At 46.1% G+C, this 70,554-nt stretch overlaps 2 protein-coding genes across 4 annotated transcripts; both read left to right on the top strand.

Moving 5' to 3' along the window:
- The first annotated feature begins 25,991 nt into the window (after positions 1-25,991).
- Positions 25,992-42,607, top strand: TH (tyrosine hydroxylase). Of its 2 annotated transcripts, XM_027888722.1 has the most exons (13): positions 25,992-26,116; positions 30,658-30,861; positions 33,804-33,978; positions 34,645-34,733; positions 34,941-35,008; positions 36,693-36,743; positions 37,627-37,772; positions 38,127-38,262; positions 38,397-38,466; positions 38,771-38,827; positions 39,429-39,524; positions 39,696-39,829; positions 42,094-42,607. In XM_027888722.1, exons 1-13 carry the CDS (start codon positions 26,027-26,029, stop codon positions 42,251-42,253), a joined length of 1,476 nt encoding a protein of 491 aa, XP_027744523.1. In that variant the 5' UTR covers positions 25,992-26,026; the 3' UTR covers positions 42,254-42,607. The 2 variants fall into 2 exon arrangements, with proteins under 2 accessions (XP_027744523.1, XP_027744524.1); XM_027888723.1 differs by lacking the exon at positions 39,696-39,829 and having other exon boundaries at positions 42,094-42,243.
- Positions 42,608-52,780: 10,173 nt separating this feature from the next.
- On the top strand, positions 52,781-62,047 carry INS (insulin). Of its 2 annotated transcripts, none has more exons than XM_027888802.1 (3): positions 52,781-52,891; positions 58,656-58,893; positions 61,856-62,047. In XM_027888802.1, the coding sequence occupies exons 1-3, from the start codon at positions 52,871-52,873 to the stop codon at positions 61,990-61,992; spliced, it is 396 nt and encodes a 131-aa protein (XP_027744603.1). In that variant the 5' UTR covers positions 52,781-52,870; the 3' UTR covers positions 61,993-62,047. The 2 variants fall into 2 exon arrangements, with proteins under 2 accessions (XP_027744603.1, XP_027744602.1); XM_027888801.1 differs by lacking the exon at positions 52,781-52,891 and adding an exon at positions 53,576-53,689.
- Positions 62,048-70,554: the final 8,507 nt, after the last annotated feature.

Here is a 70,554-nt window from a genome sequence, read left to right as displayed (position 1 = left end):
AAAACCTTCCACGTTTATGTTCTTTAGGGCTTTATCTCACCAATGACACGTAAAACTCCAGCTCCAAACTGAAGAAGGTGGAGCAGACCCTGAGCCTGGGGTCCCTGTTCCATCAAGGGAGGGAAGGAACAGAGTCAGAAGGGAGAGGACACCACATTCATGATGGGCATAATTTTGTGCCTCCCCCTCTTATTTCCACACCAGGAAACAGTAGTTGCTATTATTTTAATTAACAATAAATAAGGAAGAAGGAAGTTCTGAACCCAGGCGTATGAAAATGCTTGGCCAAAAAGTAGAAAACAGAGAGAAATCAGTTCGAGGAACTTATTTCCTTTCACAGTGACAGTTTTATCCTCACCTGAAAAGAAAAAGGCAAGAGTGAAACACGCCTAGTGCAACCGCTAAACCACTAAAAAGGCCAACAAAAATGGGTTGCTTAACAGTTGGTCTTCAAATAAAGGTGGAACAGAGCTGTGCTTGTTTCAGGCCTGTTCCCTATCTCTTCTCCCCATGACTAAGATGTTTATCACGTACTAATCCCAGAGCAAGCTATTGCTCTGCATAAACAACGATTACCCGAAATCTGGAGGTACTCTGCAGTGATGTCTTCAGACCGGCTGTGCCAAAGCCAGTCTAATGTAGCTGCTTAGCTTATGCTCCCCAGATCAGCCCTTAAGACATTTTGGGACCCACATCCAGCCTGGGCTGCAATCCCAATGGCAAGGGACCACTTAAATCCTGCTATCCTTGTGCCTGTTTGAGTTTTGGCCATGCTCGGGCAGCCCGGCTCCGCCCCCAGCCCCTCTTGCTCTCCCTCTTTTTCGACCAGCCACTGCCTGGCTCCCCCAGACAACGGGAAGGAGAAGGAGGGCATTAGGCAAATATCCCCAGCTTCTTAAGATTCCTGCCTAATGAGCACATGTGCTCAGTTCGGCATTGCCACCCTATCAGTAATCTTATCAGGCTGAGCCTGCCTCTGCCACCTGCAAGCAGAGATATCAGAGGGGGGGAGGGCATAAACCAGTTTGTTTTAAGTTCCTAGGCGTTAAAGTTAAGAATGAGTTTCAAAGTGAACTTATCACTTTATTTTTGTCATAAAAAAAAAAAAAAAAGAAAAATAAAAGGAATAAACGATGATCGGCCTGCTTTATGATTCACTGATTGCAGATGTTTCCTGTCAGGTGGTTCGGGGGCTCGGCTTTGTGTTTGCCACTATCAAAAGGCGAAGGCGCTTGGCACTATTTCGAGCACGTGCTGAGCCACTGAGCCTTGCATGCTGCCTCCCCAGGAGGTGCCAGGTCCTACAGCTTTACGTCTCTACGTGCCTGCAAGTATGCCAAAGGACTTTCCTATCTGTTCTTGGGCTAAACCCACATTTTCAAAAGGAGTCACAGGGACTCACAGAAGAAAACAAGGTGTGGTAATGTGTAACTGCCCACTGCCACTTCAAGTGGGTTTTTAAATACTTTCTGGCCAACTGCTCAGACATCTTACTCATACTGGGTTCAGGTCAGATCCTGACCAGCAAACAGGCAGAGAATTACACTTGACCTCATCTGTGGGCTTACCTAGTCCTGCAGCCTGGGAGCCCAGACACCATCCAGGGGTTCAGTGCTGCACTAGTGCACCACTCCTGCCTGCTTTAATCTTTGAGCCTGGCACAGGCTTTGTCACATTCAGGCATAAACCAATCACAGCCACTATCTTCATCATTAAAGAACAGAATAAAACAGAATTCTCCTATTTCTACAAATCTATTACAAATATCTAGGACTCAAGTATCTGAAAGTAACCTTTTCTATGTTAATATTACTGCCATGCCTTAGACAGATTGAAATTCTGTTTTACTAAAAAAGTTCTGAATCCCCATCTTTTTTTAAAGTGACAAGTTGCATCAAGCATCTCAGAGGTCCTGAGTAATAGAAAACCCAAAGAAGACATGTGCTGGACACAACACTGCTGACATGAAAAAATGTGATTTATCTCTCTTTTGATTGTTTATCTTATGGATACCAAGGGCATCAAAGCCTACCTCCCTCAATAAGCATTCCATGCCCACATCAAGGTGTAAATACGTGGTTTATGGAAACAGTGTGTGTTTCCAGGGTATGTTTGGCTGGAGGAGCAATGCTCAGCATCCCTCCAGCAAAGGAACACTGCATGTGTATGCACCTGCTGTGTTGGCATTGATGGCAGTCTTCTCAAACACAACAGCTCATGTGCTGTGAGCTCTTCAGTAGAGTCTGTCTGAGGATGAGCAGTGCCAGGGCCATGCAAAGACAGATGATGAAGCAAGGAGGGGATTTCTGATATCCAGCCCTGCCTGCCTCTGCCCAGTCAGGTGTGCTGGTGCTGAGCAGCTGGGCTGCAGGTACTCCAGAGCACTTGCACACAGCTTTGTGTGCAGAAGTTGCTGACATGGGTCAGGGTGAGAGGTGCTGGCCTGATTCTGAAGATAGGGAAGGAGCCTTTTCATCTCAGGAACTGCTGTGAACAGCCTTAACACACTAGCTGAAGTCTGGGGACGAAATCTTCGGGATGAACAAGCTGCTGAACACTTCACTGAGCTACCCTCTCAGAGCCAGGACCTGCATCCAAATGCCATGCCAACTCATTGCTGTTTTTGAAGGGGGGAAAAAAACCCACCTTGAGACAGAAAAATGTAGAGCCTCTAAGAGTTATTTTTCCCCTCTTTCTCCCTTGTTGAGCTATGGGGATGCAGAGTAGCTGGAGGCGCAGCTTGCTCAGGATCTGTCAGCTCCCCAGCCCTACCCAGTGCTTTAAACAGGACAAACAGGTTATGACATTAAAGTTTCAGAACCTAGGGGGGGTACCTTACACAGGAGAGGTTAATGCAGGGGCACTCCAGGCCCCTGGAGAAGGGGAGGGGATGCTTTCAGGCTTGAAGTGCAGACGCAACTTTTCCAAAATTGGAGCTGGCTCAGAAGAAAACCAAACTCACTTCCCCTCCCACCTCTCTCCTCCTGTACCTTGGCAGGCGGAGGCTTGAAAACACATTGCCCCAGGCGAGGCTGTATCTCAACCTGATCAGAGCTGCCCGGGGCCAGAATTCATGCACTGGTTTGAGAAGGCTTGAGTATCCGAGGGGGAAAACTGCGCTCCCCTTCCTGACCACCAATCTGAAACAGCCCAACCATTCCCAAACATCAAGAGTCTTAAACCCAGAGCCTGTGGAGATGCTGCAGATGAGGTCTCTGTGCCATTCCCACCGCCATAGTGGAAGTGAGGCTGGAAGCAAAAGGCACAAGCAGATCATGGATTCATTACTCCAGCTGGTGTGTTAGCTTGGGAATGGTGTGGGCAACCTGTGAGGCTGTGAGATGAGGGGTTTTGACAGTATCAAGAGGAAACCATGCCCTGGGAGGCAGGAAGGAAACATCTTGTGCCAGGGTATAAGATCTCTTCCCTGCCGTGTCCTGAACTCCTTGCACAACCAGCAGCCTATGGAGGGCAAAAAGAAGAAAAACTGCTTTTTGGCTGCCCCATGGCCTGAGGAACCCCTGTGCTTGTGCCCTTGTCTCCTTACTGTGGGTGCATTGCCCTTACTGAAGCACATGGGGGCATCCCAACTTTAGGCTGCAGCACCCACCACCATAGTACAGAACTGTCCTGGCAGGGCCAGCAAGCAGCAGCTGAGTGTCAAAGCATCTCTGTGCAGAGTGCACCACTGTGCCTGCTCCAGCAACCCCAGACCATCTGCAAAAGAAGCAAGTTCTTGGTAGAAGATGAGAAAAGTCTTGGAGGACTTGGAAAAGTTGCTTGGGAGTTACTAACTAAACTGCAAATTGGGCAACATACCTTAAAGATGCTGCAGTGGTTAGCACCTCTTTGGGGTCCAAAACACCCTATAAGAAATGTCCTGGGAATAGCAGTGTCCAATCATTCAGCTGGTGTTAGCAAACTGCCAGTGTCTTGGGAACTGGCTGTGCTGCCTGCAAGGGAGAAGGAGAAAAAGCAGCTTTTTGGGACAAGAGTAATCACTGAGCACACACAAGGGGAATTTGTTATACTCCAGCAGCACCCATTCTGTACCTTGTTTTCTTAAAACTGCTAGAAGCCCTCCCATGGGATTCAATATACAATTTTAAAAGAGATCACGAGGTTTCCAGCCATTTATGGTGCAAAGATGAGTGGCATCAGGAAATTAACTGGTGTGCCTGGTCCCAGGGCTGTTTGGTGCTCAGGGAATGGGGAGTTGAGTGGGAAACATGCCAAGGACTCCGAACAGGAGCTCCAGAGATTGACGTTAACCTGGGCTCCCTCCTAGTTCCAGCACAACTCCATGAAGTCCCCTCCTATGCTCTTTCTTAGCTAAGAGGTGGTGCAGCAGGGAGGGAAGCGCTCTGCGTGCGTGTCCCTTGGCTCAGCCCGGCCATCCTTGTGTGTGTTATGCTATGCACACACTGGCTGAGCATCCCAGCTGCTCTTTAACTGTGGCAGCGGAAAGAGCAGAGAGAAAGCTGATATGCTGAGCTCTCCCCACTGCCTGTGCCCCTCACCCCTGGCTGACGGGTCCCCAGACCCCAGGAGGGTGACACCCTGACATGTCCCCTTCTCTTTCTGTCTCCAAGTGTCATTTCTCAGCACAGCCAAGGAGCTGCAAAGCTCTCTGTCCCCTGTGGTGTTTTGGAGGGCACGCACTGCACCCGGCAGGAGGGAGGAAAACAGAGGCAGAGTGAAGGGGGGGACAGCAGGATGCAGATGACAACAGTTGGGACCCCCCTCATCTGCCAGAGGGTCAAGGTTTCACTCCCAGCCATTGTGGAAACTTCCTCATGGATCTATATACTTTTCTTAAAAAGTAATTTCTTCTAGCTTCTTAAGCCCCCCAGTGCCAAGCTGTCATTTTGCTCTTTTAATCATATTTTATGCCTGTGTTGCTCTCTAGGCGAGTCTTTGAGCTGCTTCCCAGCTCTCCCAACACTTAACCACTTACAGCCTGAAAGACATACTGAGATATTTTTCTCCTTTCTGGAGAATGGATCCATCCCCCCCTTTCACCTTCTTTTCAGAGGCTGCTGGAGCTGGTGCTGGTGCTACAGTTGCAGTTTATCTGCAGTAAGATCCTTGTGAATGAGCAAGGACAGTACTTGAAGAAGAATGACAGTCCTCAAGGAAACCCCCTTGTGACTCCTGGTATAGCTAAAATCTAGATCCAAGGAAGTAAAAACTAAATATTTTTAAATCTTTGCTTTTCTCAGCATCTCTCTGAAGGGGGACAGAGGGTGATGTGGAAGAGAAAGCTAAAATGGGTACAATAACACAATTTTCTCTTTGGCAGGCAGAAGTTACCAGAAGCCCCAAGGAGAGGTACCCAACCCCTGGTATCCTTGTGCTCCTCCAGCTGGATTTGCTCTGGTGCAAGCTATACATGACCAGCAGAAATTCTTGAAGCCCAAAGGTCTGGCAGGGCACCTGGAAGCATGAGCCCTTCCCATCAAGCCTGTGGACAAGGAAGCAGAATGCTATTTTAAACTAGAAGACACTTTTTATGCACAGCATCTGCTTGAGTCATCTCCAGAAGTGGCACTCAACTTCCCTGGCACCTTTGCAAGTGCCAGAGAAATCCCACCACAGAGATACTTTAAGTGGTGGAAGAATTGCCTCTTAACAGATGGAAAGCAGGTAAGGAAGTGGCCCTGCTGCCCTCTTCTTTTGTGCAAGTAAGTGGCTGGCAGGGCATCAGGGGACCTCCCACCCCACTGCTTTGTGTATACACAGGGACTCTTATGACTGAATAGAAGCAGGAGAAGAACATGTGGAGCTGCTGGGAAGCAGAGCTTCCCACACCAGCGATGCCCATGCTAACCATTTATATGGGGCAGAAACAGGGCTCTCAGGGACTTTGAGAGAGCTGCTGCATTGTCTGGGAGAGATTTGGTGGGGTTTGTACCCCCCTCACCTTCCCCCTGCTCTCACCCTCCTCTTCTTTCAGCTGTAGCTCTGCAGAGGGGTCTCTGCAAAGGGGCACCTCCGAAACAAGAGGTCTTGCTGCACCTGCCTGTCAAAGTCCCATTCACTGGCTGTGGCAGAAGTAACGTTTGATGCTCCCCAGCCTTGCAAAGACACCTTTTGGTTTCAGCCCATCCACATGGATTTACATTATCGTAAGCAGAGAGAGATGGTGAGAATAAATATGTTGCTCAGGTATAAACAGCAGCAAGAGATGATAAGAAAGACGGTGTACTGGTGCTGAGAGAGACCTGCTACAGGTAATTGCCTGTAAAAAACTCCTGTGAGATTCAGGAGGATTTTGCAGGGTTGGTAGTTAGATTGATAATGTTCTTCCCCACAGGACAGGAATGTGTTCCGTGGCAGATCCCAGCCTCTAGCTCTGCAAGTTGCACTTGCATCTGGCTGTGTAAAATGTAGCTGGATTTCATCCATGCTTGGGTCAGAAGCAGAGCTGGGACAAATGCTTTGACCCCTAACTGCCACGCAGTCCCCCACCATGCAGCATCACCGCAGCCTCTGCTGCCTTCCCACATCTCTGTGGACTTGAAAACTTTGCCTGCCCTTCCAACTCTGAAGTGAACTGGTCCTGTTTACTCTTCATTATAGTAATTAATGCTATTACTATTATTAAGGGCTACCTAGAATCTGCCTTTGAGGGATGTATTAAAGGAGATGATGGCCAGATACATGGGATAGGACAGGCTCTACCCTTCAGATTCAATAGCCAGTTGTGTACATCTTCCTTGGCTTGGAAATGTGCTGGTTGCCCTTCTGATTGATTACAGGTGCCAGTTTGGTAAAACGCAATTGTTGAACACAGCTTAATGAACACGTTCTTCCTTTCAGATTCTGATTCCCACTTTGCTGAACAAGTCAGATTAGATGACCTTGCCAATGCTTGCCTGGGAGTTTCCAAACCTGTTTATTCTGGTATCTTTCTGGTCATCCCAGGAAAGCATTCCTGGAATGGAGATACTCTGTGTGCAAACACATTCAGCAAGAGCAGAGCAAGGGCAATGGCTCTCTATGGACCCCAGCCTCTTCTTTTCCAGTGCCTGAGCTCTTTACTGTCACACAGAGAAGATAAAAGAAAGTAGAGGGTGCTGGATCAGGAGCAGTGGGGGGTGATGGTGTGACAACCCCCCCCAGCCACTCCTCCCCAAGGAGATGTGCATTCATCAGCTGGAGCTGATGCCAAGGGAGGACTGTTTTTCCCGTCTCCTGAGGGAACCTACAAGGGACCTACAGGTTCTCCACTCAGCAGAAAAGACTGTGACACTGTCTCATTTGCAGCAAATTTGATGTAGTTCTTTCTTGCATGATTCCCATTCTTCCCTCCCAATTCCCCTCCCCGCAAGTCACTTGTCATGAAAAGGGCTGCATTCCCCCCATAGCTCCAGCAGGGGAAATACATAGGGACAGAGAAGCAGCCTGTGCTTGCCACAGCCTGATGAGACTGACTGTTTGCCAAAAATTACGGTGGGGATTCCTACAATCCTTCAATCACTTAGACTGAAACGGGAAAACGCTGCAATCAGCAAGGAACAGGGGTGCGTGGCCCAGCAAGGGCTGGGAAATGCATCAGTGAGTGAGAATGGTTATAATCCTGCAGTGGTAACAATGGTATGGGACAGACTGGTTGCATGTCTAGATCTGACTGCTGGGATTGAAATCCAAGTCCTTAAGACAGCCTTGAAAACTTTGAAGCACATACCCACCCCCTACAAAAAAACCAAACCCTAAAACTTTGAAGCACCTCTGCCAGTGTCCTGGTTGCCCTCTTGGGTGGGTGCATCTGGCCAGTGTGTTTACAAAGCACCATACTGTTCCTCTGTGCTGGCAGAGGGAGCTGCTTCAGCCACAAAGTCACAAAGAGAGGAGAAATCGTGAATATCCATGTTCTGAGCAAAGGCTGCTTTATCTTGGGATTCAGAGTGTGAAAGGGTGAGTTGAAAAGGGCTGGAAGCACGAGTAGAGGAGAGGTAGCATGGGTATGGCTCATGGCTGTGTCCTTTGGCGATATGCCCCAGGGCAGGGTTGCTCTGCTGGGGCCAGTCAAGGATAAGGTAACTGACTCCACAGGGCAGCGCTCAATCAGTGTTGAAAGAACAACAGTCTTATTTGGGGGAATTTGCTGTGACAGCAACAAGAAGGTACCAGGGGATATCTGAGACATAGACATGGGTGCTCACCTCCTAAGAGCCTGAACTGCTGACTGTCATGACTTATTCTCCCAAAGACACCCGTCCCAAGGGAGGGGAGGGAGCCAGGCTGATGTGACAGGATCTGTTCAGTGTGAAAGAGCCCACTGTCCATTTTAAGGCTAATGGAGGAACCACCAAGCATCTGGGGAAGGGACTGCTGCAAATCATTGCCCAGCCACCCTCTTGAACGGCTTGTCATCTGTGTGCCCCCATTTCTCTGCTGGTACACATTGATCAGAAACATCCTGAGCCCTGCAATGGCACCGGGTGCCTGGAAGAGGAGGGAAGGAGGGATGGGGGTGGAGCAGAAAGGAAAGAAATAGATTTCGCAGAAATTTTGGTTAAACTGAATTCAGATTAAAATTCCTCAGAGGCTGAGGGTTGTGACAAACTGAAGATCAGTTCAGTCTCAGGAGACTGCCATGGGATTACCAATACTTTATATTATATTTTAGAAGTCTGTCACTCCTTAAATAAGAAGCTCGTTCCCTTGATTTTTTTCCCTGTGAACATATTTTTGAAAGCACAAGCTGCACCCTAGGGCACTTCATAGAATCATACACGCTTTTGGGTTGGAAAGGACCTTAAAGATCAGCTAGTTCCATCCCCCCTGCCATGGTCACAGTCCACAACTTCTCTGGGAAACCTGTTTCGGTGCCTTGGCACCCTCACAGCAAAGACTTCCTTCCTAATAACTAATCTAAACCTGCCCTCTTTCAGTCTAAAGCCATTCTCCCTCGTCCTGTCACTACATGCCCTTGCAAGAAAGTCACTCTCCAGCCTTCTTGTAGGTTTCCTTTAGGAACTGGAAGGCTGCTGTAAGGTCTCCCTGAAGCCTTCTCTCCTCCAGGCTGAATACCCCAACTCTCTCAGCCTGTCTCCCTAGGAGAGGTGCTCCAGCCCTCTCATCACCTTTGTGGCCCGTTTGAAACACGTATATTCGAAGGAGAGACCCCATGTCTTTATATCTTGCAGCAAAACACGAAACGCTTTTGGTGGAGGCTGGCGTGGGCTTAGAGAGGGGCTTTGCAGCTGTGCTCTCACTGACAGCAAGAGCATCTGCAGCCTCCAAACAGCAGATGTTGCCGCCGGGGCTGTCGCTGACCCTTGCGCCGGGTGTCGCTCTTTTGGCAGAGGGGCTCCCGTTTGCGGGTGCGGGGGCAGCAGCGGCTCTGCCTGCTCGGGGAGCAGCGTGCGGACTGTGAGGGCAGGATGGCGGGGCGGCCGTGGACCCGCAGCGCCGCCCGGTGTGCGGCCGCCGAACTGCGGCCGGGATGCAGCCCCCGCCCCGCCCGCCCGGCCCGGCCCGGCCCGGCCCGGCTCCGCAGAGCACCCGAACTGCCCCGCCCGCGGCTCCTTGCAGAGCGCTGAGACCCTCTGGGAGCGCACGTCCCGTAGCTTCGGCCCGTCTTTCCCCTTTCCCAGTGTGAGGCAGCAGCAGGGCAGGAGGGACCTCCCTGCCTTGGGGACGCTGGGGCACATAGGACGAGTCTAAGGGACGGAGTTGAGGCTTCCGGCACTCCCTGCCACAAGGAGGCCACAAGATGATGCCCTAGCGTGCCCCGTCTGTCACTAACGTGCCCTTGCCTTTGTCCATTATCACCTGGGCTTAGCATGTGAGGTCCACGTGGAGCCCCGAAACAGATCACAGACTGCTTGCACAGCCTCCCCGTCCTCACAGTGGGCTGGGGATACCCACCAAGGAAAGCAGTTCACAGGAGCAAAACAGTTTTAGCGAAGGTTTCCTCCCTGCTGGAATGACACCCTATGACTCTGGTTCCTTCTCTTACACTTAGCAGCTCTTATGGTGCACCCTTCTAGGAAGTCGCTTGTTCATCACAGCCAGCACCATCCTGGTATTCTCCGACATGCACAGATCGCTGGGATCTCACACAGATTTATCTGTTTAATTTGCTTTCCATCTTAAAACACACTCTACTGAAAACTACAGATTTTTCAGCATTCACTGCACCACCAGGTCATTCCTTTCTGTGAAGTTCATCAGTGCCACCATTTTCTTTCAGACCACTGGTTAAGACATCAAACAGCCTTGGTCAGAAGGGACACTGTCCTCTTTTTATCAAGTGTGCTTTGCTTTGGTCTAGTTTTCCATGGTTTTATTCTGCACACATTTGCATCTTCTTTGCATTTTGCCTCCTCATATCCCTAAACAGAAAAGCTTTCCGCCTGTCGTTTGAGGCCTCTTAAATTAAGACTACATTGCTTGAAAAGGATTTACCATGGAACTGTCCAAGACCAGCTCAGATGCTTTGCTACCCAAAAAGTGATGATGCCACTAAGGTGATGATGCCACCAAGACCTGCCTTTCCCCTGGGGCAGCAACCCTGCCTTTCTCCCATAAAGAGATCACATCTTCCTATTTTCTTGTGCATGCCAATTCCATCTGCCTCCAGTGTCACGACAAAGCACAACCAAAAATCTATACCTCTTCAATACCCTGTGCATTACTGAGGAAAGTGCTAATAGGAGAGGCAGACCACTTGAGAGGCCAATCGATAGATCTGCCTGGGTTTGATGGTAGGTGTCTCACAGAGCGAAGCGCTGTCTAAACCCTCAATTACCCTTCCCTCGCCTCTCCCTGCCTCCTGACAACTGCAGTGGTTAAGCCCTCATCAGTATCTGCAAGTGGACCACTGCCTAATAAAGGGCTGCAAAATGCCAGCACATCCCTGAGCCACTTCAGCCACACTCACTGTTTAATGCCGAGAAGAAATGCAATGAGGAAAAACTGCCCCATGCCTCCAGTTACAAGGAAAGTAGGGACAAGTGAGAAAACAAGGAAAAAGCAGGTTTAAAAATACATGAAGAGGAACAGGGGGTTTAAGACCTTTTGGAAATAGTTTCAGATGAAGCCTGTGGCCCCATTTTTCACAGTGGACAGATAATTTTTCAAAAGTTACCTAAGTGTCCAGCTTTTCCAAAATTCAGACCCAGAGCACTCACTTCAGTAGGGGTGTCCGAACTGAAATCTTTTTTAGGTGGCCTGGATTTTAACTCTGGAGAAAGGGAGAGGGCAGATGGCAAGCCCTGTCCTGCCATGGGGCATGCTTGGCTTTGGAGCTGTTCCCTGTCTGCTGTCCTGACATATCCCTGGGCTGCAGGTGAGGCTGATGGGAAGGGAGAGGCAGATGCCCATTCGCAGGGATTATTGACAGTCACCCTGAAGTGAAGCCAGATCTGAATGACAGGGTGAAAACAACGGAGAAAGAGGGTGAGCAAACATGCTGTCATGAGCAGACAAGGGACAGGACGCCTCTGTGGGCTGGGGTTGTGCATCCAGCTGGACTCAGGATGCTTGGCTTCCTGGAAATTTGACAGGGGAATGAGATTTCAGGCTCCCTCATGCCCATCTCCACCCATTAAACAAATGAGTGTTTACTGAAAGGCAGAAAGCTGTTCCAAGTCCCTCTTGTTTCAGGAAACTACTTCTTTACCGCCTGGTAGAAGCATCTGTCAGTGGAATGGAGGAGAGGAACAGACCTGAGTGCTGCCAAAGTTTTGCAATGCTCCTTTGATGTGTCCCCCCACCAAGGCAGAGCTTGCCTGGCTTGCCTGGTGTGAAGGCCCCTGGGAGCAGCTCTGGTTTTCTGCATCCCAGTTAAACCCCTGGCTGACCACCAGAAACTTGGGACAGAGGGAAGGATTCAGAGAAAGGTTAAGGAGAAACTTGCAACATCAGGCACATTTTTGGCCAATTCATTTTGCGGATGGTGAGTCACAGTGGAGAAGGGAGCTGAGACGATGGTTTGGATTTCACTTCTTCCCGGATGCATCTCTGATTACAGCTTTTTGGGACCTAACAGAGTTTTGATAGCACTGACCAAAAGGCAGGGTGAGGATGGCTATGGGACTTTATATCTGATTTGCACACAAAATAAACACAGTAGGTTTCTGGATCAGCTTTAGCTCCTACTTTAAGGCAAGTTGGCCCTCAGAAGGAGATTTCAGATTCAGGACCATCTTGCAGACATCTCCAGGCCGCCAATTCTCAAGAGACATGAGAATGGAGTTTCTTCAGCCATGCATGTGGGGATGTGGGCAGAAACAAATGTCTCGCACAGCTATGGACTCTGGGAGAAGATGGTCTGCTTTTCAAGAGCAAGACTAGAAACCCAGAAACTGACCTATCCATGGTCAATCCTACCACCTACAGTGAGACAGAAGAATAACAGAGGAATCATGAGAGCTGGTGAGGCATCACCAGGAAACACAACCTGTTTTGCTTACCATGTGTCGGAGGCCTGATGGAATAATGATTATTGGAGACAGGGAAGGCTATTCTGTAGCTGTCATGACATGCTGTCATGATTACAGAATAGCCTTCGAAAGTACGTGAATATGACTCTTCATGCTACTATTGAACAGAAATGCAGCATTTTCCTATTTTAGGGCCTCCAAAGCACCTTAAAAGACAAACATTTAACAGTCATCTTCTAAAGAGTCTCTGGAAGGAGAGGGAGAGCCCTCTCCAGAGACAGTATCAGACACATGAGCCACAATGGCTGGAAGATGGGGGGGATGGCTCCATGGCCGTGACTCAGCGAGGGGCCCAGCCTGCAGCACTGAGTCACTCTCTGCCAGTGGAGATGACAGACTAACAGGGACGTCACAAACAGCAGCCAGTCACCTGTTCCTGTACGTGCTTGGCCCTGCCAACAGTCCATCTCCACAGCTCACGACTGCCCCGCAGGCATGGGGACCCGATGGCATGGAGCAAGGAGCCCTGTTCTTGATGCGGTTGTAACTCCCATGTGCCATGGCAATCAGAAGGTAATGAGGTGTCATATTATTGACAAGAGCACTAAGTGGTTCCTATACAAAATTTTCCCAGCAAGCTGAAAAGTGCATTGACCAGATAACAGCTGGAGGGAAGGAGACTTTTTTTTTATTTTATTTTTTTTGCCTTTTTATTTTTTGGGGGGGGAGGGGGGTGAGTGGGATGGTAAGGGTGGGGGCAGAGGGTGGTCTTTTGAAGAGGATATTTTTCAAGAGTTACTGTATTTTTTTTCTTTTCTATTCTCTGCACTGATGATCCCAGAATGGCAGAGATCGCCTGGTCCAGTTCCCGGCTCAGGCAGATCAGCTGCACAGGACTGGGTTCAGCTGGGTCTGCCAGTACCCCCAGGGCCTTATATGCAAAGCAACTTTCCTGCCAGTTGGTCCCTAGCTGGTGCATTGGATTACTCCCCTGCAGGGACAGGACTTCGCACCGTCACTTGCTGAAGCTGACCACTTTTTCAGCCTGCCAAGGTCCTCTGGAGGGGCACCATGACCCTCTGGCCACCCACTGTGTCACACGTCACCTGGGGGATGGAGGACAACCTCTGTTTCGATTCTAACTTTTAAGCCCTTCCTGGGATTGAGGAGTCCCTTTGGTCCTTTCTGGCACTGCAGAGTTGACTACATCCCAAAAAGAGACCAGTGGGAACTACAAGCAAGGTGTTTTCCGTCTTGGAGCATGGACTTCCCTGATGGAGTAGTTCTGAACACCTTCTCACTTGACTAGCCCCAAACATGCTGTAAGAGCTGCTTGCACAGAAGGCCTTTCAAACAGATCTGGACCAGGTGGAGACGTTAATTTGCGAAAAGGATAAGATAGAAAGGATGTTCTAAGGATAACCGGTCTCACCCTTGCCCAAGCCCCCGTTATCCGTCTGTGCCTAGGCTTCACTGCTTTGACTGTGCTTTGGCAGCTGCTGGATGCTCTCTAGGTGAGAGAGCAGTGACAGGAGAGGAGATTTTGTGCACAGCCAATGCACAGCCATGCCCCACTGCCAACTCCCCAGCAGCTGTGCTGGAAGAGTAGACCACACTCTTCCTCCAAAACTTTATTCTCCAGGAGTAAACTACTGAGTAGTGTTGCATTTCAGCCTTGGTCTCTGCTGCCTGGCAGCTGCAATTGCCATGAAGACACCCCACGAGTGGAAACAGGTGTCTAAGCTGGGGGGGACCATGATAAGGAGACCAGAGTTTCTGCCCATCCAAGGTGTGGCACGACCTGTATTGCCCCTGCCCTGGATGATTTCCCTGTGTTGACACAACAGAAGTCTGGTACTGGGCAGGGGGATGGCAAAGGGGGGAGGGTGACCCAAAATAGGCAGTGAAGCCACACCAGCTCTGCACCATTTACTCATTTCAGATGCCCAAATGTGTCATCCTCCCCCAGCAGGGATGCAGTTGGAACAGTGCCAGTTCTAACCAAACAGGGGCTTAATGGAGGCCTTCTCCAGGAACTGCCAGGGCTGAAAAACAGCCCTGTGTCACGAGACACAGGGAAAAACAGGCAGTTGTCCCTGTACCCTCCTCATGCTGTTTATCGACAGCGCAGCGGGAGCATCTCCATTTAGGGATGTTTGCTTTGCCCGACTGTGGCAGTGTGATAGGGAACATGGTGAGCCATCGGGGCCCCTGCCACTTCCCACTGCCACTGTCAGTGCTGCAGACACCTGTGTGCAAAGGCAGACCCACACTCCCACTCTAAACCTCTACTGGGTCCAGCCCGTGCCAGTTCCTACCTTCTCCATGCTTTCAGACATGTCTGTGCTGCTTAAATTTGTCCAGCCCACCCCTCCCTAACCTGCCCAATGACATGTGGGAAAGCCCCCTTACCATCTCCTAGCCCTTTAATCTCTTTGAAAAGCAGAGATGACTGCTCATATTTTACTCAGTCATTTGCAAAACTCCAGTTTAATGGGGAGAAGCTGGTCCTGCATGTAGTGCTGGGATTGCATCCTGGTCTAGGCCCCCTCATCTTCTCCTCTTCAGTCTCCCTCACCCATCCTCACCAGTTGCTTGGCCAATTTCGGGAATAAATGGCTGGCTAATGGCAGGGCACTAGAAGGGCTGATCTGGCTCAGTGAGTGTCATAATAACAGGTTATAAGGCACATTGATCCTGCTCCCATTTCTGAGTGCTGGAGAGGAGGCCTCAGCACTCTGCAACCCCCAGAGAAGGATCCCTATGGCAGCCTTCTGGGGCCTGTGTACCCTGGCACATCCTTTAGGACATGGAGGGTGCTCAGGATGATCCAAGACTTGGGGCAGGGAGAACGACTGGCATTTTGGACACTCTTTTTAAGCACTGAAATGGGTGGCTTGATGGGGTATTACTTACTTCTTGTGCTGTCCCTTGCCTGCCAGGTAATTTCTGAACTGATGGAAAGCTCTCATTAGTGCATGTTCTCCCCTAATGATGCTGCACTTGTGTCTTTGGGGGTCAGACAGTGCTCTGAGCTTTCTTTAAAGTTCCTTTGTGGAGATGCTACTCAGCATCCATACAAAATGAAGCTTATGTAGTGTACAGAAAATTACTGTAAGATGGAATATTTGGGGACCTGGAGGGATGTCACGTGCAGTTGTGCTGAGGCCAATGGGATGAGTCTTTTTACACCTAAAGCGGTGAATTTTCCATTATGCTAAAGTTCATGCTGAAGAAAAATTTGGAAAAGGTGACAATCCAGGAAAAGATCCTTGTTCTTTATCACAGAAGCCTTTGTTCATCCTGGTTACACCAAATGTGTGACTTGGGAAGTGGAGATCTTGTTACAGTTCTGAAGAGCATGGGATCTGTAACAGCCAAACCAACCACAGGAAAGTGTTAAAATAACCTTCTGCCATCCTGTTATCAAAAGAGAAAAGAATAAAAAAGGAGATAATCCTTGTTTAAATATCACAAGCAGCAGCTGAGTCAGTGGGAGCTTTAGACTGGAAATGTCAGGGAGGAATTTAGATTTTCAGAGCAGTTGCTGCTCTGCAATTATCATAAGGCACTTACAAGGACCCCTTGTCTCTCGTTGCCCTGAACCACGCGTCTGCAGGGAGGGGGAGCAGAGAAAAAACACATGGCCCTGCTGGGGACAGATAAGGGAAACTGAACTCCATCCCACTAAAGGCATAAGGCAAATCCCTTCAGGCTATGGTCGGGCTTCTGCTGCTGTTCAGGTCAGAATTGGGTAGGGAGGAAGGGAACGGGGAGGTGGGGGAAGGCAAACCCACAGGAGAGGCAGGGAAGCAATATGAGAAAGAGGAGAAAATCACATCCTGGCTCCCCCTAGAAAAGTATTTATTTGCTTCTGGTGGTGTTTTGGAGGTAGGAATTAGAAGAGAGACAGAACAATGAAGATCCTGGGATTTTTTAACCTCTTTTCTGTAGTGCTTTTCCTCCTGGACCATCCCACCTTGTTGCCATCTAGCACGTCCCCGATGCAAATTAAATAAGTGAAAGTACTATTAAACCTCCTGATGAAAGCAGTGCCAGCACCAACAGGGTGTAGGGGAAAGGATAAGCACTCAAACCACATAATTTCCACCACATTAAGTGATGCAGGGAGATGAATTTTCCTAGCTGGTATGCAACGAAAGGCAAAAGACTTCCTCTGAAGGGATGATGATATATTCTTACCTGCCTTTTCTCACTCACATTTCCAAGACCAGTCTTGGCTAGGTGCAAGGTAGAAACACGTGAGCCGTGCTGTGCTGGCAGGTGTTGGCAGGTGTCTACATTGCCTTCCTGGGGTTTACTGGCTGGACACAGTAGGTACCCCTGTTCCAGCTTTGTGCTTTGTGGCTATGGATCATCACAGCCCCATCACCTCCTGCACAGCACGTCTGCCATTCCCATTAGTTTTATCCTGTCCTGTCTCTGTGACTGACAGACACACTCCTTAATGAGGTACCTGTTCTGGTTGGGACACTTCAGGCAAAGGGGAATATGGCATTCCCAGTGCCCATTTGGTTTGCTTACCATCACTGGTAAAAATGTATGTCCTGCTTGCTGACTTGAACTTCTCTTCTTTGCCTAACTTTCAGCTATTGATCTTTTTGTTCTCCTCTCCACTAGGATCCGCATGAATCTAAGAATCCATAAAGATCCTTATGTGTATCAGACAGTCCTATCGTTAGGGAGGACAGGAAAGGTAATCTCATAGATGCTGCTTTTCCATTGCATCATCCCAGAAGCAGAAGTACTGAAGTCATGCATATTGTACCAGTATAGGTCCCACACTCTTTTCTTTCTTTACTTTCCATGACTGTGAATCAATAAAACATTGTTGATACACCTTGAAGATCCAGAAGAAAAGCACAGGGCTTTGATGAGTCATTCTCTTAAGCCTGCTGGGTGGAATGAACCTTGCCATGGGTTATACATTTACATTCATCCTCTAAAAGGAGAGGAAAATATTTTCTCATGCTCTTTTCCATGTATTTATTTACTTGATGACTACCTGTTAGGAATAACAGATGAGATCCCAAGCAGATGGGGATCAGTAGGAAAGCCTGACTTCACTGTGAAATGATGATGATAACTTCCAATATGGAACTGATTGTGTCTCCACAATAAATCTCATCCGTTCAACGCTGAATGCAAAATGTCTTTCCATGTATAAACAGAACAATGAAGAAACATTTGTATGAAGTCAATATGGTGACATTTTCATAGGTCTGAGACCCTTTGTGCTACTCCTAATGCTAAAATCACATCAGACCTTTTGTTTGACAGGGGGATGTTTTTTATCCTCCAGTGCCTGAGGAGAGAGGGAATGAGTAGGTAAGAAGTGGACAATTTTCTGTTAACATTGAAGTAGCACTGAGCTTCATTTTTCTGGTCCACCTTGCTGACCTGGAGCTGCTATTATAGAAGATGAGAAAAGGGACAAGAGGAGGGGAGAGAAGATGTATCTACATCAAAGAAGTTACATGTTCATAAAAAAGGAGTGTGTCGGGAAAACACTGAGAAAGCATTGATGGAAAACTCTTTGCTTTTTCTAACATCATTTTCTTCCACAAATGACAAAAAGAGCAGCAAGGGGTGGGTGGCCAGGAAGCTAAGGGGAAAACAACACCAGGTGATGGATCACAAGCAGGTGAAGGCCTGTCTCAGCCACACTGTGCAGCAGCCTTGCAGTGCAGGTCCTAACAGGCAGAGGCAACTGAGGGGCAAAGTCCATTCTGGTCCCGTGTCACCAGCTTTGGCCGTGCTAAGACCATTCCAACACACAGTGAAGTGTTTCCAGTCTTTCTGAAAAGGTGATGGGAACTTGCTTTGGGTCTCTTGCTGAGGCTTGTCTTTCTCCTTTGGGGCTGTTGCTATGACTTACATAAATTCTGTCTTACCCTGTGGTGTGGGTGAATGAGCAAGAGGGTTAAACGTGTCATACACCATGGTCACTGGCAGTGAAGAGACTAAGTTCCCCAAAGCCAGCTTTCAAGAATGACTTGATACAGCAGGACTGGAACTTAATGAACTTGGCAATGAAATGGGAACATGTCCTTAACTTTCTCTTTTCATCTACAGCGAGAGTGGGAGGATTGAGGTCACTGCAAACCTCTTAGTGCTGGGACTTTCGAGGGTCAGGAGAATAATAAGCAGTAGCATGAGTCCCTTTTCCACTTGTATTCAGCAATGCAGAGACCTGATGGACAATCAGACTACAGGTGAGAGGAATGAAAGGAGGCGAGAGACAAATATTTCTATTGATTTCTGCATCTATTGCCCACTATTAACTGGTTCTTCACAGCTGAAGGTTGCAGCAATTAGCAGCCTGATGGCAGAAGGCAGGAAACGAAGCAGTGAGTCAAACGACTTGCCCACGGCCATGAGGTGAGCTGTCAGAAAGGCAGTACGTGCTTTCTGTGTTCATTGTTGGCAATAGAATTAGTGGTGGACATTTGATTCTTGTCATCATGTTTCTGATGTGTTCAGGCTGTTGTTTACCTGTACAAACTTTTTTTTTTTTTCATTCCAAGAAAAGCAAATTCACTGTCAATCTCAATGTTCAAAAATTTTTTGCCAGATCTCCATAGGATAATTATATTTCTTGAAGGTTTCTTCACCTCTCTGGAAGCTCACAGAATCCTCTTCAATCTTTCCTTCCTTCTCAAAACAGCTGCATTGAATTACATTTTTTTAAAGGAAGCCAACTCCAGGAACTAGGAGTAAAATATTTGGTACCACACATTGGTGGTGCAGGAAAAGGCTTGTTGCAATACATGTAGGCTACCTTTCTGCACACAGGTGACATTCCCTGATGATCTCATTAAAGACATTGTCCACAAGTTGAAAAACAGTGTGACAGAGGTGTCAGCAGTTAATTATACAATACCACAAAATGGCACGTTCCAAGAGATGGTGCATTTTATTCTGCCACCTGCTCCTGGCTCTCTGCTTGCTGCCCACATTTCCAAAGAGAAAATTGCTCCTAAATGCTTCCCCATTGATCTGAGACAAGATGGTTGTTTTGGATTCTGCAGCAGCAGGTGAATCATCAATACAATATTTCTGAATTTTCACTCGCCCTGTTCTAGGTCTGTTTCGTGAAAGAGACAGGTATTGCTGCTGGTTTTGCTTCTGAAAACTCAGGGCTAAATTCTCAGTTCCTGAAGAAATGCTATTTTTCTCCTCCATCCAAGCAGCCTCTATTCTCTCTGAAAACCCCTTCCCCAAGCAATTCACTGTGTTGCTGGAAATCAAGTTATTTTCCTCTGAAAGTTTATTGCTGTAAAAACTTCCCAGAATTCCATTTTCGTTGTTGACCAATATGTGGAAATTCAATGGGTTTTGAGGCAAAATTTAAGCAGCATGAGTACAAACTGTGTATCTGAATGTGGAGATGAAAACAGAGTTGTGAGACCAGCCACCTTCTTGCTTCAAAACTGGGGGTGGAAGGACATTTTTTGTGGATTATAGGAGTATTCTCAGGTTTAGCTAAAGGCTAATCTGGCCTTCTGAAATGCAAAATCTCTGACACAGATGTTTGCTTTTTGCTGCTGAGGGTATTGGCCTTGATCCTTAAACGATTGGTTTGCATCTGTGGAGCAGATCCATCCTGTACACAATGTTGTGACAATGTAGTGGCACACACTGAGGCAAAAATCATCAGAGGAGGTTGCAAAGCCCTACTCCATCTTCTCTAGGAAAGTGTATGTTTCGCCTTTTTTTTTTTTTTTTTTTTTTTTTTTAATTGGTAGCTGTTTTGACTTTGCCTTGGAAGAGCAAGCCCTGCAGTGGGACTCATCATGTCCCAGCGGTTGCCTCTGCAGTAGAGGCAACAGCAGAGCTTTTCTCCCAGAGTGGCACAAAACATCTCCCTGCCCTGACTGAAGAGCTAACCCATCTCTGCTGCTTGCAGCCCCCCTTCCCCAGAGCTCATCAGTCGTCAGAGAGCGTGAGCACAGAAGTCTGTGTTTTATAGATAATAGGAGGCTGTGAAGTTAAGAGGGAGGTGAGGATTTTAATTACCTCTTATTTTTTCGTCCTCCTGCTGTCCCAGTCCTAGGGAGGCTGCAATGATGTGAAGGCCTGGGGTGTCATTATGGGTTATTAAACTCCTTTGTGGCACTTGGGGATGTTGAATGGAGCTGTGAAGGGAGAAGAGAAAAAACCATCTCCTGATGGAGCTGGCTAACCCCCCTATAATTGCTTCAAAATTACGGCAGACTGTAATTATTCATGCTGTGGAGGGGAAGAGGGAGAGAGGGTGGGTGGGTGGGTGGAAGAAAGAGCAGTGAGGGGGCCCTGGGTACCCCACATGGCTGTCAGGGTTGCTTTGGTTGTGATGGGTGATGGCAACTCGCCCTCACATCAGAATACACCGTCCTCTTTTTTGGGCCTTGGTGTGGCACTCTCACAGTGCCAACCCTGTCCCTGCAGATCCCTGGGCTACCAGAGAGAACCCCAACCCTTAGCAAGCTGCAAGTACCTTTGTCACTGATTCACCCTGGGACTTGGATCAAGAGCACAGTCTGTTTCATGGATATCTCTTCAACTCCCACAATGGGGAATGGTAGTTTGGCAGACAGGAGTTTCCTCTTGGTCCCCATACCTGAAACGCTCAGGAATGGTGATTATTGTGAACAGCGCTCGAGGATGCACAGACTGACCACATGGATCCAGCCAAAGACATTAATAGCTTGGGGTTTTATCTCTGCATCTCCAATGCTGCATCCAGTGGCAGATGAAATGAGCCTCCAGAGGACCAGCAATGCTTTAAACCCTAACACCATTTCTGGATTATTTTTGGATCCTCTTCACCCTTGAGGAAAGCACACTCAGAGCATCCCAATTTTTGGGTTTTTCTGTCTGGGGGCTAGTGCAGTGAAACAGTGTCAAACAGTGTTTGCTGTTTCTTCTTTATGTCAGATTAATCCCTTAAAATGCACAGCTGGATACACATGGCACCCACACACATTCAAAGATGGTCATGTGGTTGGAGTGTAAGAAACAAAGCAGTGATGAAAGCCCATCTGTCTGTTGTATTTCCTTCATAAAGCTTCCTAAGGTTCCTCTTCCTCATTAGCAAATCTGGTAATTTGTCAGACGTGACAAAAGCTGAGACAAGCCTGGCTTGGTGTAATCAAATAGACTTACACCTCCCAGAAGTCAGGTCTGATATCAGCTGAACTGAAACATGGACCCAAACAGGTGGTTTATAGAGATGTAGATGCACGAAGAGATGGAAATGTCCAAACTGTGGGTGGTGTCCAAAAAGGTGGGACTTTGCCTGGGAAGGACACAGGTGGAAAATATGCTGAACAGCTTTGCACTGGACCATTTGGGAAAAAATAATGCCTGTCCTTTTGCAGCTATGCTGGTAACTGCTCTGAAGGACATCCACCTACTGCCCACATTCCTGCCCAAAAGGAGAACCTGCTGCCACATGGTTTCTCCCACCTCACTCCTCTGTTAGCTCCTTCTGGACAGGAGAACAAACCTGATTTTCCATTCTTTTCAGAAAGAAAAATTCTTACCATCCGTCGTGGCAATCTGGAAGTCTTGCCCTTGGTTGCATGGAAAGCAGGACTTTGTGGAGCCTCCATTTCAGAGGCATTGTTTCTGTACAGTGCAGGACTCTCATCACCAGACAGGGATGGGGGTGGCAGATTAGCAGGTCTTAAAGAAGAAAAGAGTTGTACGACCAATTTGTCACCAGTATGAAGACAAGGGATTAAAAATCAAGGGCTTTGGGATGAGATAACTAAGTACAAGAACTGATGAGCTTAAACAAAGTACTGGATTTCACAAGGAGAGAAACAATACGTAGTGAGACAAAAGAAAAACAGAAAATATATTAAAAGAAATTCCATTTATTCATACAATAATCTTGAAAACTTGTCTGATGTTATCGGCACATTTTAAAGCCTCTGTTTGTCAGGAGAGCTTTCGTATGTGATCTCTGAATATGTTACAGCCTGCAGGAAGGCTGAGTGGCTTGCTCTGTTTACAATTTTCTCGGTTCTTTACATGAACTGACATTTTAAAGCTATCCTTTCAGCAAATTGATTACAATTTGGATAAGTGGAACTTGCTTTGATGGCGGATTTTAGGTTTATCATCACTGGCAAATACTGCTCTAAAGAGATCTTTAAGCTAAGTCAGTTACCAAAAATCATAGGTCTAGCAAAATGTTTCTCTTTCTGATTTCATGTAAGAAAACAGAATGAAGGAAAAGAGATTAAATTAATCAAATAATTTGAAATTTGTCTTTGTTCTAAAACTGAACTGAAAACCTCAGGCAAAAAGTGCTGGAATTCTACATCCTACATGCTGTTTTAAAGGTAGTGCAAGCCAGAAGAATTTATCCACAGTTTAAACTGTCTTTGATAAATATATCCAAATACAATTCTTATAACTCCCCTCCTACCCAAGTCCCTTTTTGCTTCCCAAATTAAATCTCAGTGAAGTTGCCTTAGTCTTAGCAAGGCCCTTCACTGACAATCCTCACATTTTAATATATCACACCAGCAAAGTCTCTGATTAGTTTTAACTAAATATTCTGGAGTAGCTGGCCTAACTACAGCTTTCCACCCTCAATGCTTTTGCATCTTCATCCTAGACTGTCAAAAACCACAGCTGCAGGGAATGGCCTCACATGGCTGTAAGGCTGCATAGGAAACTCCTTCAGCAAAGCAAACAGGCAATATCTGCAAGAGCAACTTCCTTTGCCTTTTTTTATGTGTTAACATTACTGGCATTAATGGAGTAACAGAATCCTGGCTGAGATCTCTTCGCTGATGTCCAACATGAAAGATAGGTAAGCTTTGTTTTTGTGACTGCTTTTGGAGTTGATTCTTCTTCCTGCCAGTCTTCATAGATTATCTTCAGATGACCAATATGATCTTAGTTTACTTTTAAGTCATATGTGAGAGGTCTACTTCCAACATGCTAGGAAGTACTAATGCACTTAGAAGCACTAGGAAGCAGAGTGGATTCAGTTTGCCTAGGGCAAGACAGTGGTGAAACCTAGGATAAACACCTGCTTGTTTCAAGGAACTGTGTCTGACCATCCACTAACTTACTACTTATTTTTAATTCCCCCAGTATCAGAAAGGGTACTGAAGATAAACTGAAAAACCCACAAAAAACCCCAAGAATTTTTACTCTTGAACTCTGGAGAGGACTAGCTCTCTTCTGGAGTAAAAGTCAGGATGAACTGCCATGATTCACTTCTATGGGATTGTCTGGGATGGGCATACCTCTTCACACCCTGTGTCTGTGACTGGGGTAAGACAAATGTTCCAGCATGGGAATGAGCATCATACTGCTTGAAAGTCCTGTCTAGGAGTTTCCTGAGAAAGCCTTGCTTCAAAAGAGTCAGGACAGCATGTGGAAACATGAGAGAGCATGGGTGGCATGAGATCCTAATGTTTAATGGAAAGATTAACTTCAGCGGGAGCTGGGCTAAGTTTAAAATGATTGTTGACCTACAGTTACCCACAAAACCCTTTGTTCCCTTTAACCAGGATGCAATCGAACCCTCAGCAGGTCAGGGGAGCCTGGCTGTTGAAGACAGCTGTCACTCCTTAGGTGACAGCCATCTCTCAGTGGCAGCGTGAAGCAATGATGAAGATCTTCTGTTCTGTGCACCTACTGGAAAAAAATGGTCTCTAAAGGATTGTAAACAGGTGCAGTGACAGCAAGCACAGCCAGGACACCTGGGTAAGGCAGCAGCATGGGACTGAGGTATCTCAGAGCTGTGCTCCAACCTGTCCTACCGTGGTTCACCTCAGCCAGAAGCACAAAAATAAATCAGCCATAGGACTGTGCTAGTCCACATCCCCCAGTAAGAGGGTGTCAAAGGCCACTCCAGAAGCTGGGAGGTGACTGAGCCTGAAATGCTGCTCCTTGACCAGCTTCTGGGCAGTGGGGTGTCTCAGGGACCTGCCCCTAAAATGTTCTCCAAGAAGATCCTGCAATGTCAGGCAGCATTACCCCCCATCAGTTTAGTAGGGTTTTGTCTTGTGTTTTGAGCACCCAGAGTTTATCAGAGGGTAACTAGACCATTTAGGAGACTCAGAGGGGATTAGGGATGAAATTAAAGCAAAAGCGAGGCCTGCTCTCAATGTGTAAGGTGATACCACATGGAGGATCAGAGCCTGGGGAGAGAGGAGGCCTTATGGCTGCTTAACTCTTTCTTCTGGTTTCCACTGTACTGAACAGCAGTGCTGTCAGCACCTGCAATAAGAGAAGATGTTCCACATGACTTAAAATCCATATTGGCTCACTACTGCATCAATCTTTAGCTGCTGCCAACTGCTTACTTCAGCTTCAGCTTCTACCAACCAGCTTCCCAAGCTGCCATGGTGGGGCTGGCAGTGTTGGACACACTGCCTGCTCCCTGGTGTTTGCAGGAGATGGCAAACATCAAGGGCTTTGCATCCTCTAGGAGGTCAATGGGTTGTTGATCCTCCAGGGCTTTTGGCACTGCAAAAATCATTGGCCTGCTGGCATGAACTCAGCTATCCCACCATGTGAAGGATGAGCCACCAACCCTAACCAGCTGTCAGTGCTCTGGTCAGCAAGGTTGGGGGTGAGATCTCTGGCAGTGAGCTGGTGAAACACCACCAGCTTCCCTTCCACAGGGATTTGTGCCAGTCAGTGGTCTGTCACCAGGATGGTGATGGCTCACACAAAGCATGGCCATGCATTCCCACAGCGCTTGTTTGTTTGGGACAGCTGCTGCAAATCCAGTAGGAGAAAAATGCCAGTTTTACTTTCAGCAAAGAGGACTCCCGGGATGGATCCTGAGCTGTCACCCACTGTCACAGCCCCCTGCCCTACACGGGCATTTTGTCTTTTAGGAATTACTGCAAGGGAGCAAAGCCCTTAGGAAGGCAGGACTGAGAGGGGTTTTCCAGGTTATTTCCTCTAAAGCCTTTTTCATCTCTGAAGACTCAGATTCTGCTGTCCTGCTGTCAGAGTTACATGGCCAAATCAAGATCTGAGGTGACGGGGGAGCCCTGAAATGTGCGGCGTTGTCAGGAGCTGGGCGTTGGGAGGTGCATACGTGAGAACAGTATCTAGTCCTGCAGCTGCCTTGGGGGAATCAGTGTTATTTTCCTATTACTTTACTGCCTCGATGACAAGGCAAACAAGGGGAAAAAAGGGCTGGAGAGGGCTAAATCTCTGCCTTTTATTTCATTCCTTTCACAGATCAAAATCCTTTCATGCAACTCCCAAGCTGGTGAAGAAAATGCGTGGAACAGAAACATGTAATGAGAATGAAGTCTATCCAGAAATGGGAGGGAGAGCAAGGGAGGGGTAAATTAGAGTAGAAATCTTTTGGATGCAGGCAAACAGGTGGGGGGTTGTCTGGTCTGTGAAGGCAGGGTGTCTGCAATCTTTGTAGCGATTAGATTTAATGGGACAGACACGTTTCTCTCCTTTGCATCCCCTCCTCCTCTCAGCCCGAGGGGGAGAAAGGAGGGAGGTGGTGATGGGGAGGTAGCAGGGGAAGAGAAGATTTGAAAGAGTCTTTGACGTCAGCCCTGCCCTATAAAAGGCTGGCAAGGAGCTGGAAAGCAGACAGCAGAGCTTGTGGAAGAGCAAAGATGCCAACCCCGAACATCTCCACCTCTGCAGCCAAAGGCTTCCGCAGGGCGGTGTCAGAGCTGGACTCCAAGCAAGCTGAGGCTATCATGGTAAGACAACTCTAACCCACTTCTTTCCCCCCCTCCTCCAAAAACCACAGCCTCTCCCATAGCTATAGGCAGAGGGAGGTAGGGATAGATGGACCAACATCGCCTTTGTGGGAGTTCGCTGACACGGGCACTTCCTGGCTCTTGGCTGGCAAAGGAAAATTACTCAAACAATTCTCTGTACATATTGGTGAAATGTGAAATGCAAACATTTAGGGGGGTGAAAACTTGAACTAATGCAACCCCCACCACCTCAGCCAAAAGTAAGGTGAACAACCCACAGACCTAAGGCAAGAATAGCAAGGAATTCCCAGTGCAGAAGGGAATTTGAAAATCTTAATGATCTCCTGGTTTCAAGATATTATACTGCAGAGATTTCACCTGTTCTAGCATAATAAAAAAGTGTGGCTCATATTTTAGACAGTGCACAAGGCACAGGTAATTTAACTAGTTTGCTCACTGCTGCTGTGTCCACATTTTATCTCCCAGAACATCATTTCCCCATTTCTGTTCCCAGTTCTCCCTGATGTGGTCTCAGCCCTGTGTTTAGCTTGGGGAATGCTTCTGCACACACCAAATCTGAACCTGTCAGGGAAAGGAGAGGAAAACTTCCCTATGAGCTCTCAAGTGCCTTTAAAAAGCCAAGCCTGGCCAACCCATTGGACTGGCTGTAGGGACACGGACATTTCACCTCCTAAGCCCAAAGCCTTGTCAGGCAGGATGAGCCTGAAGACCCCCAGCATGAGACAGTCTTGTGGGTCTGAGATGTGTGCAGGCTGCAGGTGACACTGTGGGAGCCATAGCAGCCAGGGGCACTGGGAGCACTAGGAGGGGACCCCCTGGGGATGGTTGGCAGGAGGAAACTCAGGAATAGCAATGTGTTAGGCAGATATCTGCAGCATGACTCCAGCAGCTCAGTTATAGAGCTCCCCAGTTCCCTCCCCTATGCTTGCTGCCTTTTCCCGCCACCCTTCTCTTAACCCTGTGCAGTGCTAAAATCAGCCACTACATTGACAGACAGGTGTTTTGGAGGGTGGAGTTTGCTGGGAAGGAAGGGAAACATTTAAGAAACAAGGAGGTAAAGTTGCCTTCTCTAATAAATGGAAATCAGGGAATGCTTCCCTCTAACAGTCATTTTCATTCTGGCAAAATAATGAACACATAAGTGATTCTTGAAAACCTAGTATTTTTTAAGCAACTTGTAAAAGCAGTATTTGAGGTGCTTGTTGAAATGCCCGTCTGGAGAAGGGAAGAGCATTTGGTTATTACACCCTCTGGGGTGCTGCTCTGTGTTTTATGGGAAATGAGCTACTGAACAGAGACATCAGAGGAATTCAGGTTCAGCAGATGGGCTGACAGGAGTGTGGCAATCTGCTTAGGGTGAGCAGCTCCTCCAGCCTGGGGGGTACATAAAACTTCAGCCTGTATTTGTGTCCCTTATTTGAATGGAAATTTTCAGAAAACAAAACAAAACAACTTAAAATTAAAACTTTAACATGTGAGGATTATTTTGAGAGTGGGATGCCCTTTGCTCTCACCTAGCACAGATCTCTACAACCCTGTCACTTATTTAGCTGGCTTCTACCAGGCAAGAAGCATGACTCTGCATTTGCATGTGACAACATGTGTTCCTGGCCCTCGTGTTGTCAGTGGGACCATGGATATCAGCCACACGGTCCTTACCCACCATCACACCACCTCCAGCAGGTCTGAGGGGTTCCCTTGCCATTTACCCTGAGGGAACAGTAATTGTGCTCCAGCAAAACTGTGCAAAAAGGGGGAAAAACCCCGACCTTTGCAAACCCAGAACTCGTCTACAGCAGCAGGTACTTTATGTGTCAGCTGAGCCAGCTAAACATCAAACTCATACCGTGGAAAAACCTTTTGTTACATATGAAGTTTTTCTGCTGCTAATAGTTTTCGCAAGAGACCCTGGGACTGTAGCTGGAGCTGGGTTTGGTTACAGAGCACACAAACAGGGGTAGGCAGGAGACAGCCACTAGAGCCAAACCAGCAGGAAAGAGTGCCCAGGGAAGCAGGGATAGGATGTTACTGTCCCCACGTTGACGGGAGGGAAACAATTTTTACGATCCTTCCTGCTTTCTGCAAATAATGAGCCAGGGGACAAAAACCAAAACAAAGTAACTCCAAACACAGTGTTTCAATTACGCTACTCAGGCTGGGCTCTCTGAGTTTCAGCAAATTGAAAGACGGAAAAATTAACAAACCCTTCATAAGAGGTGCAAACTAACCCTTAAAAAGAGGTAAATGACCATATCAGACTCAGGCCCTGGTTAGGCAAATAAATGCTTTGTGAAATCAAATTACAGTTCTCACTGTAGCCAGATATGCACTCAGGGAGCTAGTCTGCAAGGCAATTTGGAAATACCATACAATGGCGCCTCTGGGAGAAAGGAAGGCATTTATCACGAGATCAGTTTGGCTGTTGTATATTATGCCACATTCCTAATTTCCAGCGAAAGGAGGTAATACCCCAATAAGCATAAATGTGAGGGGCAGAGGAGAGAAAGATGAGATGGAGAGTGTGCAGCCAGGCAGCTTCTACCTGGAAGAGTAGGCAGCAGGCAGTCAGATCCCTTCCAGCCCTCTTCTCCCAAGAAAAATGAAAAATTCAGCCTTTTACTGGTGTTTCTTGGTTTTGTTTGTTTGGTTTTTGTTTGTTTGGGTTTTGTTTTGTTTTGTTTTTTAAATTTAGCACCTAAAACATCATGGAGCTAAGGAGCTTACAGGACTCCTATACATGGACTGGAGTCCCTCAGTCCTTCTTCCCAGAGAACACCCAGTCTCAGCACATGTCTCTGAGTGACTGAGGCTGCATCTCGTGGTGCAGCTTTCCAGTCACACAAGTCTCACCTTTTAAGCTCCTCCAAGTTGGATTTCAACCTGATTTACAGCCTAGATGTGGGGATATAATTTCCCTCCTCTCCTCTTCTCTACCCCAGAAGTAAAATCCTATGCCTCAGGGCACAGTGTGACAGAGCATCCTTAGATATCATCACTACCTGACTTGGGGTCGCTGCAGAAACCATTTTCTGTGTCTGGCACAGGTCTGTTTGCCCTGCTTATTGCAGGCACTTTAAGGTAAACGCTGGCTTAGCTGTAAACACTGTATTGATGCAAAACACACACTTAAAGCTGAGCACATGCTCACAAGGTTTTAAAAGTTATGGCTGAGGTCACTTGTTAGATAGATGTCTGCTCTCTTTGGGCAAGAATACCACCAATTTAGACAAGCAGCAATCTATGCTTATTTGTTAGCTGGTGATTTTCTGTGCCATGAGGAATAAAGGGTGGATCAGCAAACATCATTTCAGAGGGGTATCTTTACTAAAAAAGGACCAGATAGAAATGCAGTGGCTGGTGCTTCGATGTGCTGCAGTTTTGAGGCTGCATTTAAAATCTTGGCCTTACACTGCTAAAGCATCGAAGAGGATTTTTACAGGAAACATTACTTACTGAAAGTGGGCTTTGAAAATCAGAGAGAAAATGAGCTTAGGTTGTCTTTTTAAGAGGAAAACACTCTCTAAATTTTCACAAGGTAGGGAAAGCACTGTTTGGTTAGCATCTCTATCTTTTCTGAATATTTTCGATGTGATGAGAGGGAAAGCTGCAACCAGTTGCACTCTGGTCCGTCTTCAGAGCTTACCCACATTTCTTTTAGCAAGTTCTTGGGGTTTGCCATCTGGTTTGTGTATTGAACATGGAAAATTGGAACCAGCTGAGCTGCCTCTAAATGGAAAACTGGTTGTAAAAAGACAAAGAACAAATAAGTTGGTATATGAGCTATTTGTATAACAAAAGAAACAGTGGTGATTGAAATAGTGTGTAGTTCACTATAAATAAAAACGAGTGACCTAACATGACCTCAGACACGGAGTTGCAGCATTTCAGGTTTGATTCCAAATAACAGAAATCTGCAGGACTTTGTTGGGACAAACCAAATCTATAGATGAGTGGGAGGAATTTATTTTCTGGGGTATATGGATGTGGTTCCAATTACACTTCAGTGAGCAAGCATCCACTTAATATCAAAAGAAAATGTCATATTGAATCCTGGGAGCAGTTTAGCTAAGCTGCCCTGCTAATACAACTCCAAACAATTCATGTTTCCTGGCTAGGCCACAGCTGTGGGCTTCAGCTGTACCTCACAAAATATCTTTTCTCAGATGACTTCAGGTTTGTCTAATGCCTCTCCACTTGAGTTCATCAGACACCTGAAAGCTACGTAAGATTGTTTATGATTTTTGTTTTTTGAAGGATATTGAAAACTATTGCTAGGAAAGATGAGGGGAGAAGCCCACTCTCCAGTCATGCTAAAAAGGTGTTTTACACAGATTTTTTCCTAAAGCTGCACATTTCTGAAAGTTCAGTTCTGAAACCTCAGTCCTCATCAACAGATCTTCCTCTACGAAGCCAGGCAAGTCAATCCAACTTCTCCCTGCTTCCTCTGCTGCAATGTATTAGTCATATCTCATCCAGCTACTGGGGATATCTCTGATCTCTCTCTTCTACTCTGCCTTCAGTCTCCACGGTTCATTGGAAGACGTCAAAGCCTCATTGAAGATGCCAGGAAGGAAAGAGAAGCTGCAGCTGCAGCTTCTGATGCTGCAGAGTCTACAGAGACCATTGTATTTGAGGAGAAAGATGGGAGAGCCATGCTGAACCTCTTCTTCATGCTCAAGGGAGCCAAAACTTCACCGCTGTCCCGTGTACTTAAGGTATTTGAGGTGAGTTCCTAACCTGTTGTATGGTAGTCAAGGAATACACTTCAGGTTTCATGACTGTTCTGTAAGAAGTATCACTTGAGCCTAATAAAGAAGAATCAGACTAGGTCTGTCTACTGCAAATGATCAGTCTGATGTCCCCACAGTTATACTTCACTCATATCCCAGTGTGCCCTCACTTGCCATCACTAAGAATGTGACATACCTCTGTCTTGCAGCGCTGTTAAACTCTGGTCTTGATTTTGCCTAATTATTGGATCCAACCACACAATTTCACACTTCCAGTCCACACCCTTGGGCTTATAACATACTCCGCCAGCCCTCTCCACTGCTCAGCACTTCAACTTGGTGTGAAGGGCTCTAATCCCACATTCAAAGCAAGCTGTATATTCTACATGTCAACAGACCAAACTCACCTTCCTCGTGGGTCAAGGCTTTAATAGCCTCTGAATGGCATTGACACATTAGTCCTTGGTCAAATAGTTACAGGAACTACTTCACCCTGGGTGTAAAACTGGTGTCTTGATTTCAAAATTTCCTCTCTACTTCAAGGATTGATTCACATGTTAAAGATTCTGTTGGATTGCTCCCCCTCCCCCTGAGATGCATCCTGTATATGCCTTTAATACCAAGGAAAACCGCTGAGGATTTTCCCCCTAGCCAGCAACATATTGTTGCATTATACAGGATCTCAGTACCATGAATGGAAAGACTGGTGGTCTTTCCACGGGAAATAGTTGCTACCTATTTAAACAGTAATCAAAGCTTGCATATACATGGTATGTTTTCATCCAGCATGATTCAAAAGCGTTCTGAAAACTGAGGTTCTGAGATGTGTTTTATCTATGGTAATTTAATTTCATTGACTTCAGCTGTGACAGCAGAGGACAATTTGTTCCTAATAATCTGTTATGTGGCTTGTAAGGGGCCTCTGGAGGTCTCTAGTCCAACTTGCTGCTCAGAGCAGGTCCAGTCACAGCAGGTTGTTCGGGGCTTTATGCACTACGCAGTAAACACACCACTTAACAGCTGTCAACCTACAGAAAGTATAGTTACCCTTTGGGGGATATTTCCTTGAAATTGTAGGGTATTCCAGTTATTCATTGCCCATGTAGTATTATCTCTGATACTCTTATGAAAAATGTTTAAGTTCTTCAGCAATTACAAAATATTTTGCATCGCGTCTGAGAAGACTCTTGTAAGAAAAGGTATTTTCTGGGAAACATATGGTTCTTCTCTCGAAAGAATCTCTATGAAAAACTTTACAGACAAACCCCTTGGTGTTGCCATAATTGGGGTACCCTTCCCAGAAGTGCCCAGATGCCAGATAAAGCATAAAAAAAATCTATCAGTGTAACATTCAACAAGCTGCTTAGTGGGCATGAAACATAGATGTGTGGGCTCTTGTGCTTGGTAGATTTTATGTCACTCTGCATTTAAACTCTGTAATTTAAATAATTTCAAAACATCAAGAGAGAAGCTGGGGCAGCTTATGTTCAAATATCGTTTGTTTCATCCTGGAGCAAAAAAGCTCTTTGAGCTTGTCACAGAGAGAGCTTTAAATATAATAAAAAGACAAGCATGTCAAGCCCCAACAGAGGAAGATTCATTTCCCAGATCCCTCTGGCAATGCAGGTACAAGATATGAAAGCAGACGGGCATAATGACATTTGCCTCATCATGAGCCAGGCTTCAGGGAAGCTGGTTTCACTCTTCTGTATGTGTTACATGCAGCTAAAGCATAGGTAATGCAATCACAGCTGTCAGATTAATGCAAAGGTATTGATTGTTGAGGGGACAATGTAATAGTGAAGTTGGTAGGTACATTAAAAAACACAAGCCTAAATTTAATTTACCTGTGGCATCGTATCTGTTCCTTCTCATCTTTTTGCCTCTGATTAACAAAAGAAATCACGTCCCTTCCTCTATCGAAGGTCTTGCAGGGACTTTGGAAAGGTTGGGTCATTGCCCAGGGACTTGGGCTTGTACTGCCAGTTTTCATTGAGCTAAAGAAAATATCCACAAGTCTACCAGGGCCCTTTGAAAGGCTATAGACTCCATTTTGTCTCCTTCTTATTCCATGGAGGAATAACGAGCCCAAACGACACCAGTTCTGATAGCGGGCCCACACTAAAGCTGCTGAGGGCGGGTCATGCCATCCCCACCGATCAGCACCACGGTCAGCGCCGCGTCACCGGAAGCGCCCGGGCAGGCCCTTCACCCCCACCACACCCCCCCCAAACCCCACCTGGGTCTTGGATGAGAGGTGAAAGGGAAGGGGGCCATGAGAAATGCCGCTTTGCCACATCAACTTTATCTCTTGATGAGGTCTTCTTTGCCACTGTAGAAGTCTTCTGTTGGTACCTGTTGACCAGCCCAAGTGGCTGCCTGTGCAGAGGGAAATAACGGGTGGGTGTGTTTATTCTGGAGGGACAGGGGGTGCACGAACTAAACGACAAGAGGGAATCCATCCCAGACTGGGATTGTTAAGCCTGGAAAAGAGAAGGCTTTGACGTGACTTGCAACCTTCCAGTATCTGAAGGGGGCCTACAGGAAAGATGGAGGGGGACTATTTACAGGAGGATGTAGTGTCAGGACAAGGGTGAATGTCTTCAAATTTAAAGAGAGTAGGTTTAAGTTGGATATTAGGAAAAAAAAAATACTTTGAGCATGGTAAGGCACTGGAACAGGTTGCCTAGATAAGCTATGGATGCCCCATCCCTGGGAGTGTTAAAGGTCAAGTTGGATGGAGCTCTGAGTAACCTGGTCTAGTGTAAGTTGTCCCTGCCCATGACAGGGGGGTTGCAAATTTAGCTGGTCTTTAATGTTCCTTCCAACTCAAACCACTCTGATTCTATGTATCCGTATGGACATCTTTGGGTAGCAGCAGCAGGTGTCTCAAGTGTTGCTTCATGGTTTTGTTCTTCCTTTACATGTCCCAAAAGACATTTGAAGCTAAAATTCACCACCTGGAGACCAGGCTTAGCCGAAAGCCCCGTGAAGGGACCGCTGAACTGGAATACTTTGTGCGCTGTGAAGTCCACAGCTCTGACCTCAACACTTTCATTAGCTCCATCAAGAGGGTAGCAGAAGATGTGAGGACCACTAAGGAAGACAAATGTAAGGAACTTACAAACTGTTTCACTTGTGAGGAGAGGCTGAGCTCTCCCTGTAGAAACAGGGTAGAGACTTTGTTATTCCCATTAAAGGGAAAGGGTTACTGTATGCTAAATTTCAGTAAACCAGAAAAGACTGCCTCTGGGACACCTGAATCCTGAAAGCCACTTCCCTCCTTGTCCATTTCTCAGCAGACTCCGTTGCTCCTAGCCCATTCTTGTGGTAACAAATATAAATAAATAAATAAATGAAAAATTTAAAAAAAAATTTAAAAATAATTAAAAAAAAAAAGTAGGTTGAATTTCTTGTTTGTTCACACCTCTCCTAATGATCTCTCCATCCCTACTCCAGTATAATGTGAAGTCTAGAATCTTTCAGTAAAATTCAATTTTCATCTCCTTTATTTTTGTCACTAAATACTCTGCTGAGAGATGGGCAGGGAAGTCATGAGATGCAGATCAGGACACTAGACATGACTGTGGAACAAAGACCATTTAGATTGTGGAATTACTGCCCAGAAGGCACAGCTGTGCCATTTGCTGTTTGCTGTGTGTGTGCATGTGGCACACGAGATCAGATGTATCTTACTCAGCCTCACAACCCCTTCTCATTAGGGAATGCTCCATCTTCACTTCCACAGACAGATTGTCACTTTCCCTCTCCCCACAGTTCACTGGTTTCCCAGAAAAATCTGTGAATTGGACAAGTGCCACCATTTGGTCACCAAGTTTGACCCTGACTTGGATCTGGATCACCCGGTGAGTTGGTCTGTATGGGCACACCGTCACACTGAACTCCTGAGTTGTCGCACAGAAGCAGGGAGTTGGAGAACACCTATTAGTGCAGCTGATCAGGCAACTACAGTGAGAATGCCACCTTGAGAGAAGTTCCTGATGAACTTTCTTGGGTGAGAAATTTTAGTAACTGATTAAAAATCCTGTCTCTGTTCCTATTTGCCATCACAGGGCTACTCTGACCAAGTGTATCGCCAGAGAAGGAAATCAATAGCAGAGATTGCTTTTCACTATAAGCAGTAAGTCTCTCTCCTAACATTTATGCATGTCAACAATGATAATGACATGTCAACAAACCTGTTGGGAAGTCATTGTACTACATGTATGACACTTCTTTTATGTTTTGTCTCCCCATTCAGCCTTTCCAACTCGTTTTGTGTCTCTCTTCTCTCTATTCATTCCAATCATTTCTTAAATAAACAAATATCTGTTTTCATTAATTCATACATTGATACAGATATAATAAGAATAAACTTTCTGCATAAAAAAGCCACATCCGTCAGACCTCAAACTTAATTTTTAAATGCAGTATCTCTTTTAAAATGGCATCTAGTTTTGAATTCAGTGATTCAACTACTGGAAAAGCTACTACATGCTCAGAAATTTTGTTCCAATGCTTCATTAGCTTTTACCCAATGGATCATACATGCCTTTCATCTGCTAGATAAAACACTGCTATCAGATTTTTTTTTTTTTTGCTATGACAGTATTTATAGACTAAATGGTTCACCTCCTAACTCTGTCTGATAAATTAAATAGATTCCAGTAATGTTTTCAACGTTGTCTTATATAGATTTAAAACTATGTGTTCTACTACTGCTTAATATTTCTATTCTGATTTATGCAGTGATAGGACTCAGTTTGTTCACAACATCAGAGCTCTAATATTCAGTTAGATTTGTAAGATATTCCCTAGATTCTATTCAGTGACACTGCCTTTCACTGTAGCATTCTCTCTCTCTGAGCAGGACTTCAGGTGTAGATGAGCTGTGCTCATTGTAGTGAGCTCTGCTGAAAGCAGACTGCAGAAATTATATGGATCACCTTCTTCAGCTACCCCTGCAAGGGGTGAGATGCAGGGGTGAGAATGGTTTTCTGCTGTTGGATTTCATGTTCTTTGCTGATTTGAAGCCCAGAATGTGGACACTAGATTTTTTATCCTGTATGAATACTAGGTGCACAGAAAAGTCACTGTGCCAACAAAAGACACAGGGATAAATGCTGTCCTAATACAATGCACCAATTTGCAATGTCTTCTCTTAGATCTCACCTGCAGGATAGTATTTATGAGCCACTGTGTAGTGTCTCTTCAGGCTGTTAATGGAAAAGGAACTATGCTTTTACACTGCAATATATGAATACGTCACTTGTTCAAATAGAGAATAGAAAGACTTAGGAAATATAATTGCTAACTATGATGAGAAAAAGCAAAATTGTCACTCTTCATTAGTGCCCACTTACATCAATGTTAAGATTTTCCATTCTTGCCATCCTTAATATTACTGACAATATATTTTTCTGCAGTTCAAATGCATTTAGCTTTCCTTCTTAGCTCACTTTATTTTCCAGACACTGGTTCATTCTTGGAGCCACCAGCTCCCTGAATTTCAGGCACATGAAATGAATTTAATTTCACACAAAGTTTCTTTTTTTTTTTCCTGTTAAATGTTTTCCCTGCTAACCTCTTGTTCATCCCTTTATCATTTTATTCTCTAACTAGACTAATGGTTTTCTTCATGTCTCTGTACTTGTTGCACCTGTACAAATGACCCAGTACTAAGGCTTTGTCTTTCCTGTCACCCCCTTGTTTGGTTTAAAGAAGATTGATGAACATCATGCAGAGCTTCTCCAAAGTGCTTCCTTCTCAAAAGGAAGAGGAGCCTGGCATGTGCTCTGTTCAGTAATGGTGCATTTGCCTTGCAGTGGGGACCCAATTCCTCATGTGGAGTACACAGCAGAGGAGATCGCTACCTGGTGAGTGCTGATTTGATCATGGATATTTGTTGGCTTCACCCTAGAAGCTGGGCATCAAAACCCAAACGGTTTCGGTATGACCTCTTGAAAAATGTATCAGGAGTGCAAGGATCCAACTTAGTGGCTTGTTATAAAAGCCAGTAACACATTGAATGGCATTTTATGGCAGGGCCACATCCAGGAGAGCAAGCTGCCTCCAAAACAGTGATGCTCTGTCTCCTCCTCTCTTGGGGCTGCATCAACAGCACTTTCACACTGCAGCCCCCAGGGGCTTCCTCCAAAGGAGCCTCCCCAGAGAGCAAGGTAGATAATTCAGAGTCCCACTTCTCTGAGAGTCGTGACTTAGCAGCAGCCTCCAAACAAAGAGCAGTTATCACAGCTGCAGAAAAAAGAGGCCCAGGGGGAATATCTGCATGGAACCTCCCTGGTCTCACTTAGGAAGACACTTCCTTTGAGGATGATTTTTTTCCAGGAGTGTTGCTGCTGGAATGTCTCTGAAAACAATACCAACTCATATGAGCTGAGTACACAGGCTTCTCAACAAGGTCATCCCCTGGTTCTATTGACTGTCTTCACAGCGCAACTTCAGGAGTTTACCTACTGGGAATATTTTGATTCCAGTTAATACCTTTTATACAATCTCCTGACCTTCAAGTCAGAAATAAGTCTGTGCAGATACAGCTGCTGCCTTTGCAGGCTCATTTGAATGTGTGTCTGTATGTTTACATACCTCTGTCAATGTGCAGAGATATAGACTTAGTGGTGGAGAAAGGCTAAAAGATAAGGAGCCTAGAGACCTGGGTCCCTGGTAGTGCATAACACTATGACAGGAGAGGACTAGACGCATCAAGCCACTGAATGAATGCCACTTCTTGTCCTGAAGGAAGGAGGTGTACAGCACCCTGAAGAGCTTGTACCCCACCCATGCCTGCAAGGAGTACCTTGAAGCTTTCAGTCTACTGGAGAAATTCTGTGGCTACAATGAGAACAACATCCCTCAACTGGAGGAGGTTTCCCGCTTCCTGAAAGGTGGGTATGTGCCTGAGGGTCTGCCAAGACTCCAGCACGGTGGTATCAGCTACAGATGAGAAACCTGAACCCAAAGAAGGAGTGTGTGAGCTGAGATTTTGGAGGAGAGCTGGTGGCTTGTGCATTGCCCAAGTGGTGGAGACTGCAGCTAAACACAGTGGGCTGCAATTGAAGGTCAAGCCCATAGTCAAATGATCCCACTGAGCAGCTAAAGAGTAGATCTTTTTCCCTAGTAGGGGCAAATAAATTAGGTTTGGCATAAAAGAAGCCCTTTAATTTCCCATGCTGGGAACACAGGACATCAGCACAGGCTATGGGCTATGCTCCTCACAGAGATGGTATGTGCTGTTTCAGAGAGGACCGGCTTCCAGCTCCGGCCAGTGGCTGGCTTGCTGTCGGCACGGGACTTCCTCGCCAGCCTGGCCTTCCGCGTCTTCCAGTGCACGCAGTACATCCGCCACGCGTCCTCACCCATGCACTCCCCCGAGCCGTGAGTATTGCCTGGCACCCATGGCCTCCCCTGCCTGCACCTCCCACCTGGCCAGCAATTAACCTTTCTGCCCAGCGGACACGCTCTGTCGACTGCTGACTGTGTTTTCCTCCTTTCCGCCCTCACACCGGCAGGGATTGCTGTCATGAGCTGCTGGGGCACGTCCCGATGCTGGCTGACAAGACGTTTGCCCAGTTCTCTCAGGTAAGGTGGCCATCTGCTTCCCCTGCCCCTGAGAAAGCAGGGCACAAGGTGGGACCCCAAACCCCTGTGTCGCCACCTAAACCTTTCTTGTTTCTATTAAACTTGATGTTCTGGAGTGATGGACTGAGAACCCCAATACTGACTCTGCAGCAAAGTGTTTTTAGTCTGAGCCCAGTGAAGTCCCATCAGATGCATGGCACTGCAGGACAGCAAAATCTGTTGTCTCAAGGCAATAAAACAGAGCAATCAGTGTGTAAGGCCCACAGACCAAATCTGATGTTTGCCCCTCCCCTTCTCTTCCTAGGACATTGGGCTGGCATCTCTGGGAGCAACTGATGAAGAAATTGAGAAACTATCAACGGTAAGTTTACCTCTTTGCTGGATCGGGACCCAACATCTCCAGCATCACTTCTGTGTTATCAAGGGGACAGGTTCAGCCTGATGCTCCAAGATTTGCAGGCTCAGAGCCCCCACCCGAGCTGCCCCAGCACTGCTTTTTTCATGATGACTGCAGAGCAGAGATCAGTTTAACAGCAGAGCTTGCTTGCACATTAACCCAATTTTCTCAGGCACCAGTAGTATCACCAAGCATCGTATTTCTAACAGCAGTACTGCTGGAACTCTTTGGGATGGGATTAAATGACATCCACTTCCTTTGGCTCTCCCTTGCCAAGGTGACCTATCCTGCTCCAAGGGCACCAAACAGCAGCATCCCACAGCAGCTGGGTGTGCAGGGGACAAGCCCAGGGATGCAGACTGCATCTGTCCTGGTGTAGCAGAAACTTAGTTTAGCACTTTTGTCTGTCAACAAAAGGTGCAGGATATGGAGAGGGGACAAAGTGTCAGGTACCTGTTCCTTTAAATAGCCCCAGACCCTGGCTGTGTTGTAAGTGCTCAGAAGTGACAGGGAGATGCAAATGAGGAGCTGTATCCCCCAGGAATTTTCCCTTTTCTTTTCACAGCTTTACTGGTTTACAGTGGAGTTTGGGCTCTGCAGACAGAACGGAATAGTCAAAGCCTACGGAGCCGGGCTCCTGTCTTCCTACGGGGAGCTCATAGTAAGTCCCAGCATAATTTGCCTCTCTGCTCTAAACCCTATAGAGCAAAACACCTTCTGTTTCAGCACCTCTCCAACGACTTTACCCAATCCATTATCCACCTTTTCCTACCCCATACGTGCCCTCCAATCCCCTCGGTTTCATGCTGTCATTGTTCTGCTGTGTTCACAGCACTCCTTGTCAGATGAACCAGAGGTGCGGGATTTTGACCCTGATGCTGCTGCTGTTCAGCCCTACCAGGACCAGAACTACCAGCCTGTTTATTTTGTGTCTGAAAGCTTCAGTGATGCCAAAAGTAAACTGAGGTAGGACTGGGCAGTGAGAGAAACCCAAATAGAAGGAAATTAAAATATAATACATTGAGATACGGGTTGACATTATGGCTGCTTTCAGTTCAAGTTGTCAGAAGTACTCTGGAAGGCCAACTCTACCCATGGATATCTGTTCAAAAGAGCATTTTCTTGATCATACTGAGAATTCCCTACAGGAGAAAAGCTAAGTCCTTTAACATTTGATTGACAGTGGAAAACTTTGCCTATACCATTTTTATCTTAGCTTAGGAAAGAGAGGTGAACATGATGTACATGACTTTGCAGTTCCTTCAAGAGGGATATTTAATATAAATTACAGGGACTGCTATATTTTAACTTCTGCTTTTATTACTCTCACTTGCACTGTTCACACAACCTGAGGTCCAGCTGCTCAAAAGCAAGCACTGGGGGAGCCTGTCCTCACACACACTAGGCTGCTTTAAAAAAACCCAACTGCTGCCTAATGAGTCATTTCCTTGCATTTAAAAGGGAAATATACACCACATACACAGCCAAGATTAGGCTAGAGGGTCTTGACTGTGGCTAGCTTGACTGTGACTGTAAATGATCCCCTTTAAAGAGCTCAGAGACCACACAGATGTTTCTCTCTGAGGTGAAAATATTAAAGCATCTGTATCTTTTGCATTATTGGCAGCTGCCACCACGGACCTGACTATCAGGGCTATTCCTCAAGAAAAGCCTCATTTCTCAGAAAGGGTACACTCCCCCAGTGCCATTCCAAGCACCCATGTCATATTTATATGCTTCAAAAGGTGTCAAGTGATCACACCCACGTTGGAAGGCAAGTTTCTAGCCATTAGCAGCTGTGCTATGAGTCATGGTTGTGGCTGATGGCATTAACAAGAGAGGTGAGCTGGACCTTGCCTGGTAGAACCGAGATAAACCACATCTTTCAGGAGATGGACAATGTGAGTATGCAGGAAACCCCTTCATTTGCACATTTTTGTTGTTTCCCTGCAAGCGTGGCAGCTCCCTGCCAGCGTTAGCCTGTGCCTTGGACTGTGTTGCCCCTTGGCCCTGTCTGTTGTGTTTTCCCCCAATTCCCTTGCAATTCCATACTAGGCACGAAGGACCAGCTAGCAGAACATTTGTCTCTGTCTGGGAAAGTGCTGTGCTTCCCCGAGCCCTGTGCCAGAGCAGACCCGTGGTAGCCACAAGAGGGTAGCCTAAGCTAAGCAATTCAGGAGCGAAAGGGTGAAGCCTCTGCAGAGGCGAGGAGCGTGCGGATTGCTAATGCTGTTTGTCCCCTCATCTTCCCAGCATGAGATTCTAGCCATGAGTACCTAAGTATAGCCCCGGCAGATGAACCTCAGGATTAAAGGGTGGGCTCAGTTCCGCGCACACTGTGTCTCACCTAAAAAATCCAATGCGCAGGCTGGAAGGTGGAAAGACCTTCCCCGGTTCTTCGTTCGCGAAGAGACTGGCCATTACCTAAGTATAGACTCCCAGCTCTATGTTTACGCACCCCCAAAATTAAAAAACTGTACCTTGTCAAGTGTACAAATCTTAGCACTGAAAGTGAATGTGGGCAACCTTGGGGAAACCTTACCCTCGACTTGCTTTCACTTGATCACATACTTCTTCATTAGAAAAGTACCAAGAGGGTCTTGCTCTTGAGAGATATGAGGTGAAGTTAAGTTCATCACTGAGATCTAGGCTGCAGTTGGCTTTGGGTACGGTAGTGCAGCTTTGCTCAACACAAATCTCTGGTGATGCTGTTCTCATCCTCTAGCTCAGGTCTGAGCCACTGCCTGTCAAATCTATCCTTAAGATGGCACACAGCTAGTTTACTCCTCCCCAAGCAGAGATTAGTCAATAAATGAATGTCAGACAGGATTTAATAATATAATACTATAATACCATGGGCTTTCCCTGCAATTAGTTTCTAAATCTTCTTGGCATTTTGTGAAAAAGAAATTGAAGCAGAGGATGCCTGGCAATGGACATGGAGGTGACCACTTGACTGCACCCTCTGGTTTGGTACAAGCTCATGTGTTCAGCCCACAGAAACTCACAGGCATACTCATGGTTTTCCTTGATGAACAGAAGGGATCTCAACTACTCCTATAGTCCTGTGGAGCTGGAAAGGTGGGAAACCAGAGCTTTTGTGCTAACCTGGAAACTCTGCCTAAAGGAGGCATTAACCTGTTGTGATCTTCCTGGGTAAATGGTGGTGGGTAGCAGGGAGACTCAGGATCCATCTCTTGTACCCAGCTATCTGCCTCCTTCCCTTGCAGGAGCTATGCAGCACACATCAAGCGGCCCTTCTCGGTGAAATATGAGCCCTACACCCACAGCATCGAGCTCCTGGACAGCCCTCAGATGATCTGTCACTCCCTGGAGAGCGTAAGGGATGAGCTTCACTCGCTGATTAATGCACTCAATGTTATCAGTTAATACAAGAACTGAGCTATTTCCGTCCCTTCTTCCCTCTCAACCCCAAATGTGCCCGCTCTGCCTTCACCCAGTTCCCATCTGATAATTCCTGTCTCCTCCAAACATTTGCACTGCTGCCTGTCACCACGCAACCCCAAGAGCTTTCCACTTTCGTATGTAGGGCCAGCTCAGAGGAGGTCAGTGGGATGGACCGAGGCCTGCTGGCTTTTTGGGTAGCTTTTCTATCCACTGCTGGAAGAGTCTTAGCAGAGACAAAAAGCATGGCCAAGCTAAACAGTTGAAGTCAAGAGCTGTGTGCTGGGCTTCTGGGTGCAAGGAAGAGCAAAAAATCTTCTTTATTAAAAAAAAAAAAAAAAAAAAAAAAAAAAAAAAAAAAAAAAAAAAAAAAAAAAAAAAAAAAAAAGGAGAAGAAGAAAGAAAAAAAGGGAGAGAGGGAAATATTTTGTTGTTTTGTTTTGTTTTCCAATTGGAGAGAATAAATTAATCTCCTTTTTTTTAGCACCAAAGCAACTTCATGAACGACCCTCGGTCCCCACCATCTCCTGCCTTTTATAGCCTCATATATTTGTGAAATACAGAGCTGCTCCAGAACCTGAGCTAACTCTGTGAGGTTTGAAATTTCAGCTCCCAACCTCCCCTCATCTTCTTGCACAGCGGGATGCTTAAGCAAAAACCCCTGGGCTGTGACCCACCCGGCTGCAATCAGCATTGTTGCTTCCTTGAACCTCTAAACTGATCTAACCCACGAGTTTTTTGTCTGGCACAGAGCAGCCCTGACCTACCTGCATCCCCCCAGCGCCACAAGCACCACTGAACAACCCCTGGCCACTCCAGAGCAGAGCATGGACACCCCCTTCAGGCTCTCTTTTAGAAGCTCCCACAGCATGCAGTGCTGAAGAGCCCAGCTGCTATTCTTCACAGCAGGCAGTGATCACAGCTACTCACGTTCCTTCGTGCTGGTGGCCCTGGGCAACCTCGGCAACCTCTGAGTTTATTGCTTACTGCAGGCTGAGTGGGTCCCCTGGTTCCCTGAGTCTGCCAGTCCTTGTGAGAATTTCACCCGCTTTCACTTTTCCAGTCTTTTACACAGCATAGTCTTGTTCTTAGTTATCTTGATATGACTATCACCTGATATAGCTCAGGTGTGTGACTAATGCTATTGCTGGCCATTTCTGAGGAAGGTAAACAGATGGTTGGGATGCTCAAACCCATTTTTACCCAGTTTTCACTGTAGATATTAATGGCTTGATCTGACCCAAAGCTCTCAGTTTTCCTCCCCCTGCTTTTGCCCTTCTTATCTTCTTGCAGGCTGTCTCATAACTTAGCGGTTTGCTCAGAAGTTTGGCCCAAGGTTATGCAGCTGTGCAGTATCAGAGCTGGGCTTGTGATTGTGTGGAGGCAGCTAAACAGCTGTGGGGGACAGTGAAGGGGAGAATCACACAGAGTTGTTTGCGATCATTTATAACATTCTGTGCAGACTTTTACCATCCTTAGCCATGATGTATGATTTTTATAATTTCCTTTCTAAAGGACTGCAAGGCTTAGCAGTTAAGTTTTGGCTGTTAACATAGCTAACATTGCTCTCTGGTGTTACTTCCACTGTGGCTCAGTCATAGTAGTTTACAATCCATTACACTTTATCCCATTTCAGACCTACATATATATATGCTTAACCCCCAGTTCTCTCAAATTTTAACTCCTTAGCTTTTGACAGCATTTAGTCTCCTGTCTGCCTCAATCCCCCCCTTTCTGCTTCCTTTCTTATTTGACCCTCCCTCCTAAATTCCTCCTAAATTGCTTAATAGGCCATTACTGAAATCAGCAGCTCAACACCAGGGCTAGCTGCCTTTCCTNGTCTGTAGGTCACTGTTTCTCCTCTCCTTTGGTTGTCACCAGCTCCTGGGTTGCTACCCATGAGTGCAGCAAGGATGCTTCAAACCCTGCAGCAATGCCAGGCTCCTGATCAGGACCGAGCAGGGAGACCCTGCAGAGGCATTCACTTTCTGGTCTGAGTTCCAGAACCATAAAGGTCTGAAAGTGACCATCTCTAGGTTTCCAAAGCACTTCATGGTCATTTTCTGCCTTGTTAAATATGTGAAATTAATACAATTTTTTAAAATTGCATTGAAGTGATTAATATGGAGTGAAAAGCCAATTTAGATATCCTTGTAACCGCAGGAGACCTCAACTCCTTCACCTTGCCTCAGTTTGCATTGCTGGTCCCTGACTCTGTCAGCTGTTGCTTGTTTGAGGGGCTGTAGTAAAATCTGTTGTCCTACAAAAATAGAAAATAAGCAAAACTTGCAGCATAAACCAGCCCCATTAGTATGCAAGCATATAAACAGACCTGCTGGAGCCAGGTGGGAGGTGAGCACCAGGCAGGCTGCACCCCCTTGCCTGTGGGAGATGAGGTTGCACTGGGGTGAGCTGTGAGTGCGGGGGCTCAGGCTGCACAGGTGCCGGAGGTTCCTCTTTGGGACATTTTCTGTGTCTGAGTTCTTGACAAATTCATGGCAGATTCCAGAATTTTTTGGCCCCTTAGGGGGATATCTAAGAAACATGAACCCGTTTGTATTTACTATTGCGCTCATCTATTTAATATCTTTAAAGATTTATCCTATTAGTAACGTAATAGGTCCCCTTTCATTTTGTCTCTAAGGCTTGTTCGTCTTTATCTGATTTCAAATACATTTGACCCCATATTTCATAAGCCATATATGAATTGTATCCTTGCTTTCTCGTTTTACCCATTTTTCTCATGTTGTCTCTTCCATCCGAGCATTGTTTTCTTCTTTATCCTGCTGTAGTATTTTAGGGCCTTAGACACAAAGCCACTAAGGGACAGGCTGTCCAAACAAAATATGTTAGAGTTGTAAACCAGTCCCTGATCTATCACTGCTCCTTAATGCTACTAATAACGAGATTAACTTTTCAGCCCATTATTTTGGATATTGTCCTACATTTTTTTTAGTATATATTTAATAGTCTGACTCATTTCTTTCTACCAGTCTGCAGGATTGAAGGTGGTAGGGTATATACAGTCCTTGCTTAATCCCCAGGTTACTTATTAAGGCTTGAGTTACTTCTCTTACAACCTCCCTGCTCCCACCCCGCTATTTATCTCATCCTGTCTCAGCTGCTGTACCATTCTACAAATAATTTTCTGTCACAACATTGTTACAGTTCCACTAGTTGTATTTCTTTTTAGGTGGAAGAGCCTCAATCTATCCATGAAAGATACTAATTGTGACAAAGAGATACTGATACTCTAGTTTGTGACAGTTTATCCGGGTGATCCCTTTGCAGTCACAGTCCTTGGTTTAGGCAATGCAGTAGCGCTGGCAGCTTTCTTTTAGTAATCCACTTTTGCATCATTGCACACCTTATACAATTTTTATTTATGTCTTCTGTTTCTTGCTTCGTTTGGGGGCAAATATAAATTCTTTGCACTCTTTTCTGAGTACCCTGCACTCCTTAAGGCAACTCACTATGTCAGTCTAAGATAATTTGCTCTCATTCAGCTGGCCACAGTATGCATCCCATCTTCCTTTTTTTTAGCTGATACCTTGTTGGGGCTGCAGTTAACTTATCTACTTGCTCACTAAATTATTTCTCAGTATTGTTTTTAGTCTTCCCATTACTTTAAAATCCTTTACATATATTTGATCTCCAGTCTCAATCTAAGCTTTTAAAATAGAACTCCTCTTTTCTTCATAAGTGTCCCATTATGTGCTTGCCATTCCCCTTCTCCCTACCATGCACCCAGTTTTGTTCTATTATCAGTGTAGTAGCTATCTGTAGAGAGATACTGTGTAGAAAGGTTTGTCTTCTACTGACAGCCTGTAAGCTCCTTGTCATGATCCTTTTTCTACTTTCCCCACTATTTGTTCCCTCATTCCACTGACAGCGCTATCTTGGATTATTCTTCCACTTTGTTCAAACGTAGCACTCCTATGAATGTGCGATACCTTTTGGTTTATTTGTGGTTTCCTTTAAAAGGGTGTCCACATTGATATCCATTTATTCTCTCCATGCTTAAAAGCAGAGTATGAGTAGACTGGGGTACAACTTCACTACTGAGGGGCAAAGCCTCAAACTCCACCATAGTCCCTACTGCCTCTAACCAAGTTTCCTCATGGCCAGGGAAATTTTGATCCAGCCACTGGAGAGGAGAAGACTCGTATGCTACTGGTATCCATTTTCTTTCACTATTTCTCTGTAAGAGCACTGCTTCCACAGCATCAGCTCATGTTGAAGTTCTTATTATGAATAATTTCCCTTTGACTGGGAATTTTAGAACAGAAGCTTTTCAAGCTGCTTCTTTCACGTCAGATAAAGCACTGTCTTCATCTTTGCTCCAGCTCCCTTCCTGATTCTTTTTCTGTCATTTCTCTAATGCTCTGCTGCTACTAGCAAAGATGGATATGCTGCCATAAGATACTAGCACAGTTATAGATATGCTGCCATAAGAAATTAAATCCTCCCAGCACTCTTCAGTGTTGGGATTGATTAGTGGGAATCTTTATATCACAGAAAGCTTAACCTTTCTAGCATTTATCTGTCTTCTTGTTTCACCAGTTCCAGTAGCCAAGCATTTAACTTGGGGTTGATTTAATTGTGCCATATTCAAATTGACTTAAAATCCTATTTGGTCTACTAATTTTAAAACTCAGCAACTTCTCTCTTGTACCTCTTCTTCCGTAGCTGCAGTTCCCCGAGTACCATCACACAAGGCAATTTCTTTTTTTTGTCCCCCACATACATCAGTCAAACACTTACTAACACAAGCATGTGCAGCAGGGCAGGTGCTCGGCCCTGTGGGATGCAAGTAAAAGTGTATTGTTTGTCTCCTAATGTGAAAGCAACTCTGTAAATTGCTTCTTCCCCTGCATTTTGCCATATGGGAGCATAGTGTGAATCATGGGGGTGTGTTTGTGCCACTAGCTCTCCTAATTCATCTGCTGTCCAAGGAGCCTGACTCAGCCTCAGGGCTGCCAGGGACAATGGAGATACCTGCGCTCCACTGGGAGTGGGTGGTTGGTACACAGTTATCAGGCCCTGCTGACATTCAAGCAGCTCCCTATCGGTTTATTAAAGATTCTCCATCTTCTTCAAGCTTATGGACTGGTAGTAATGCTGCCAGTTGTGTCCTTGTCTTACCATTCTGCTGGAGAATTTGATTAAATGCCCATCATGGCAAAATTAAATTTTTAACAAGGAGGTGCCTGTCGTACAATGGATTAAAGGTAGCAGAGCACACACTCCAGTCAATTTATCTCTAATCCCCTCATAATTCCAAATATGAAGCAGTTTCTCTACTGCTGTGCTTTCTTTCAGTGCCTTCATATCTGCAGCTTACTTACCTTGGGGTCACTTTTATCAGCTACAGCAGTTCTATCTGCTTTACCCATCAACCCCAGTACAGCATTTGTAGTCTTTGTGAGATATGTACTAGTCTCAACTTTTCTTTCTTTTCCCATTTGCCAGTATCATCCATGAAGTCATATTCCTGTGACAACTCCTGATCCAGTTCTCTCCACTACTTTCAGCAACTCCAGCAGTTATTTTTAATTTTTGCATCCCAATCTGCTCTTGCAAGTGCCTAATTTTAGACTTGCATTTTGCTATGATCAGGTCCCTTTTGAGCTCTCCCTTGCTCCAGGGCAAATCACTGTACTATATATGTTAATCTCTCTCTTTACTTCTGTAGTTTTTCTTTCTCTTTTTCTAAATTCGTCTGATTCTTTAATTGCCATTGCATGTCCTTATTGCCTTTTTGGGCCACTAGATGGTATTCCTTTTCTAAAGACAAACTTATTTCAAGTCACTTGATAGACTCTTTTAAAACACAATTTTCCCGTTGAAGCAGCTGATTTTGTGATGTTGCCTTGGTACAGATTATTGCTGCTTCCCATAGCAGTCCCACTATTAGAGGCGGTGTATCCTTGAGTCTCTTTTCATCCACTTTCCCATATCAGAGAACATTTGGTCTCTATCACCCATCAGCTTCCTGTGGGCTGGAGAGGCGCCCACAGCCCTTGCTGTAATCTCTGATATTGTTGGGATTTCCTGTAACCCTCCAGTATTCCTGTTTTGAGGCTTTTTCCTGAGTTGTCTTGGATTTTTCCCATGCTTTCAATTTTGTCTTAAGGTATCCCTTAAGTATTGTGCACAAGGCTGGTTAGATTTGTAAACTTGCCTTGAACAAGATCATAGAATCATGGAATGGTTTGGGTTGGAAAGGACCCTAAAGATCATTCAGTTCCAACCCCTCTGCCATGGGCAGGGACATTTTTCACTAGATCAGGTTGCTCAGAGCTCCATCCAGCCTGGCCTTTAGATCAGTCAGAGAAAAAGACTTGGAAGATCTACTCAGTCACCCTCTTCACCAAAAGATGTTACGAATTCCCTTTTCCTGACAGTGGAGCAGATTTGTAGGACTATGTGCCTGCTTAGAGTTAAGCACGAGCTCATGTCCTTTGGGCGGGTCATTGAAACCTTCATGCCATTTCCCCAGAACTCACCAAACATGACTGTAAGCTGCACAAAAAGTGACTGGGGAAAGCCAAGGTGATGGGTCAGCCCGAGTTGAACCCTCCCACAAATGAAGCATGGGCTGGCAAGGGAGGAAGAAAGGAAAAAAAGGCTTCCTCGGAGCCAGGCCCCGCTGTGCTCTCTGGTATGTGTGTGTCTCAGTGCCTCGCTGAGCGGTCTCGCTGTTGTTGCTGCTGCTGCTGTGGGTGGATATCTGTCTGTCTCTCTGTGTAAAAAAATATGAAACAGAATTATTTTTCATTTTGGAATTGTGCTGCTGCTGACATGATATTAAGAATAAAAAGATATATTTCTGGTCTAGCATCCTGAGTTTGGCTCTTGCATCCTTCTGCAGTCCAGATTCGAGTCAGCTGCCTTGCCTACAGGCAGTGTGCAAAATCCAGCTTGGGGCATGTTATGATGCAGATCTTCAACTTGTACTCATGCAAAATGTTTACTTGGAGGTGGAAAATGCTCCCGTCTTTGCAGATGAGATGATCTAAGCCTTTCTTTGGCAGGATATTACCAATTGCACAATTATGCATGAAACAGTAGTTGGGAGGTCTCTCTTAAACAGTAAAACTCCAGGGGACCTGCCTTCACTACGTGCATTCTCTCCCAGCATTTCTCACTATTCCTATTCAGTTCCAGTGGCTCCAGCCAAACAGGGGTGCTGGTGTATGCCTTGTGTCCCACTCCAGAGTTATGTTTAAGGAAACTAATTCCAGTCTGCAAGCTTGGTTTTTACATGGAAGCCATATTCTTCCTCTGGTTAAAATTCATTCCAGAATCATGGACAGAGGTGGATTAATGTATTGCCAGCACAGATCTGACCTATGCACCCGGGCACCCCAGCACACTCTGAGAGGGAGTTTCCTAATTTAGGACTTGTGAGGATACCCTGTATCTTCACAGTGCTCATTAAAGTGTTACAGCTGTAATGAATTCATCTTCATGACATGCTTCGGAGGTAGAAGAGGGCTCTTGTCCCTGTAAAAAGCTGACAGATAAAAGGAGGTAGAGAACCAGAGACTCAGACCAGGCACAGAGCCGGAAAAGTAATTACATGCCTAAGCAGCTTTGGGAAGAAGTGTCTAAGTGGCAGATCTGGGGCTTGAACCTCTGTCAGCCCCCTCAGGACCAAATCTTTCTTCTTGTGCTATGGTGGTACGGATCAGAAGAACTCAATTATTTACAAATCCTATAGCTGCAGGTATGTGCACACACACGCACCGCCTCCCCGGAGAGGGGAATTGATTCGGATAAGGCTGCGTCTGACCTGAGCTGTCACTCGTACTGCTAATCCAGCTCAAATCAGACTTGTTTTTTTCCCCAGGGACCAGAAAGGGTACTGCACTTTCCACTGCAAGGAATTTGTTTTCAGTTTTCCAACACTTGTTCATTACAATGTTTGGAAAAATGCTAGATTTTCTAGGAGGAGAGATGATCTTTTGACATTTTTCTGGCACTGCTGAAAGCAGAAAGTATCTGAAATGTCTTGAAAACTGATCAGGAGTTTGTTTTTTTGTTTGTTTTTCTTTTTGTGATTTTTGTTTTGTTTTGTTCTGGTTTTGTTGTTGTTTTTAACTGAACAGAGAGGTTGCAAAGATTAGGTAAGGGGATTAAAAACCCTAGGTGTCTCCACCCCAGAGGTGCTACTGTAGCCTTGTAGCACTCACATTGTGCATCTGATAGGGCTGGTGGTGGCAGGTCAATAAAACAAGAATTTGGAGATTAGATATTTTTGAGTCTAACAAGTCCTGTGCTCCAAATGAATGAAGGATTCTTTGTGTTTCTGTTAACCAGTTCTCTCACTCTGAACATCTTGTATAAGGTGTGTATCACTCAGGAGCAGCTGTAGCACATGCACTTATTGCCTTCTGCACAGCAAACATCCCAAAACCCATGCACATCCCAGGGATGGGACCCTCACAGATTCCTTGTGCATCCCCCAAATGCTCTACACCAGAGCTGCAGAGGGTTTGGATCTCAATTTAAATTTCCCCAAATCCACAGAACTCTCCAGCTCCAACGAGCCACTGTCACGTGTTTCTGTGAACATGGGATGTTCAGAGATTTACTTGGGATGAAGCAACTGCTTTTCAAAGTCATAATACATAGATTTGAATTAGACCTGAATTACAGCAGTGGACAAGCTAAGTGATGAACTCCAGTGCCTGATGGGTTCAAGGCCCTCCTTGGAGGGATAATGATGCAGGACCCATTTTTTTTTTTTACTCCTGACATTAGTTCTACTTCATCTCTTTGTGATTATTTTCTCTGGGCACAGCAGGGTGAATTGATCTACAAAATATTTTTAGGGATGGTGGAAGATTAAGTATCTTGAACAGATACTTCAATGCAACAGTTGTTACCCAGGACTACCAGAGAAAAACAGGGTGGGGTAAGGGAGTTGTTCATTTTCCTTCCACTAAGGTCAGCCTTAAATAACTCTCCCACCTCCCTCAGAGGCTGGGACAAGATAATAAGGACAAAAAATGTCAAGTAAAGCACGGGGCCCCTCTATTTACAGCAAAGGGCAAATCGCTAACCAACAGATCGGAGCTTGCTTTCTAAACACCGATAAGCGGCAACTTTGAATTAACAGCCCCGGTTCCTCTGCTGCTGTAAATCAGCCTGACCCCGACTGCCCGCAGCACCCCAGTGCCTCCCCCCGGCCAGGGGCTCCCCTGGCAGCAGGAGGGGGCTGCAGTGGTGGGCTTAACCCTCCCGGCCCCTGGAGATCGCTGTGCCTGGCTCCAAACACCCCCCCTCCTTCCCCTCCCCAGCCTCCTATCACTAACAAGCCTTATCAGTAGGATTTACACCTCCTTGTCTAGGAACCCATAGGAAAGCCTATGGACTAGTTACCGATGTGCATCCAAATCCTTAAAGTAGCTTTAAGTGCTCAAAACAATCCACTTACCCAGAGATAATTAATGATATCAGATCTGGGAGTCCCCATGCCTTGGCAGGATAGACCAGACCACCCTCCAGTGGGGTCTGACCAACTACAACCAGGAAAGGGGGCAGCCCTTCTGCAAGGCCTTGGTACCTCTTGGCCCCAGCGGAGAATCCCAGGAGTGAGGAATGACCAGTGCAGCTGACTATAATGCCAGGAAGAGGAATGCTTGGGAGCAACCAGTAGTGGGTTGGGTTTTATTCACTCCCATGCTAGGAAAGATCATTTGGCACAGAGCTGTGCTGGTCGGTGAAACACCAACTCCCACATGACTGACACTGTGGGAGTGAGGGGAAAGGTGGAAAACAAATCACACATCCTATCTTAGGTCCCAGTCCATCTGGAGGAATCTGAAGTGTTAAAAGAGCAAGCAGCACCTCCAGATGTCCTGGAGAAAAGGGGGGCTTCAGGACAGCAGCATCAGGGCAGCCCTAGCCAAAATCTACAAGAGCACCCTAATAGCAGAACAGGGGTTTTAAAAGTAAAGTTTCTTTTAGGAAATGGGGTCTCAAAGCTTCACATTTAAACTCAGCAGAAAGTGCGGTGTGAGAATGACTATGTTGCTCCTCACTGTCCTCCTACAGTATCATTTGCAGCCTGAATTTTATCGCTAGGGAAACTGTGGCATATGTCCAGCTGCAGAGGTGAGCAGGGAAAAAAAGGCAGAAGTATGGGACATAACAAATCATTTTCAATCCATGAGACCACTTTAAAGCAGGGACAATTACAGTCTGAGCCAACCATTCCTTCTTTTTTTTTTTTTTTTTTTTTTTCCTGGCCTTTCTCTCCTTTTCTGCTTGCCACCTCAGCTGCTCATAGCACCCAGTTATAGCACCCATCACTTTCTGCTATGACCCTCGGGTCTCTGGTGGCCTGCCCATGCTTTCCAGCATTGTGGCCAAGGACCAGGTCATCCTTTCCTCTGTTTTACCAAATGCTTTCCAGGGTTGAGGTGTACCTGTGATGTCACCTGCATGGAAGCCATGGCAGTGGCACCATGAGACTTTAGTGCCTACAATTGTGGACACTGGACAAAACTCCCTGATGTACTCAGCGGCCTCTCTCATGGCTGTTTCTTGAGGACTGGGTCAAGATCCTCTCTGGTTGTACCTGTGGACTTGATGATACAAAGGACAGGCGTGGTATCAGTGTTGAAAATGTGTATTTTTAGATTGATGCTGATCAGACTACTTTTCCAGTGCTCCTCCACTCTGTGGAAGTTATTTGTTACTTTTGTTGCTCAGTACTTGTCCTCTAGCAGGGTGTCATCACCTCTTCTAATGTTTCTCCATCTATGCCAAGGATTACTTTTGGGTCATTAATAGCCACCGTTTTCATCTTCTCCTCATTGATAAACAAACTAATTTGTTCTGCTGTGTCTGCTAATAGCTGTGTCTAGGAACTATTAACAGCTCTTAGGTGCTATTTTCTTCTTTACCTTCTCAGAAAATATGTGTCCAGTAATATTTTCATGGGGTTAAAAGGAGCTTAGCTGTTTTTTCCATCTCTATTTATAACCTTGCATATGCTTGTCCAAGGAAAGATTTGGGGAGCTTTACTTTAGAGTTCATTAAATTTGGCCTAGTTTGCTTGGGTAGCTGTACTTGTGTAGTGGTTTGAGCCTGCAGAGGCCAGAGGGGCTTGAGCAAGATGCAGCCAAATTAATTTGCAAACTAATTTGCAAGTTCTGTGGTCTCTGGTGAGCTGGGCTTGCCAAGGGTCATAATTTCCCTGACAAGAGGCTTGATGTGCTTAGGAGGGGTGGCCAGAGGGTTTGAGTCCATGGGGGTTGTTCTTGGATCTGCAGCACACCTGGGAATCTCCTTTGCTCTCTGATGAGAGCTATGGGTGCTTTGGAATTGCTCCTTGGATTGTCTTCTACCAGTGAGCTGCATCTCCAGAGGTGGGACTGTACTCACAACCCTCTCTGTACTTCACAGGTAATCCAAAGGTGATGGAAACTGATGGGTCAGACCTGGTTGCTAACTCTGGGCTTTGGGATACATCCTCTGTTTTATGAATCCATCCTTATTCTCTAAGCAGTGGGATAATGTCCCCGTCCTGGAAGAGCCTGGTAAATTGTGAAATCCAATCTGGCAGGAGCATCTCCCTTGACCCTGATGGCTGATGGGGCAATGGGGACAGCTCACATGCCCTGCACCCAGGCATCCACCCAGATTAGTTTATAGAAGCAGCAGAGATTACTTGTATCCCAGTGAGTGTCCCCCTTGTCTGCTTGCACAATGCCCTGTTTGAAGCAAGGGCATCTCTCATTGTGTGACTCCAGATAAGCCAAAGCCTCACCCTTTGCTATAGCAGCCCCCTCTTCCCCCTGAGGCCACATCAGCTGCCTCCACTGCCGCATAATTTTGCAGGCATTGCAGGATTTGGTTGCAAGTATTCCCAGGATTAATCACCCTCTTCAGCGGCACCACGTTTCCCTCACACCAGTGTCCTTGATGGGGTGGTTGCATTCTGCTGCTGCACATGTGCTTGGACACACTGATGGGAGCAGAGCAGCTGGAAACCACCTCTCCCCACCATGGCTGCATCCTGCATAGGGAGGGGAGCAAAGCCTGGAGGGCACAAGTGCTGTTCCTTTTCCCTGTGCTGAGTTAAAAGCTGTAGCTAAAATGGCCCATGTGCTTGAGTGCACTGTCCCAACTACACATCCCCACCGGCTACCAGTGGCCATACTGAGATGCCCAGCCCAGGCACTGGCCACCCCCAAGAGCTGCTCTTGGGAATGCAAATCCCTCAGAGTGACTTGGGGCCATGATTTGGCAGGCTGATGGCACAGCACAGGCTGTGAAATGGGGCTGTTTGCTTCACAATCCACTGAATTCACCCTTCAGGGAAGAGAAGCCATGCAGTCATTGCTGTGTGGCTCTCTGCTACCCTTTTAGGGCAACACATATGTAGCCATGGGAAGAACAGTCCTGGTAACGGCTGCTGAGCATCAGAGCAGCAATGGAGATGTGGGTGGCATTTTGGGGTCCCTCGGTGCTCTTTGAGAACTCGGTTGCCTCCTGACCTTTGCTGTCACTGAAACATACATAAACTTGTAAATGTGAACTAGGGTTTGAAAATGAGAGACATCTACAGTAGTAAAGATTTTATTGTGCTCCCAGCAGACTGTAAAACTTGATTACATGACACTGGGGATTGCCTAAATCTTGTTCCCACTGATGCAACTGCTCAGGGTTGGGGGTATGTGGGGGAAGGAGGTGGCTTTGAGTCACGTTTGGAGGTGGTTTAGCATGAAGGGCAGGAGCAACCCGCTCCCACCAAGCTGCTCTCACCCTTCAGCCAAATGAGCCCAATGTGGACCTGAGGATCTGGGGAGGTCTCAGGAGGCATGCATAGCTGAAACAATGGGTGAGTGCTCGGCTCATCATTGCCTAATCACATGAAAATCATGGGGAAACCCAGCATGGAAAGAGTAAGCTGAGATTTTTCAGTAGAAAAAGCTTTTCCATCTAGAAATGGTCTCCCCTGTTGGCCCCCTCTCTCAATTCACTGCTGACATGGGAGCTTTCTTTCTAAGACAAAACTTTCCACAGTTTATATCCGTTTTATATCCATTTATATCACTGCTAGCATTTTTCTTATTCCAAAGGACCATTTATGGTAAGAAAATACATTTTCCAATAAATAATCAAAGTGATCATATTTTGGAAGAGGAAAAAAAAATCGAAGTAGGAAACTTTTGCAAAAAAAATTTGGCCTGTGCTGAAGATTGAGCCAGCATGATATCTTTTTTCCTTGCAATAAATCTTCTGGCTTATTTCTGTACCCAAACTACAAGGATACAAGAGGAATTCCTCAACGCTGGGGTACAGTCAGCCCTTCCCCTGCTGCGGCACGCTGCAGAAATGCCATGAGCTTTTTGAAGCTAACTCCAGGATTTGGTTAACCAAGAGTAAGAGAAGTAACAGACTGATAGCATGGCACTTCCAAAACAAAATAAGACAGCTTTTTTTGCTACCTCAGTGGTGTAAGCCTCAAGAAAAGGGAAGAGCCCAGCAGGGAAGCTGCGTAGAAGGGAGACAATAGTGAATAGAGGAGCCTCCTTTCAAAGTCCCTCTGCCAATAAGACGCGCTTTCAGGTGAGCTCAGGTAACATTCAAAAGTGCAAGAAGGAAAACCCTAAATGGCAAATCTCAGCGTGTGGTTAACCTGGGAAACACTCTGCTCCGGGACTGAAGTCCACCAGGCCTCATGCAGTGTGATGACTGCAGGAAAATGATCGCCAAGGGGATCTGTAGGGTAATTCTTCAAATTGTCCTCTTTGTGCGAGATGCCAGCTGCAGAGTCCCTGCTCTGGAGAAAGCATGAGTCACACAACACTTCTGCTCCTGGCTTTGACTACTTCAAGTGGGGTAAAATGCCAGCTTTTATCCTTTGTAACTGCTAAGTCCCCATCTTTTCCCAGTAGAAAGAAGGTCCAAATGAATTCTCTGAACTTATATCTTGCTGAAACCTGAACCCCTCTTCATGGATATACCACTAGGTCGTTCAAGTACATCCAGTATCTTTTTTTGAGGGGAAGAGAGACAGAGATAGTGTTACACATTGTGCAGAAGTGCTATTAACTGTAGTTGGGCATCACAACTTGGATTTATTAGCAGGAGGCTGAAAGACCTGCATGGCAGGGGATGTAACTGATAACCTTGTCTTGCATCCATTTGAGCAAATGGGTCCCCTCCCTGAGTGCTCATCAGAGATTTAGTGCATCTCACGAGCCTTTTTGCAATCACAGTCATTTAGCAAACATATGATACTTCACACTCAAAGGGGTGTATGGGACTTCCTACCTCCTAAACGTTGACAGATGGAATTGCTTTGGCTACTCAAGAAATCAAAAGGTCTGATTCGAATCTCGAGGCATTGTGCTGATTTCAGTGAACTTCCTTCTGATTTATGCTGTGTATGAAGAATCAGGCTTATTTTAAGTTAAACTAGCCACAGAGTTCAAACAGATGAAAACGTCTCCTACTCAGTGGTGCTGAGCACTTGTCTCAAAATTTGGAGCAAAAGGAAGTTTGAAGGTGATCTCATCCCCAGCATTTAAAATGGGCCTTCTCATGAAGAAAAAAAAAAAAAAAAAAAAAAAAAAAAAAAAAAAAAAAAAAAAAAAAAAAAAAAAAAAAAAAAAAAAAAAAAAAAAAAAAAAAAAAAAAAAAAAAAAAAAAAAAAAAAAAAAAAAAAAAAAAAAAAAAAAAAAAAAAAAAAAAAAAAAAAAAAAAAAAAAAAAAAAAGAAAAGCGAAAGAAAATATACCTTAAGCAGAAAGCGGTACAAGCTTGGTATTGTGGCAGAAAAACTGAGCACAAAGGTACCCAAAAATTGGATAATGTTGTGAAAAAAGAGAAAGAGCTAGATCTAGCCAAAATCAGACCCATAAAAGCCAGTGGACCACTCCTACACCACCATTTCCTATTAAAAGCAAATTTACCAGCCAGAATGGACTAATTAGATATTTCCTGTTTTTCACTGGGCTTTACAAGAAATACTCCTTGGTGGTAGAGATACCATTTTGGGCACAGCCCCAGAGAAAAGAGCTAAGATGCTCAGAGCGCTCACCTGCAAATGACAGAGACTGAGTCTTTGCTCTGCTTCATCCCAAACAGAAATTTGAAAGGGCAGGTGAAGGAGGGGACCTGACTTTCAGTGGAGAAGGTGGAAAGGTTTACTTTTTTTCCACATATTCAATTTCAAATGCTCAAACTCTGGCCCTGAGCTGAGCCAAAAGGATAATCCAAGGTCTCCTGCAAAATGCAGATGTCATTCCTCCCCCTGTCCAAGCTGTGGACACGTGTTTCTTGCTGTGCACCGCATGGCCAGTGAATGAGACCACCAATAGTATCAGCTCAATAATGTGTTTTTCTTCTTTTAACACCTGACAGTAGCATGATTTCACCAATAACTTGGTCCCATTGCTGCACACTTTCCAAGGTAATATAAATCAAACAGATTAACATGTTTGCTTTTAATTTTACATTTCAGAAACAGATGTTGAGCCGCCTCAATGCCAACAGTGTCTATTGCCAGCATTAGTGTCATTAGTAATCATTGCAGCTGTAATAGCACCATTATCTCCTGCTAAAAGGGTCACTGATGGCTCAGGACAGAGCTTCAGGGAAGAGAAAACAGGTTGAACTAAATGAGATGGAAACTGCAAACTGTTGCTTCTGTCTTAACATGCATAAAGATCTGTGGATGTTAAGCAAAGAGAAATTAATTTGCACAAGTAGCAAAAATTTTGGCTAGAGCGTCATCAAGGAGGTGGGGCTGGTAGCTCTTGTGTCACTTGGGCTAACATAAAGAGTATAAATACGGGAACAAAGAATGAGGATATTACTACCGATCATCATCGCTCGGAGCAAACGTCTCTCCACCTCTTGCTGCCGCCTCTTTGGGTAAGTCAGATTGCCTCCCTTTTAGCTTCCACCTGTTCAGCAGAGCTAGTTTTTTTAAGTTGATGTAACTGGCTTGTTGGCCCAAGAAAATGAGGTCTTGTCAGGCCTTTGAGCACATTGTGCTGATTTTGGGCCATCATCATAAATTACAGGCACTTCTGCAGAGTGGCAGAGAGGGTTTTTCCTCTGAAAGTGTCTGCTGATCTTCCATCTCCTGGGTATGTATGCTATAGGGCTTGGTGGAATGATTCTTCAGCCTAGTTTGGCCTTTTGAGACAAGACAGCAGGAAGATGAAGAGTGATGTGAACATATGGATGGAGATGGATTTATGGTTATAATCATTAGTCATTACTGTGACTTGTAAAGCCTGATGCAGAGAGCTCTCCTTCCCCCTAAAGCTAGTGCATCTTTAGAAGGTACATCTCCTGCTTTGGTCTCACCTCCGTGCCAAAGGAGCTTGATTACAACCTATTTTTCCTCCTAGACCTTCCTGTGTCTCCTCTGGCTCTTAACCCTAGGCCTCACCCTGCTCACCATGGCTCTCTGGATCCGATCGCTGCCTCTTCTGGCCCTTCTCGCTCTTTCCGGACCTGGGACCAGCCACGGGGCTGCCAACCAGCACCTCTGTGGCTCCCACTTGGTGGAGGCTCTCTACCTGGTGTGTGGAGAGCGGGGTTTCTTCTACTACCCCAAAGCCCGACGGGATGTTGAGCAGCCTCTAGGTAAGTCAGGCTGACTGTGAGAGCAATCATGTTCTGTGATTATTTTTATGTTATGTGATGTGAAACGCAACAACCACCTGTCTTTGACTGTGACACCAGGAATGTCCTTGATGGGGAATGCCAGGAATACCTTTAGCATACCAGCAGCATCATATTGCCAATGAAAAGCTCTTCAAGTTAAAAAGGCAGATGAGAGGGCAGGCAGGGAAAGAGGATTTATGAGACAAAAGGAATTGCGCCTGAAAGCTCAAACTCATCTATTTCTTTGTGCAGCATGGGAGTATTCATACTTCACTGGCCTGGGAGTATTCATAGAAAATAAAGGTGGAAGGAACTCAAGAAGCCTCCATCTGCCCCAAGTCAGGATCAGTTGTCCCCATTCTATTCCTTACCCATACTTGCCTAGTACGTTCATAAAAACCTCCAGAGAGAAAGCTTCTTCTGCCTTCTGAAACTGCCCGTTCCCTAGCTTACCTGACCTTCCTCTTGAGTGTTTTTTCCCAATATCTACCCTGAACATCCCATGCTGTAAATTATTTCTTGTCTTCTCAATGGAACATGGTGAGGTGGACATGGGGAAGAATCCTTTCTTCTTTGTGACTGCTTTTCAAAATATTTGAATAGTGCTCCCATGTCTAGTTTTTACCTGTCCTCAGCTACACAGCCCTACTACCTTCTTAGGTAACATTTTCTAGATCTCTAACAATGCAAGTTGTTCTGCATTTGCCCACATCCTTACTGGGTGGAGCCTGGAGAAGAACACTGGATCCCAGCTGAGGCTTCAACAGTGCCACGTAGAGTGATTAGACTGGAAGAACAGTATTTCAAGTTTCACACCTTGTTCCTGTCTACACAGGCACTTTGCCTTTTTCAGAGTAGCACTGCATTTTCCACTGATAGTGACTGCTGTCCCCCTGGGATGTCTTGGCCCTCCCTTGGGTGGATCAGCACTCCTTGAAGGTTTGCTATCACAGTCAAACCTTGTCCTGAATGTGCAACACAGTGTCACTGGCTGCCTTTAGTGTCTTTCCTGTTGCTTACTGAACCCATTTTTCCACATTTCTATAATTTTAAATGTAAATTTCAGTACCAATCTTGCCCTTCAAGAGGCATTTTTCACGTCTTTTATTTCATGGTGGAAACATGTTGGTGGAGCTGCTTTAGTTCCCCCTTCTTAGGATTCCTGAGCCACTCATGAGTGCAAAAGCCAGGAGTCAGGAGAAGATAGCCCTGCCAGCATCCCCTGCAGTGCTGGGTCACTGCCCCTGCTCGAGAACTTGGTGTCTGTACAGCAATGCAGGTGGGATGAGGCAGTCAGAGGTCTGCCCTTCAGCATGGTGTTTGTATCTAGATGATAGGGCCAGGACCTGTAATGGTCCAGCTGTAATGCAAAGGTGATGTCTCTCCTGGACATGGGTACCTGTGGCTCCTCAGCTCTGGCTCCTCTGTAAACCCAGCAATCATGATCTTTATTCTGTCTTCCAAGCTACTGATGAAGACTGTGAACAGATGCAGAAGAGAGCCTGCCAAACACATCCATTTCACCCCTCTCATTTCAAAATGGACCATTACTTAACCTCCCCTCACTACAATCCCTTTCTCCCACCATTTTTCTTCCCATCACATACTGTTTTCATTTGTATCCAATTCCTGCTCCTGTGTATGTAACCATCCTGTGAAATAGTCTTAGAGGTCTTTGTAAGGTGAAACCAGGTAATGTCATAGCAGAGGGTTTGCCATGATTTCTTTAGAGTGGCCAGCTGTGATATTATTTGCTTCATTCTCTGATTATTTATTTCTGAAGACCACCACAAAGGGGTTGGAGGTTTCATTGGCCAAATGCCCTGCTGTACAGAGAATTTGATCAGGCTAAACAGATTGCAAGTATTTGAGGACTTTCTACCTCTTTTTCCAGGACTTTTGCCTGAGCCACCACTTCTTTGTCACACAAACTGGTTGTGTTCACAGTCTACTCACAGCTGGCTTGAAGGATGAAGACAAGTAAATCACAAAACATTGACTAGCTATTTCCTTTTCTGCTTAATGTTGAACCAAATCTTCTCTAAATTTCCCTCCTAGCACACTAGCATAATGATTTCATGTTACTCTTGTGCCTTGTTCATTGCATCACGCTTTGGGGGCTTAGGGATTTTGCATCTTGTGCTGTACTTTCATATTGCCCTAGAAACCACATCTCATTCTCACTTTCCAGGCATTTTCTCTTTGTTGTTAGGGCCTCTTTTCTTCAGGAAAAAAATCAGGAAAAAATCTCTGATTTATTTGCCATTTGCCATATTTTTCATTGTGCAACTAAAACCTGAATGGATCTGTACACACATTTTCAAGTTCCCACCAGCAAATAAGACATTCTGTTGAGTTTTATCTCTGTCCAAATACCCTAATTTATCATTGCTTCTAAAATCTTGCCCCCAGCTGTGAATAGGAACACACAAAAATGCTTTTACCATTGACTTGGGGCTATATCCAGGCAGCTGACTGGAGCAGGCTGTTCAGGAACCACTTGGAAATGCACCCAGGCGCAGGACTGGACTGTCCTTGCCATCCTGTGGACACTCCTAAGGGGGGCTGCAGTCCCAAACAACTCATCTCTGCAGAACAGATCATCCCATTTTATCATCTTATTTGCTGGCTGTTCACCCCAGGGAGGATGCAGACTTTTTCTTCTTCTCCACACACCTTCCTCAATAAAGCCCTGGTGTCCCTTTGTCCTTCACACTCTGATATCCACTCATCTTGGCACATTCTGAACACCATAGGATTATTTTGGAAGAGGAAACAGGGGCCTGAAGGTGCTCCAAGCAGCATCAACCTGGGGAAACGTTTGCAATGCCCTTCCTCAAGCTTAAAAATCTGGTGTCTGCTAAGGGGGTGTCTTCAGGTCTCAGCAGCCAGGCCTGACGCTGTGTGATGTCCCATAGCTTCTCTTTTTCTTCCCTGGCAGTGAGCGGTCCCTTGCATGGTGAGGTGGGAGAGCTGCCCTTCCAGCAGGAGGAGTTTGAGAAAGTGAAGCGAGGGATTGTTGAGCAATGCTGCCACAACACATGCTCCCTCTACCAACTGGAAAACTACTGCAACTAGCGGCGAGGCCGGCGGTGGGGAGCTCACAGGCCGCAGGTAGAGACACGCACTTATGCTACTGCACCTTCAAAGCAATTGAATAAATGTTGTGGATCTGTTGGAAGGACTGTGCTGGTTCATGTGTCCATGTCATGGGGAGGGGGCCACCGGTGTCTCCTTTAGGGTGTCGGTGTCCACGCTTGGGTAAGGCAGTTTTAAAAGGTCTCAGAGCCAGGCATCACTTCCCCCTATCCTTCTGCCATACAACCCTGAGATTAGCTCAACAAGTTAGAGCATGGTGCTAATAACACCATGGTCCTGGGCTGGATTCCTGTATGGGCTATTCAGTTACAACTTGGACTTGTTGATCATTGTCAGACCCTTCCAACTCAGAATATTCTGTGTTTCTGTGAAATGAACTCCATGGGAATGAGGGAGGGAGTGAGGGATATTACACAGCATCAGAGTAGGTGCGTGGAGCATCTGGTACTCCCAGTGCTTGGAGGACAAGGAGGAGAAGGCAGAGAGGTTTGAACAAGACTTCCCTCACTAGGGAAACATTACAGGGGAATATCTGGGACAATGTCATGCTGATCATCGTTCTGCAGTTCACAACCCAAATATAGCCAGGCAGCTGGGAGACTGAACTTCCTCAGCTACATTATGGAAACAGTACAGATTAAGCAAAGAATTAAGTCACCTATTAGTTGTACTCAGAAAAATCATGGATGACCACCATGGCCAATTCAAAAAGTGTGTCCCGTTCCCCGTTCTGCTTGTGTAAGGCCCAGGCAGAGTCCCGGCTGTGGGATGTGCTTATCATTCCTAAGTATATGGCAAGCCATGTACCGAAAGTGGATACAATCCAAAAGCAATTTTGAGTGGGTTTTGAGTCTATTGGCCACATACTGGGCAGTACCCCTGCTACTGTTGCTGAAAACATTTTTCAAGTATCTGGCCCCAAAATCACCACTTTCTCAGAGGAAAACTTCCACAGCAATGCCAGCTCGCTGGAGTGACACAGAGTGTAGGGAAGGGGTGTGTTCCCTCTGCCGAGGGACTCCCCTGCCAGTCTAGTGAAAGCATTACAGGAGGTCCCTGTGGGATGGGCTCAGCCTGTCAGAGGTGACAGCAATGGCCAGGGCTGCATTTTGCTGGTGGCAGATTATAAAAGCTTGTCTGAGAGGAGGTTGTGGTTTTAACAGCCTCTTTTCCCAAACCGGTTCTGACTGCCTCCAGTGGAACTACCCAGATGGAAGCTGCCATCTCATCCCTGCCAGGATGCATTACTCCCGCTCCTATCATGAGCACAAAACTGGCCCAAACACTACAAACTGAAAGGCTGGAAGAGCAGCTGAAGGAGCTGCTGAAAAGAAACTACAGACATAAAAAATGAAATCAGAAAGCACTTGTGACTCCCTGTGGTGACCTCCCATACAAGTTCCCTCGATGCAGCCAAGAGGCCAAGACAGGGGCCTCCTCCTGTAGGTGCCACACGAGTATTACTCAGCCAGTCCTGCTCCCCCTGACCATCCTTCTACCCCTCTCAATGGCCCTTTCCTCTGGGCCTCAGTGAATATTCCCAGCAGCAGAGCTTGCAACTGTGACAAGCAGCCTCAGGCCAAAATCTTATGGTTATGAAAGCATGGCAAGATGTTTGCTGTTTCTGAGCTACTTGGCACCCACCAAACCTCACAGGGTATAGCTCCAGTTGTTTCTAAAGGGGACTCCTTAGAAACAATTCTCGTACCTCTCCTGGTGCCCCATAAGATTAGGACAGGAGTTTCCACAGTAAAAAGGGCAGAGCTATTGCTCCTGAGAAAGCTCCACCCACCCACCTACCCCAAGGAGATGCCACCCTGATCCCAAACATGTTCTGGAGGGAAGGCATATCCAAGAGATGTGCTCCTAAAAACCCAAGACTTACTGGATTCACACAGACTTATCCTGCATCACCTAGGACGGAGATCCTGCACTCAGTTAGGGTTCCATGTAAAGTGAATGGGTAGAAGCTCTTCTGAAACAATACTGAGATTTTCTAGTGCAGATCTGAGGCTTCCATCTGTATCTACCTAGCAAAATTGTACAGGTCTGCTGACGGAAAAGGTTGGAAGTATGAAGACAAAAAGGTGGTGTAGGAGGAGCCTTGAGTGCTTGACTGCCAGAGTAGTACTAGCACTTCTCCAAGTGCTGCACAGTGGTGATGGAAACAGGTAAAAGAAAAGGGGTATATCCAAGTCAGTGGAGATTCCACTGGGTTCTCTAGGAAGGGGGCACATGGGTCATACCAAGGACAGGTGCAGACCAGAGCAATCTAGAACTCATCAGAGATGCATCTTGCATCGCAGAGAGAGCCTACATGTGTTCAGAGCCAAAGGACACAGCAGTCATTTGCAGCAAGAGTAAGCTCACACAACCATGGTGGTTCTTTGCATCTGGCCCAGACCTGATTATCTGCTGGCACTCCTGCCCTGGCAGTGGTGTTCCAGGGAGGATAGCTCTTTGGAGATGCCAAGCTCATTTCCTGTCCTCTGCCATTGTTTGGTCTGATCTTTTGTTTGTTTGTTTTTCCTGAGTGCTCTCAATTAGAATTGGTTGGGAAATCGTAAGTGCCACTTTTTCTGCTGGAAAATGTTTATTCGTCAAGATCAGCAATGCCTGCAGGACTGGACTGGTTTTAGCAAGGCAGGATTTGAAGGGATGAAGGGACACAAAAGGTTCAGGTGCCTGTTCCTCCTCCTCTGCATCCAATTGCTCAAGTCCACATGCTAACCAGCAGGCTCTGGGCTACCCTGGAGTGGACACCTTTCCTTCTGCTGAAGACTCCAGAAGGTTTCAGCAAATACAGGGAATTGTTTTGAAATCTTAGGATGGGACAGGAACATCCTCTCTTTCCCAGCTCATGATGTAGTATGATGATTTCTTGGCAGATTTGGAATAGGTGAGATAGGGGTTTGGACATGAGGTGGGGGGTGGGGAGGGCAGCTGGTGATTATCTGGGTCTGGAGCAGAAGAGAGGATGAGGAGCAGAAAGGGACCATGATGAACATTCCCCACCATTCCCATACTATTGTGTCTCTTGGAAAAAGGAATCAGAAAGCACCTTGATGAAGAAGAGAAGAAGAGGAGGGAGTGCTGACCACCAAGGTCAGGGGAGGACTTTCCTCTCCAAAGCACCAGGTGTCCTGGAGACAAATGGTATACAGTGAGCTACACTGCTCTCCAGTAGGTGCAGAGGAAAATACTGCATTTTCTACAGTTTTAAAACTGTAGAAAGCCTTAAAAAAAAAAAAAAAAGTCCACACTTTGCTTCCCAGAACTGAAAATAACATAAATGGGCAGCTCTTCCCTTTTTAAAAGCTGCAGTAAGTTGAAGGCAAAGGAGAACAAAGGTACTTTCCCCTCTTTTTCTGGGACTTCAGGGAAGGAAGCCTGAAGGCAACCCTATGCACTTTCCACACTGGAGTACATGGCTCTTTGGCTTGCAAATGTGATGTTGAGGGCTTCCTGACCCTGTGCTGTGGTGGGGCAGGCAGCTTTAGCCCCCCTATCCCAACCAAACACTAGAATGGGTGCCTTTAGTGGTGTCCTTACCAGTAATCCAGGATGGGATTTCTTTATAAAGCCTCCCTGAAATCCCTGTGCCCTTGCCCAGGTCATACACTGTTCTCAGATGTGCTTGGGAGATGCCAGATCTTACGAATTCCTGCAGGAGAAGTGACTCAAGGACAGGGAATGCTGCACTGATGTGCCTCCCTGCTCCTCCTCTTTCTGGGGTTTGCATTGTGATCTTTCGGAAGCAAACTCATCCAGTCCCCTTTACTCTGACTCAGCAGTTGCTTTGAAGTGATTTTTGCAGTAGTGGTGGGGCATCATGCCTGGCTAAAATATCTTGGCTCTGCTACTCTTTCGACAAACTTCCAAAGGTCTCATGCAAGCGGTGGAGGGCAATTTGAAAAGAATGCAAATAAAGGCTTCGGTTCATTCATGCTGCCTGAATAGAGAATAGAAAGCTGAGCCGCAGAGGGGATTGCAAGAGAAATTCTTTGGGCTGCTGAGTTGTTAACACTGCCTAGAAAAGAAAGGACCAAAGTTGCCCCTGTTTGCCACGTGCATGAACCCTTACCCAAAAGGGCACCGCTCCAGTTTTGAGGAAAGGGGAGTAACGTAGGAATGGGAATGGAGGGGAGCCATTGCAGGGCACTGACCATCAGGGTCCCTGGTGATCGGGTGGCAGATCATGTCCTCCAGGTGACTGGACAGACTGCACTGCTCCAGCTTATCTGGAGAGGAAGGGAAGGCTGCCACTTTCCCGGAGCTAATCTGACTGTATTATTTCCTTTCCGGGAAACCACAGATAGAGTGCTCTCTATTACTCTGCAAACTCATAGATTTACTTTAAGAAACAGTTAGACTATACCCTGGGCTTTATTTCTTTTTAACCATCTTATCAGCTTTTTAGGAAATTTTAAACTTGCTTACAGCCTCTCTCCTTATCTGCAGGGTGATTCCTTAATAACTGGCTTGCAGTGATGACTTGAGTTGGAAAGCATGCACTGAGCAGATTCGGTATTAAGACATCAAATTCACTCTGATTTAGACCAACCTCACCAAAGACACCTATTTTGAACAAAAATTAGCCATTCTTCCTTCTTTCATTCTGGGCAGGAAGAAAGCTTTAGTCAGGCTATAAATTGATCTAGAAAGTCATTGCCAGCACATTGTCCCTGGCTGAATTATTCCTGCAGCCATGGGGAGGAAGGAGGCTGTTTTTTTCCGAGCCCAATGCCAGGCTGGTTCTCACATGCCTCCCCCCCACCTCCCCCACCCCTCCCAGTCCTGTTGGGTAGAGCAGGCAGGATCAGATCCAGGACAATAAGGGGAAGTGAAGCAAGCCCATAGGAGAGCACAAGCAAATGAGCAAATGAGCCTCAGTCCTTTCCATCCATCCCCAGTTGGCCTTCAGGAACTGTCAATAAAAGGTGGACAAATAATTTGAGCTCCTCCAGCCTCCTTTCTGCTGTTGAAAGAGACAGCCAAAATATGTTGGTTTTCCATTTTTTTTCCCCTGTTTGTATGTGCCAGGATTGCCAGGATTTCCAGGATGCATGTGTTTGCTCACACTGAAATTTTCCATGAATGTTTTCAGATTTTGGAAGCAAATGGATAACAGAAATAAATTTGGCTTTTGATTTCCAGGTTGTTGTCGTTTGGGCTTTGTAATGCTGGATTTTGGCAGTGGGGGTGTTTTACATAACTGCCAACTTCTGAAATCTAACTTTTTGTCAGAAAATAATGCAGCTTCCTCTTTTCTAATCAGAAAACGGAAAATCAAATATAAATGACACCACCCACCCTACACTGACAATAAACCATTCTGTGGAAGTTTCAATGGAAAAAAATCTACCCTTTTTTCCCCTTATCAGAAACCTCCTCCACTTCAGAGGCTGGGACTCAGTAGGGTCCTGGCTCTGCAGACATGCTTGCCAGCAGATCTTGCACACCCAAGTCTCAACTTTTTCCTACCTATTTGTGGGGATTTTTAAAACTTATCCCAAATAAATGGTGGCTTAACCCCTGGGCTTACACTGATTTCAGTGGCAAAAGAAAGAAATCACAGTGAAGCAGACCAAGACCTAGTAAAAGCACATCGAGGTTGCAAAACACTGTGTGCTCCTCTCCCATTTCCGAAATAGCTTTTCCACTATGTCTGCAACCTAAACTTGGCCACGTTTTTCCAAATGCTGACACCTTTTCCTGAAATAATGAATTTCAATCCCAAATGATGAAAAAATCGACCCCGTAAAATTCTGATGAAATGCAGACAGGTAATTTTTCAGTTCTAGTCTCAGTGCAGGTGTCCAGTGTGCATACCTGTGCACCTATGTGCATTTTGGCTGACCAAACCATGGGTGCTTCTCTGCAGTGGAAACAGCGACAGGGTCGGGAGGGAGCACCTGGCTCAGCCTGGTATATGCCAAGCATGTGGGAGGACCACCAAAGACTGAAGTCCCTCTTGGTAAGCACTCCTCAGCAGCAGCTCTTTTGCTCCTGAAAGATCCCTGACCTTACCTCGGGAACATCAAGCAGCAATGAGCACTGATGTAATGCTCATTTTTCCTTTATGGTTTTGACTACAGAGCCCGGATATCATTCTCAAGATGCTTGCCCTTCTTCACCTCATGGAGCCGTTGCTTTGACTGCCCCATTTTGGTGTGCATCCCATTTAAGAACACAGGACTGGGAGCAAATTTCAAGCCATTTGCATTGGACCTTGCTAACCTCACATCACTGCTGCCTTCATCTCCAAAAAGGCTTTTATATCCTGATTTCTTCCTTTAGTCTGTGTGTGGTTTTAGTTTCTGGAACCTTTCCTGAGGAATTCATCCTCTCCTGTTGGGCTTCATAGTCCTCACAACCTGGAAAAGATCCCGAGGTTTCACATATCTGTTCAGAGCAAAGCAATTATCTCTGGCTCTGTCACCAATATAGGACAACACAAAAATGTTAATTAAGGAATCTGTTAATGCCAGATTCCTGCGATGGCATTCCCTTCTCTTGCAGTCCCAGCTGCTGCCAGGGGATGGAGCACAGGTCAACCCACAGCTGGCAGCAATGCCTAAGGCAGGGCACGGTGGCATGGCCACCAGGAACCCGCAAAAATAGGGGAGAAAGACTGATAAATACAGACCGTGCTAGATGCTGGAGAAAAACTGTCTGAAGATGAAATGCTGGAGTAAGACTTTGCACCAAGGCCATGGGACCACCAGAGCTGGGACAGCAGGGAGATGGCCAGAGCAATGAGAGCAAACTGCCCATTGACCCACAGCTCCCATTGATGATGCCAGCCCTCACTGGCATGGCCAGTGATCTGCAGTGAAGATGAGTTGGGTTGCTGCTGCTGCTTTTGCTCTGCTCTTTATTAAAGGTGATATTTCTTCAAGGAAGATTTTGGGTGCCTTTCTGTATCTCTGCACTCTTGAAGCTGGGACTGCCAGTCTGGCTCTCACACCCCAGTGCACCCTCACCACGTGGTCACTTCTTACCCTGAAGTGCACCTCTTTTCTGTATGCTCTGGGGAAACTTGACCTGCTCAATATTTCCTCTGATGTAGCAGGTACCTATGGCCTGTTTGGGGCCACCTGGGCCTGTGTATTCAAGTCAAAAATCACCCTTTGAGCAGACCAAGGTTTAGGTCTGCAGTAACCTCCTGCTGCAAAGAGCCCATGCTGTGCAACAACACCCTGGGCTCTTCTGGCTTGCCCTGGCACTGAAGTACTGAGGAGCTTAGATATGTGTCCTGAATGGAAACATTACTGTTTCAAAGCTGAGACATCTCCCCACCCAGCATTGCCACGGGCTGGTGCTCAAATTCTCACTCCCACACATCACACAAGGCATTTCATGGGATCACCGCCCTCCTCCTCGGCCGTGACACAGCTTTGACCAGCTATTCCGCTGCTGGGGACAGCCATTACCCCAGCCGGCATCTCCTCCCGAGGGATGAGGCCCTAATGAGGGTTATGAAATTATGCTATTGCCAGCAGAGGGAGTGCTCAGAGCTTCAGGATGCACAGGGACAGCTTGGAAAGTCCCGAGAAAATGTATTAAACTCAAGGTTGGACTGATAGCCTGATGAAACAAAGGTTCACCCTGGCTCAGCTGCCACCCTGGTGGTGCTCAGCTGTGAGAGGATGGGGAAATGGATGTGCCATGAACCCCTCTGGAGATGTCTGGTACTGGGTGAGCCAGAGATGAGGATACACAGTGAGGGACATGCTCAAGCCTCTCAGGCCTGGGTAATTTTGCAGAGACTGCTCTAAATTGTCGAGTGAAATTCCCCCATTCATTCAGTTCTGGCTTTAGGCTCTTAAATTTGGGTTTTGGGTTTTCCAACTGCTGCAAAACAATTAGTAAGAAATCACATCTATAGCATTTTATTTCCAAAGCAATTTGTACCTCCATCACAACACCAGCTCAGTTGTGCCTCACATCGGTGCTGGAGTCAGGGGGCACTCTGTGGGCTGGGAGTTGTGGGAAGCTCAGGCTCAGCTCTGCCCACCAGACGAACATTTTAGGTAGAGTTTCATTTGAATTTAGGCCAAACAGAGCACACACAGATAATTTGTATAACTTTAGTGAATTAAAGACTTAACATCTGGCAATATCTATAACAGTCTCTTATGCTAGGAAAAGGGTCTAAATTATTCTCCATGAAATGCCTCAGTCGTGGTGGGGCCTCTCGTCTCCACTCACATACAATATTAGAAATATAATTAGTTTTGCAAATACACATCATCAAAGACTCATGCCTGGTCCCCTCCTAAATGTGTGGATCCCCCAGGTTTTTAAGTTAAGGCGCTCCAAGCACCAATGGGCAATTTTGCGACTTGTCTCTAAGCAGATCAATAACTAAAGAGAGTAATGTAATGAAGTCAGGTGTCTCTGGGATTGGGTTAGGACAAGCTCCTGACGGGATTCTGATGTGGATAAGATAAGTGTCATTAAATCACTTGCAGAGTGAGGTTAAGAAGAGGAAGCCTAGTGCTGAGTGTTAGGAAGGTGGTGTGCATGGCGAGCACA

The sequence above is a fragment of the Empidonax traillii genome, unplaced genomic scaffold, assembly GCF_003031625.1.
Source record: "Empidonax traillii isolate 1590-97213 ecotype Southwest subspecies unplaced genomic scaffold, ASM303162v1 scaffold245:size1430315, whole genome shotgun sequence".
Taxonomy (NCBI): domain Eukaryota; kingdom Metazoa; phylum Chordata; class Aves; order Passeriformes; family Tyrannidae; genus Empidonax; species Empidonax traillii.
This window is presented reverse-complemented; position numbering and strand designations above follow the sequence as displayed.

What these genes read in the sequence shown, in the direction of transcription:
- TH (XM_027888722.1), top strand. Translation starts at nt 26,027, where the DNA reads ATGCCAACCCCGAACATCTCCACCTCTGCAGCCAAAGGCTTCCGCAGG. An exon ending in GTGTACTTAAGGTATTTGAG is followed by an intron (nt 30,862 to 33,803) that starts GTGAGTTCCTAA and finishes ATGTCCCAAAAG; the next exon opens with ACATTTGAAGCTAAAATTCA. An exon ending in GGTTTCCCGCTTCCTGAAAG is followed by an intron (nt 37,773 to 38,126) that starts GTGGGTATGTGC and finishes GTGCTGTTTCAG; the next exon opens with AGAGGACCGGCTTCCAGCTC.
- INS (XM_027888801.1), top strand. Translation starts at nt 53,585, where the DNA reads ATGAGAGCTATGGGTGCTTTGGAATTGCTCCTTGGATTGTCTTCTACC. An exon ending in ACCCTCTCTGTACTTCACAG is followed by an intron (nt 53,690 to 58,655) that starts GTAATCCAAAGG and finishes TTTTCCTCCTAG; the next exon opens with ACCTTCCTGTGTCTCCTCTG. An exon ending in GGATGTTGAGCAGCCTCTAG is followed by an intron (nt 58,894 to 61,855) that starts GTAAGTCAGGCT and finishes CTTCCCTGGCAG; the next exon opens with TGAGCGGTCCCTTGCATGGT.